Consider the following 72089-nt stretch of genomic DNA (forward strand, 5'->3'; position numbering starts at 1 on the left):
TATCTTAATTATATTCTGAATTTTATTTGCATATATACATTATTTAGCTTACTCTAATTAGAATCATGTAGTTGTTTAATATATATAATGGAACATCTGACGGTAGCTTAGCGGACGACTGTCTATGTATTGCCCTAAAATAAATAAATGGTGTAGTAACTCTGTCTAGTTAATTCGTTATTGTTGGATGATTATCATGTCTCAAAAAGCATGTTAGCTGATTTAGACTATTCTTAAACATTCAACAGTTAGTTCATTAAACGAATAAATCATCTCGGAACTTGTAAGAATATTGTTTAGCTAAATACTATTGGTTAATTTCAGCATGTAAATGGTTTAGGATTAAAATTAGATTGCCAAGTTTTTTTTTAATTTGACAAACTGTGAGCATGCCTAGTATAATGTAACTAGGTAGTATCATGTGAATGAGATGGCCCGGGCCCAGTTCGTACCATACACATTGGGTCTGGGCCCGCATTGGCAACGGACTGCCCTGCTTGCATCATTTTCAGATTTTATGAATCATATTCGAAACCCAACTATAACAACTCAAGCATGTAAATAAATTAAGACCTTTTCTCTTTCATTTTGTAGAGACAAATTTAATAGAAAAAAATGTAGCCACTTTAGGATTGTCCTTTTAAAATAAATGAGATGAGCCTCGCCCAATAAAACACACAAATTGTGGGGCCCTCGATAAATGTTTAATTGAATACTTAGACATCAGGATGGACTGTTTAGTGAATTTTACTGCCTTCCCCAAAGATAATAACGCGTTAGACTCTTTAGGCACGATTTAATTAAATCACATTCTTAAATTCGGGTGCGCATCTATGTGACCCAAATCCAAATCTTAACGGAGTCGGAATGTATTAACAACCACGGGCGCATTGATTGTGACGTGGTTCGAAATGCATTTTCACGATGTTGCAATTCCATAAAATAAATAATAATAAAAGCGGTTTACACCTAATAAAAGCACACAAGTTATAACATGTATTAAAATCAGATATTTAGCCATTATAACAATTTAAGCGACCGTGCTAGAACCACGGGATTCGGGGGTGCCTAACACCTTCCCTCGGGTCAACAGAATTCCTTACTTAGAATTTCTGGTTCGCAGACTTCATTTGGAAAGTCGAATATTTTCCTCGAATTGGGATTCAAGATAAACCGGTGACTTGGGACACCAAAAGCCAAACCTTTCCCAAGTGGCGACTCTGAATTAAATAAATAATCCCATTTCGAATATTGTCACTTAAATTGGAAAAACTCCCTCACGCATTTATCCTTCGAGGTAGGTGCGCAAAAAGGAGGTGTGACAGCTCTGGCGACTCCGCTGGGGATAGAACCCAGAATCTCTGGTTCAGGGTTCAAGAATTCGAGCGTAGAATAATTGTTATATTTGGCTTTATTATTCTATCTTTATTACATGTTTGGACATAACGTGCTAAATGTTTCTTTTACCGCTTTGATATTATCTGAACTGTATGTAAACTGTGCCGAAACCCTTCTCTTCTTACCTCCGGGGAGGAGCTTGCTGGTCAAGACTCCCTATTCTGTTAGTGTCAATACCTTGAAATAAGAAAGAGGCCGGACAAGTTACAAAGCCGAACGATCTCGCAGGTCCCCGGTACGTAGCCCCCTCCTCGACTCGAGTTGTCCGCTCGGGTACACAGTCTAGAACAAGTACCCAGGTTATGAACCTAGAATAACTTGACTTCATGCCGGATCCCTAGTAGGAACGTTTATTTGCATCATGTTGCATATGACTTAGGGGACTCAACACAAGGATTGGGTCCGTCTAGGACAAGCAACCTGAAATGAAAAGACTATCCTACTGCATCCTATTTGTTTTGCGCATTTATTTGTTTCAGATCTGCATGCTGACCGGTTTTTGAAATCAAGAATTTTTTGAAAAAAATTGTGAAAAAGAGGAAAAGAAAAATAGTAGTGTAGGGAGATAACTATTTATTTTTAGAAAAATAAAACCAATGTCCAAGTAGTGTCAAAATCCTGCCGAAATTGAAAACAATGTCTTTTTAGTTTGATTTATTTGAAAAAAAAAACAAATATATATAATACAAAAATATTTCCTTTTAATCGCTCTCAAAATCAAAAAAAAAATAGTTGTTTAAAAAAAAATTTAAAAAAAAGAAATTCAAAATTCAAAAATATTTTTTTTTCTTTTTTTTTCTTTTTAGTATCTCTTTCATAAATTTAGACTAATAGTCCAAAATATTTCCTTAGAAGATTTTTCGAAATTTCAAAAAAAAGAGGGGAAAAAGAAGTTAAAATTCAAAAAAAAAAATATTTATATATTTCTTTAGTCGTCGTTTCTTTTCAAAAATAATTAAAAAAAACAATAAAAAAAAACAAATCGAAATCAAAAAAATATTTCCTTTTTTTTCTTTGTAGGTATTTTATTCAAGAAAAAAGAGTTAGTTTATTTCCTTTATTCCTGATTCCCGAACTACGCCGGTTTGATTCTCACAGGGTGTGAGATACGTAGGCAACCCTCATTGGGTCCAACCTCCCCTTTTTCAGAAATAGCCCAAAATGTCAGAATTTTAATAAATGAGTCGGGTGATGTCGTTTTTGTCAAGAATAGCCGAATGTTCCCGAAAGGGACACCGGAAGGCTGACTTTTCATAAACAACCATTTTGGTCATTTTGAATTTTGACCAAATTGCCCAATAGCCTTAAGATCCTCGTCCACGAGGCTCTGTGAGGCCGTGTTCCCAATGGCGGGCCACTATTATGAAAAAAAGAGAGTCATAAATAAATCAAGTGATGCTGTTTTTGTCAAAAATAGCCAAATGTTTCCAAAAGGGACGGCGAAAGGCTGACTTGGCATAAACAGCCGCTTTCGATTATTCTTTAGAATTTGGATCGATTGACCCTCACAGCCTTAAAATCTTCATCTCCGAAGTGCTGAAAGGCCGTGTTCGAAAATCGAATCTCTCTTTTCTAAAATAGTCAAATCATTTTCGAGTCAAATCATTTTTGCTTAAATCACCTTAATAAATGTGCAGGATGAGCACAACGCAAAATGAACACTTTTCGATAATGACTAAAATCCCTGTCAAGTTGCGGCTATGGTGGGATGATCTACGTGGTGAAGGGAAAGATGAGGTCAAGAAATATCTGAAAGGTCTCACAGGTTTATTGGAAATCCAGCCTCGGGGAGATATCATAAGAGCTTTGGTCACCTACTGGGACCCAACACACAATGTCTTCCACTTTTCCGATTTTGAACTCACCCCGACTCTGGAGGAAATAGCCGGGTACATCGGAAATGCTGAAGTTCCATTAAGGCAAAAATACCTGGTTGCCCCGAGAGCTGTCACTGTGCATCGTTTTCTAGATTCATTAAAGATACCCAGGACGGTCTATAACCCAGATTTGGCCGCAGGTTTCTGTAATCCACGCTTCATATACGACAAATATGGTCATGTAGGAGGATTCAACGACCCGGGTAACAAGTTATGCAGCAAAGGCAACCGTCAGAAGTAGGATGAGCATAGACGTGTGGCTTTCATGATAACATTTTTGGGCCTTTTGGTGTTTCCGAGGAAAGACGGAAATATTGATCTGAAAATATCCGGGGTCATCAGTACCTTGCTCACTCAAAAGAAAATCATTCTCGCGCCTATGGTAGTATCTGATATCTTTCGAGCTCTCACGGCCTGCAAAGCCAGGGGGAATTTCTTCGAGGGGTGTAATTTACTGCTACAAATATGGATGACTGAACATCTCTGCCATCGTTCCGAGCTTTTGAGTCATGGTTCCTCAAAGAAAACTTGCATAGAAGAGTTTTACATAAGAACCAAGGAGGTCAGTCTACCCGATGGAGTTACGGCATAGACGTCATTCTTTCAGACTCTTACTACCAGCCAAATACAGTGGACACTGGGATGGTTGCCTGTTGATGAGGTCATGTATATGCCGGCGGCTAGAACAGACTTTCTATTGATGGGACTTAAGAGCATTCAGCCTTATGCGCCCTATCAAGTTTTGAGACAACTCGGGAGATGCCAGATAGTGCCACATCAGGAAGATCTTAGTGCTCAAGCAATTGAGATTAGCCCTGACGGACAATTTCCTGAAAGAAAAGTCCGCCAAATCTGGAATGAATGCCAATGTTTGAAAGCAGATACTTGTGTGCACGATCGGGCCAAAAAAGAAGTAGCACCAGGGTACTTTGCGTGGTACAAAAGAGAATTTTAACACGAAAGGCTGGCTAAAAGACCCCATATCCTGAATTTTGCCGAGTCATCACAAAAGCAATGGGATTGGTTAGCAAAAGAAAAAGGCTATCGTGCTGAAACCAACAAATTGAAACGACAAATTGAAGGTCTAAAATATGAGCATAACATGCAAGTTGCTACTGATCTGGGAGAAAAGAACAGGTTGACCCAGGAAAACGAGACTCTCAGGGCCCAAATCCAGCAGATAAGGATAGCTGTTGTTAACCAACAAAGGAGCCGGTCGGATGAGCGACTGATAAAAGGTTTAAAAATGGAAATTGGTGAGTGCCGAAGTGAGTCGGAAAATCTTGAGAATACCATAGCAGGACTCGAGGCACACTGGGCAAAAGGAACAGAAGAGCGTAACCGGTACCTGCAGTAGTTGAAAAGGGATCACAAACAAACCATTGCCAATTTGAAGAGAAAGGTGGTCACTCTTGAGGACAGAGCAGCTGAGCAGGCCCGAACCTTTGAAGCTGAAAATAGACGTTGCTACGATTTACTGGCCCAGATGGAAGTAGAAATTCAGAAGTGGCAAAATCAACATCTCCAGGATTCTCGGGTTATGAAGGCCCGTAATGATTAAATAAAGAGCCTACTCATAGAAAAGAGGCAAACCAGGGATAAGATTAAGACCATTGCCCATACCATCATTAGGAGGTGTCTACGATGCGAAGATATGACCCGCATTACCTTTTTCTCGGCAGTGTTGATTTATGTCAAGCAGACCATGTATGAGCTGGAACAACTTGAAAGGGACCTCACACCTAAGCCCGCGGCGAGGCCGAACGATGCCCCACGGGCGCCAATTCTTAAAACTTTAATGTATTTATAGGCCGAGTCTGTATTTCCCGTCTTGGCGTCTTTTGTTTGTCTTCTCGCATCGGGATGTATCAGTAGTTGTTGAGTTTGTATTTATTTCAAGTGTATTATTCTCCTTTTTTCAAAAATGTTTAGTTTGTAATGGATTGTTTTGATAATAAAAAGTGTTTCTTTATTGTTTGTCTTGAACTACGCAAGATCTGATTCACGCGGCATCGTGATACGTAGGCAATCCTCATCGGATCCGGTCACGTTTTTAACTTCAAATAAAACAAATAAAAAAAAATAAGAAAATATAAATAAAAGGGAGCCAAAATGACGCATGCCATCAGTGCAAACATGTAGAAACTCACTTAACTGTATAGGTGCATCACACCCCAACGTGAGATTACCTGTCTATTATTTGTTTCAAACTAACCGTTTGCTTGCTGCTAAGTTCAGGTTTTTAGAAAGGTGGTTTGGTTTGGTGGAGGTCTGTCCTCACATTCGTACTTTACGAGGTCGAAAGGAAGTGTTCAGCTGCCCGTCACTAAGTCGAGAGGAAGTATTCACACTTACTTCACGAGATCAAAGGGAAGTGTAGAGATGTCTTCAGAAATTCCTTTGCCGACAATTCCTGTCTCCGAAGAGAGTTCAATCTCGGCCATCCCAACTTCCGAATCAACAATTGCTGAAGAAAACAGAATCTTGCGGCTTCGCATGTTGGAAATGTTGGATGACTGGAACAATGGAAAAGGGCCGCCGAGTGTAATCCCTGGATTCCCTGAGTTGTTCTCTAGGACAAGTGGGACTTCCAACGTCCCCATAAGTTATCCAACTACCCCATTCGGGTACCCTGCCATTTTAGCCCACTCTGCTGGATCACCCTCTGATTCGTATCCCCGGATGTCAACGACAGATGTGGCTACAAATATATTCACTGCACCGCCCTGTCCAATAGTGGCACAACCTGCTACACACAGGCCTAATTTTAACTCTTCCTCATTCACATTTCAAGCACCATCCTTCTCGCTGAAACCAACTCGGTTTACCACCAGCACTCACCCTCAGCAGTCTCAATATGAGCTTACGCCTGGGCAAGACCAAAATCCCAAAGCTCTTGAACAAGATGAAATGGCAAAAAGAATGAGAAGCCTCGAGCAGAGTTTAAAAAATATGCAAGGTTTAAGTGGGCAGAAGAGTGTTTCCTATACTGATCTATGCATGTTCCCTCACATGCACCTGCCCATAGGGTTCAAAACACCGAAGTTTGAGAAATATGATGGGCATGGCGATCCCATTGCTCACCTCAAAAAGTATTGTAACCAATTGCGTGGGGCTGGCGGCAAAGAAGAATTGTTGATGACATACTTCGGAGAAAGCTTGGTGGGCATAGCCTCAGAATGGTACATGGATCGGACATATCTTGATGGCACATTTGGGACGATCTGGCCAGAGATTTTGTAAGGCAGTTCCAGTATAATATTGACATCGCGCCAGACAGGAATTATTTGTCAAACTTGAAGAAGAAACCCTCAGAAAGCTTCAGAGAATACGTTATTAAATGGCGCGAGCAGGCATCAAGGGTAAAACCTCCCATGGATGAAATAGAAATGGTCACTACTTTCCTCCAAGATCAAGAATTAGATTACTTCCAAAACATGATGTCGGCCATGGGAAAACCTTTCGCAGAAGCGATTAAGATCGGGGAAATGGTAGAAAATGGGCTAAAAACAGGTCGAATTCTAAGCCAATCTACTATCAGAGCTACCTCCCAAGCCATTCAGGGTGGGTCTAGAGGAATAGCAAAAGGAAAGAAAAGGGAAGAAACATTCATGGCAGCGTCGGGTACAAGGAGAAACTATACTCCCAGATCCTTTTTCTCAGAGAGGACCCCGCAGCATTATTACCCTCACCAAAATTTGGCCTATACTCCTCAGCCATACTCGGTCATGAATACTCAGCCTTATGTCCGACCACAACAACAAGCCAACAAGAATCAAGCTCCACCTCCCAGAAATCAGCCTCCCTACCGACACCACTATAATCCACAACTACCCCAGAATAACTTCCGTCCTCAAGAATCACACAGAAGACAAACTTTCACACCCATTGGTGAACCGTATTCTACCCTATTCCCAAAACTGGTCCAGATGGGTTTCCTGCAACCAGTCCCTCAGACAAGGCAAAATCCAACATCACCTGCTTACAGAGCCGGTGTCAGGTGTGCTTATTATTCGGGAGTAGAAGGGCATGATACCAACGATTGTTGGACTTTAAAAAGGGCGGTAGAGAACTTAATAGAACAGGGAAAGATAGTATTAAGGGATGAGGAGGTCCCAAATGTGACCAACAATCCGTTGCCCGCTCATAATAATAGGCCATTGATTGGGATGATCTGTGAGGACAAGGAGTTCGATGCTGCCTTGAAAGCTATAATCGCCATTGTCGATGCAGAGAGAATGCCTAAAGCAGCCCCGAAGCAAGGGAAAGGGAAAAAAAAAGACTAATGCTGTCAAGGATGAGCTCGAAAAGAAGGCTGAGACAAAGACGGAGACGATGTTGCCTTCGAAGAATGAAGTTCTCTACATTCCACGAGGTCAATCAGAGAAGCCACAAATTTTCGAAATAAAAAAGGGAATACCGATGTACGTGGCGAAAGGGGCCTATGTGGTTCGGGGGACGATTAAACCACCTCGGCTGAATGAGCCAGTGGTTATCGGACACGTGCCACAGAAGCCAATAACGGACCCGTCTACGGTACCGTGGAATGATCAATAAACATTAGTTACGTACAAAGGCAAAGAAATCACGGGGGAACTTCCAGAAAATACTTCTGCTGGAAGATATTGAGACATTCCAGAAGTGAACAATGCCACACGAAAGCGCTTCCCACCCAAGAATCCTGTAAGTGCTGAAGAAGCAAAGGCTTTCTTCCAGAAAATGAATATGCTTGACTATGAAGTGTTGGATCAGTTGCGCAAATACACTGAACAAGTGTCTATGCTATCTTTGCTAATGAGGTCCGCCGAGCATCAGAAGATCCTGCTCAAAACTTTGAATGAAGTGTATGTGCCGGTTGAGACTTCAGTTGAACAACTTGAAAGAATGACGAAAAGGTTCTTTGCAGTTAATCAAGTTTCTTTTAGCAAGAACGATTTGTCTCCGGAGGGAGCAGCTCACAACAAGGCTTTACATCTGACAGTCAAGTGTGAAGACTACTACGTCACGCGAGTAATGTTGGATGGGGGTTCGGGTGTTGACATTTGTCCGCTTTCTACGCTGCAAAGAATGGAAATTGGGACCAGAAGGATTCGCCCCAATAATGTCTGTGTAAGAGCTTTTGATGGCATCAAGAGGGACACCCTCGTAGAAATAGACTTAATATTGACTATCGGGCCGGTGGAGTTCGAAGTAACTTTCCAGGTACAGGATATGGACACATCTTACAACTTTCTCCTCGGAAGGCCTTGGATTCATGCTGCAGGGGCTGTACCCTCCACTCTCCACCAAATGGTGAAGTTTGAATATGAAGATCGGGAAATTGTGGTCCACGGAGAAGACGAACAGTCTATTTATTGGGACCCATCCATCCCATATCTTGAAGCAAGAGAAGGGAGTGAGCACACAGTTTATCAGGCTTTTGAAGTTGTGCTGGCAGAGCAGTATGAAGAAGGGAGCCCTTGTCCCCAACCTTTCTTGTCCAATGCTTCGATCATGGTTGCTAAAGAAATGATCCGACAGGGATTCAAACCAGGAAAAGGGCTTGGAAGAACGCTGCAAGGAATAACTGAACCTATCACCTTGCCTTCCACTAAGAAACTCTTTGGGGTAGGCTTCCAACCGACTCCAAAAGATGAAGATTGGGCAAAGAATAGAAAAAATGAGGGGTGGAGTTTGCCTCGACCATTGCCACATTTGTACGAAACTTTTGTCAGACCAAAGTACATCGAACAAGAAGGTGACGAGGCCTTTACGACCGAAGAGATTGAAGAAATATGTGGGGCAATGAGAGAAATGCTTTATGAAACTCACATGGTTAAGCTGGGAGAAGGCACAAGCACCTGAGGTGCTATACATGGGGCCAAATGCTAAGCTTCAAAATTGGGAGGCTACACCGTTCCCAGTCAGGCAGGAGTCCGGGTAGACTTGTCCTGCCACCTTTCATGCATCACGAGTTATCCCAGGGTGTAACTCGGATGTTTTTCTTTAGTTTCCTATTTTAATTTCCTGAAATATAAACCCTGTTATCTTCCCAATTCCAAGGAATAAAATCAGTATTTCATCATTTTTCTTTATTTCTTTCTGATTTTTGCTATTTTTCTTTTATCTTTTCCTTTCAGTTATAATAATGCGGCTTTAAATAATATGACATGCTTGCGGACTTCACGCCCAAATCCAAACGAGCTGCTTAACTGTGAAATAATGAACCAAGAACCGGAATATGACGAAGAAGAGGCTTTTAGGGAAATAAATCGAGAATTGGAATACTTTGAGAATAAACCTAAGCCGAATTTGAATGACACCGAACCGGTTAATTTGGGAACTCTTGAAGAAATCCGAGAAACCAAAATAAGCATTCACACATATGGGACAACGCGAGATGCAATAATTCAACTCCTCTTTGAATTTAAAGATGTGTTTGCTTGGTCATACGATGACATTCCAGGATTAGGTGTTGATCTAGTGGTGCATAAATTGCCAATTTACCCTGATTGTCCTCCAGTTCAACAGAAGTAGAGGAAGTTCAAGACTGATATCAGCGATAAGATCAAAAAAGAAATCACAAAGCAGTTGAAAACAGGTGTTATTCGGGTAGTCCAATATACTAGGGGTGGGCATAAAATCCGAAAAACCGAATTCCGAACCGAACCAAATTAATTTGGTATTTCGGTTTCGGTTTTTTCGGTATTTCGGTCTAATTCGGTACTTGAATTTCGGTATTTCGGTTCGGTTTTCGATTTTATAATTGAATTATTTTGGTAAACCGAAATACCGAAATTTGGTAATATTAATACAGCCCAAAGCCCCAAAGCCCCAAACCCAATTACCTATTTTATTTGACTTTGGGCCACAACCCACACGCCCACACCCAGGCCCAGCTGCGCCCCAAACCCAATTCTACCTTAGACGATTAACCAACACTCAACAGTCCAACACTCAGAGTCTCAGACTCAATTAATACACTTGGGGTCTAGGGCTGGGAGTCGGAGATATCATCGAGAATTCGAGATCGAGATAGGGTATTAGGGTTTGCTTACTGCTTCAGCCTTCGGTGCTTAGGAGATATCATCGAGAACGAGAAGAAGAAGACGAGAATCGACTGCGACTCTAGGATATCAGTCTGCGAGTTGAGTTACGACCAGTCGACATTCGAGCTCGAGTCTCATCTCATCTTCACCGGTTAACTTCACTACTTTTGTAAGTTTTGTAAGTCTCATCTAATTTTCATGATCTCATCCCAGTACTCGACTACTCTGTGAGGTTTTTTTTGAGATTTAAATTCTGATTTTCTGCATCAAACTATTTTAGGGTTATAGGCGGTAATTTCCAGCTCGATTCGATTCCGGGCAAACGAAGTGTCGAAGACGCTGCTGTCCTGTTCCAGTCTTCCAAGCTCGATTCAATTTCAATTTCAAAGGTATGTTTCGCTTTCTTTTGGTTGTATTGCTGATTGAATGAACTGATGTTCCGAGCTTTTCCCTTTAGTAGGAAAATATCATCTGTATCACGTTCATACTCTTTCTTTTGGTTGTATTACCTTGTTTAGGTCTGATTTTTTGAACTTTACCATATCATATTCATATGAGCAACTAACAATAGCAGACTGCTCTCTTTGAAAATCATGAAATACAGTATCTTCTAGTATGTTGGCTTCTAGAATTTCAAGAAAAGATTTAGTCACTCTCTTATTCTTTAACCCAGGATCATTTGTTGATCAATAGAGTCATTGAAACCTTCAACTTTTTTTGACTTTTGGCTATGAACTACTTGAACTACTGGGAATTTATGTTTGTATTTGTTTAATTTTGTAAGGTAGCAAGGTACTTAATTTGTTGATTGTTATTGATAGCAATGTAGTTATTAGTTAATTTGTTGATTGTTAATTTATGTTTATATTTGTTTAATTTTGTATAGATGGAAGATACAAGTAAAGTAAGTGATGTTGGTTCTACTGAAAGTTTACCTATTACGGTAGATAGTAACACCAACACCATTGATAGTGAAGATTCCAAGAAAAGGAAAGCAATGCAACCTAGGTCTGACGTTTGGAACCATTTTGATAAATTTGAGGTTAATGGGGTTGGGAAAGCACGGTGTCGATATTGTAAACAAGCTTATGCTACTAATTCATCTAAGAATGGAACAACAGGATTGAAGAATCATTTGCTTAGATGCAAAGAATACCCACTTAAAATTGCAGAAGATAATAGTCAAACAAAGATAAATTTTCAATCTTGCCAAAATGATGAAGGATCAATTTGGAAATTTGATCAAAAAGTGGTTAGGAGGGCCTTAATTGAGATGATAGTTATTGATGAACTACCATTTAGCTTTGTAGAAAATGAAGGCTTTAAAAAGTTTATGAGAAAAACTCAACCACTATTTCGTATTCCTTCTCGTAGAACAATAACAAGGAACTGTTATGAAGTTTACGGTGAATTGAGGCAAAATCTAAAAAGTTCTTTTAGAGAAGCACAACCAAAAATTTGCCTAACAACAGACACTTGGACTTCATTACAAAGAATAAATTATATGTGTTTGACAGCCCACTTCATTGATAGGGATTAGAAGTTGCATAAAAGAATACTTAATTTTTGACCTATCACTAGTCATAAGGGTGAAGAGATGGTTAAAGCTATTAGGGATTGTTTGCTTGAATGGAAATTAGACAAGGTTTTCAATATTACTGTGGACAATGCTTCTTCAAATGATGTAACTGTCAAAGAATTGTCTAAACAGTTAGATATGTGGAAAACTAATATGATGAGTGGTAAACATCTTCATGTGAGATGCATGGCTCATATACTAAATCTAATTGTGCAAGATGGTTTGAAAGAACTTGATGCTTCTGTGACACGTGTTAGAAATATTGTGAGGTATGTGAGATCTTCGCCTGTAAGGACCTTAAAGTTTAAACAGTGTTATGCACATGTAAAGGTAAAATGTACCAAAACGTTGTGTTTGGATGTTCCTACCAAGTGGAATTCCACATATTTGATGTTAGATACAGCACAACAATTTGAAAAAGCCTTTAACAAGTTGCATCTTTTTGATGATGGATTTTCTGCATATCAATGTTCTCATCTTTGTGAAGATGGTGGTAATGCAGGTCCTCTTGAATCTGATGATTGGGTGAATGTGAGGAATGTGATAGAGTTTCTTGCAAGATTTCACGAGCTAACTAAAAAAGTTTCAGGTTCACGTTATGTCACTTGTAATTCTCATTTTGAGGATGTATCTGAACTTTATTGTCATTTGAAAATGTGTTTAGCTAGTGAGGATGGGCATTTGAGAAAAATGGCTGAGCAAATGCAAGAAAAGTTCAAGAAGTATTGGGGTGAGCCTGAAAAGATGAATAAAATGATTTTTATTGCTTCCGTCTTGGATCCACGTAACAAATTTGAATATGTTAAGGGAGCACTTGAAGAACTTTTTGGGGAGGAAAAAGGGAAGAAAATAAATGTTTAGGTGTATGCTTACATGAATTCTTTGTTTGGAGAGTATCTAAAAAAGTATTCAACCTAATCTTGTCCTCAGTCTCCATCTAGTTCTACTTCATCTAACAACACATCTAATACACCTAGTGGGAGTGTTATAAGTGCATCAAAAATTAGGACTAAGCTTAGCTTAAAGAAACAAAAGGAAGACAATGGAAGTGGGGGTGCTAAATCGGAGTTGGATAAATACATTAGTGAAGAACAAGAGCCTTTTAGTGAAGAATTTGATATCTTGAGTTGGTGGAAAACACATGCTCCTAGATTTCCTATTCTTTCGGAGTTGGCTCGTGATGTGTTGGCAATTCCAATTTCTAGTATGGCGTCGGAATGCGCGTTTAGCACTGGTGGCCATATTCTTGATTCATTTAGGAGTTCATTGACTACTAAATGTGTGCAAGCTCTTATTTGTGTTCAAGATTGGATTAGAGAAGAGAAGAATCCTATTAGTGTTGAAGAAGGCTTGAAGTATCTTGAGGAACTCGAGCTTGGTAAGCTTTAATATTTTGTGTGTATTTTAATTCAAAATAATATATCATGCCTTTTCATTTGTATGACATATTTGGTCGTATTATCTTTAGATATGGAAAATAATGGAAGCACTACTAGCATTGTTTGATGTATAGTTGCAACTTGCATCTTGAGTGGTAAGTTTAATACTCTATTTGTTTGGTGATAATGATATACTTAATAGTTTGTAGTTTTGTTTTATTATCATCAAACTATAATATTCTAACATATGATTTATATTTTTTTTAGGTTCAAGTTCAAGTGCAATCATGCCCCGTGCTACTGCTCAACGCTCCGATATTTAGGAATACTTTGTGGTGAAAGAAGATAATGGAGAAGTTCGCAAGTTTGATTGCCAGATGTGGCGTGCAAGTTTGCATCTGCAGTTGCCAGATTGTGAAGTTGTTGTCTGCAGACTGCAGTTTGGACTGCAGTTTAGCATCTGCAGACTGCAGTTGTGCAAGTTAGCATCTGCAGTTTAACTGTTTAACAGTTTAAGTGTTCAGCTGTCATGTGTTTAAGTTTGGACTGTGTTTTTAACTTTTTATTGCACTGTGAGTGTTAAGTGTTAACTATTAAGTTGATTGCCAGATCTAGCGTGCAAGTTTGCATCTGCAGTTGCCAGATTGTGAAGTTGTTGTCTGCAGAATAATATGTTATTCTTGTTTCAGGCTTTCAGCCATGAGCCATGTGCAGTTGTGCACATTGTGCAGTTGTGCAAAGTGCAAACATTTTAGAATTTCGATTGTGCAAACACTGCATTTGTTGGACTGTATTTTTATTGCACTGGGTTAATGGGTTTAGCATCTGCAGACTGCAGTTGTGCAAGTTAGCATTTGTAGTTTAACTGTTTAACATTTTAAGTGTTCAGCTGCCATGTGTTTAAGTTTGGACTGTGTTTTTATTGCACTGTGAGTGTTAAGTGTTAACTATTAAGTTGATTGCCAGATCTGGCGTGCAAGTTTGCATCTGCAGTTGCCAGATTGTGAAGTTGTTGTCTGCAGAATAATATGTTATTCTTGTTTCAGGCTTTCAGCCATGAGCCATGTGCAGTTGTGCAGTTGTGCAAAGTGCAAACACTTTAGAATTTCGATTGTGAAAACTGAAAACACTGCATTTGTGATTCCTCTTCCAATTGTGCATGACTGCATGTGCAGTTGTGCACTGTTAGGTTAGGCGTTAGCATTTAGCAATTTAGCATTGATTATTCATTGATTGTTAAACCGAAATCGTACGAACCAAAATAGTAAATACCGAACCGTACCGAAATATTTTGGTATGGTATTTGGTATACACAATTGATACACCGAATACCGAAATACCGAACCGAAATTCTTACATACCGAACCGAAATACCGAATGCCCACCCCTACAGTATACTATGTGGTTGGCTAATGTAGTTCCGGTACCGAAGAAAGATGGGAAAACTCGGGTGTGTGTGGATTATCGAGATTTGAATAGGGCAAGTCCCAAAGACAATTTCCTGTTGCCCAACATCCACATCCTTGTTGATAACTGTGCCAAACATGAGATACAGTCTTTCGTAGATTGTTACGCTGGATATCATCAGGTGTTGATGGATGAAGAATATGCCGAGAAAACTGCCTTCACTACACCTTGGGGTACTTACTATTATCGGGTTATGCCATTTGGTTTAAAGAATGCCGGGGCAACTTACATGAGAGCCATGACTGCCATTTTTCATGATATGATGCATCAAGAGATAGAGGTGTATGTAGACGACGTGATAGTCAAGTCCAGGACTCAGGACGATCATGTTCGAGACTTGAGGAAATTTTTTGAGAGGCTGAGAAAGTACGACCTGAAGCTGAATCCGGCTAAGTGCGCCTTCGGAGTCCCATCGGGCAAGCTTCTGTGTTTCATAGTAAGCAGGAGAGGTATCGAGTTAGATCCAACAAAGATAAAGTCTATCCGAGATCTGCCTCCTCCAAGAACGAAGAAAGACGTGATGAGTCTATTGGGCAGGTTAAACTAAATCAGTCGATTCATTGCCCAACTGACTAGCACGTGTGAGCCCATATTCAAGCTATTGAGGAAGGGTGCAGCAATCAAATGGACGGTTGAGTGTCAAGAGGCTTTTGACAAGATCAAAGCATATCTTTCAAATCCTCCAGTTTTGGTCCCGCCAAAGCCAGAGAGACCCCTGTTCTTGTATCTAACGGTCTTGGAAAATTCTTTCGGTTGTGTCCTCGGACAACATGACATAACTGGAAAGAAAGAGCAGGCGATCTATTATTTAAGCAAGAAGTTCACCAGCTATGAGGCAAAATACACTTTGTTGGAAAGAACGTGTTGTGCTTTGACGTGGGTCGCTCAAAAATTGAGACATTATCTCCAAGTTCATACTACTTACCTCATAACCAGGTTGGATCCTTTGAAGTACATATTCCAGAAACCAATGCCTACTGGGAGACTAGCAAAGTGGTAAATCTTGCTTACTGAATTCGACATAGTCTATGTCACTCGCACGGCAATGAAAGCCCAGGCGTTAGCGGATCATTTGACCGAGAACCCGATTGATGATGAGTACCAACCGTTGAGTACTTATTTTCCAGATGAAGAGATAAACACCATAGGAGTAGTCTCGGAAGACGCTCATGCTTGGAAGATGTTCTTTGATGGGGCTGTAAATGCCAAAGGTGTAGGAATTGGGGCAATCTTGATCTCACCCACTGGTCAACACTATCCGGCCACAGCTAAGCTTCGTTTCTTTTACACGAACAATACAGCTGAATATGAAGCCTGCATCATGGGCATGAATATGGCGATCGATCAAGATGTTGAAGATTTGTTGATTATGGGGGATTCTGATCTAATTATCCGACAAGCCCAGGGTGAATGGGAAACTCGAGATGTCAAGCTTATTCCTTACCGGCAGCACGTGGAGGATCTTAGCAAGCGATTCAAATCAATAGAGTTCAGGTATATCCCGTGGTGTCACAATGAACTAGCCGATGCACTTGCCACCTTAGCTTCAATGTTACCTTATCCAGGCAATGCCCACATCGATCCCTTGAAAATCCAAATCAGGGAAAGACACGATTACTATAATGTAATCGAGGCGGGACCAAGTACCCAACCATGGTACCATGATGTTAAGAGGTTCTTGAAAATACAAGAATACCCCGAACATGCTACTGGAGATCAAAAGAGAACTATTAGGCGGCATGCGAGTGGATTCTTTTTGAGCGACGAGGTATTGTATAAAAGAGCCCCGGATCTCCATTTGTTAAGATGTGTTGACGCAGAAGAGGCTGGAAGAATCATGCATGAGGTACACGTAGGAGTATGCGGGCCCCACATGAGTGGGTATGTTTTAGCAAAGAAAATCCTTCGAGCGGGTTATTACTGGATGACCATGGAAAAGGACTGTTTTAGTTTCGTTCGAAAGTGTCATCAGTGTCAGGTGCACGGTGATTTGATTCATGCACCTCCCACAGAACTGCATCCCATGTCTGCACCTTGGCCATTTGTTGCTTGGGGCATGGACGTCATTGGGCCAATTGAGCCAAAAGCCTCAAATGGACACAAATTCATATTGGTCGCTATTGATTACTTCACAAAATCGGTCACTAAGAAAGCTGTGGTGGATTTTGTACATTCAAATCTTATCTGTCGTTTCGGTATTCCTGCAACTATCATCACAGATAACGCGGCAAACCTGAATAGTCACTTGATGGAGGATGTATGCGAACAGTTCAAAATAATGCATAGGAACTCCACTCCTTATCGGCCCAAGGCCAATGGCGCTGTTGAAGCAGCAAACAAAAATATCAAGAAGATTTTGAGGAAGACAATCCAGAGTTCCAGACAATGGCATGAACAGTTACCTTTTGCTTTGCTGGGATATCGCACTACAGTACGCACATCAGTAGGGGCAACCCTATACTTGTTAGTTTATGGGATCGAGGCTGTGATACCGGCAGAGGTAGAAATTCCTTCGCTCCGAACCATTGTTGAAGCAGAGATTGAAGATAACGAATGGGTTAAGACTCAATTGGAGTAGTTGACTTTAATTGATGAAAAGCGAATGGTTGCGGTCTGTCACAGGCAGTAGTACCAACAAAGAATGGCCCGCGCTTACAACAAGAAGGTGCGACCCAGGAATTTTGAAGTAGGTCAACTAGTGTTGAGACGCATTCTTCCCCATTACCAAGAAGCGAAAGGAAAATTTGCTCCTAATTGGAAAGGTTTGTACATCATCAGGAAGATATTGCCAAGATGAGAGTTGTATCTGGGTGATATTGAAGGAAATGATCCTGAAACAGATGTGAACGCGGATGCAGTCAAAAGGTACTATGTTTGAGTTTACTTCGGTGACGTCTTGGCACATTTGAGATGATGAAGGCTTTTTATTCCCGCTACCAAAACACTATCAACTCTTTCTATAAAACCTTTGAGTCGGTTACATTTCTTTGGCTACCCTATTTGGAATCCAAAAAAAAAAATTGATTTGCCCGAACTACGTCTGACTTGATTCCGAAAGGATACGTAGGCAGCTTCTCTCTGGGGTTCAGTCACACCAAAATAAAAATCCAAATACCCTTAAAATGAAACCAGGGCAGATGTTATAATGAGCCCGCGGTAATCCCGTTTTGAATGGTTCCAAAGTTTGTGAGGCAAGAAAAGGTTACAACTACTTGGATCCGAGGCAAGAAAATGAGAGAAATAAAACGAGAGAGTCTTATTGGTGAAAACCAACACGGGCACCGTAAGGCAATGGCGAGCAGAGAAATCAAAAATGAGAGAGCTTGTTTAGTAAAAACTCGCAAAGAGTACTATCGGGCGATGGTGAGAAGAGAAATGAGAGAGGTCGACTAGCGAAAACCCGCAAAGGGCGCTGTCGGCCGAAAAGGTGATTTCACCACAGAAAGTTCTGGCAAGGTTCCCTGATTGGGAAACATAGATCCGTTTTTGATTCACGAGGAAATGCAAGTTCGTGAGGATCGGGCATCCAGTCCAAAAAGCATGTCATGTCAGTTTGAAGCCAGCATGCACCTCAGATAAGTCCTTCTTTTCCCCGAAAGGGACGCTTCTCTTTTAAATTCATTTCTTCGCTCTTTGTTTACCTTTCCTCGAATCCCTTTCGTTTTAACCCTAAATTCCAAAATATGTCGGAAAGAAAAGGTGGCAGGACCGATTTCATAGAGCTCCGTCTAGCAAGAAGTAAAGAAAATACCCAGCCTCATTGGTGCGTCAGTCCAATCCCGACTGATCATGATGTTGATTGCCTCCAAAATTAAAAAAAAAAAATCCCCAATGACTCTGCCCCAGTAAAATCCCCAAACAGAATGAGATGGAAGAACCAAAGCCTTACACGGGCGAATCATCATGAAATTCTGAAATTCGAGTCTTATCAGTTTGAAAAGGGGTTGCCTTTGAAGCCAATCAATGGCGAAGTTTCTCAACAGAAATGTGGCCAGGACCAAGCAATTGGAATGATCAAGGCCACCGAACCAACCACCATTTTCAAACTGACAATTGTTCTTTGTTTGGAGAATTGAAACAGGTGCAATCCGAAGCAACCGTGCAAGAAGCAGGTGCAACCAAAAGGGAAAAGAAATGCACAAGTGCAAGAAACAGCTTTGCAGCAAGGAATCAACCCAAAAGGGAAGTCGCCTCCAAATTCTTTCCTGCATTTTACTGAAAAGAAATAATTAAAAAAAAAACAAAAAAAAAACGAAAAAGAAATAAGAAGAAAATTCCAAAAAAGGTTAGTTTAGAATCCCCAGTATCAACCTATTTTTTGCCAACATTAGGGCTCCAATCCCTAAGTTGAGATTTTAGACATAAGGCATCCATCCCCTAGTCGCCTTTTGCCAACGTTAGGGCTCCAATCCCTAAGTTGAGATTTTAGACATAGGGCCTCCATTCCCTAGTCATCTTTATTGCCAACATTAGGGCTCCAATCCCTGAGTTGAGATTTTTAGACATAGGGCCTCCATTCCCTAGTTGTCTTTATTGCCAACATTAGGGCTCCAATCCCTGAGTTGAGATTTATAGACATAGGGCCTCCATTCTCTAGTCGTCTTTTACCAACATTAGGGCTCCAATCTCTAAGTTGAGATTTTTAGACATAGGGCCTCCATTCCCTAGTCGCCTTTACCAATATTAGGGCTTCAATCCCTAAGTTGAGATTCTAGACATAGGGCCTCCATTCCATAGTCGCCTTTACCAATATTACGGCTCCAATCCCTAAGCTGAGATTCTAGGCATAGGGCCTCCATTCCCTAGTCGCCTTTACCAATATTAGGGCTCCAATCCCTAAGTTGAGATTTTAGACATAGGGCCTCCATTCCCCAGTCGCTTTTACCAATATTAGGGCTTCAATCCCTAAGTTGAGATCTTAGACATAGGGCCTCCATTCCCTAGTCGCTTTTACCAATATTAGGGCTCCAATCCCTAAGTTGAGATTTTAGACATAGGGCCTCTATTCCCTAGTCGCCTTTACCAATATTAGGGCTTCAATCCCTAAGTTGAGATTTTTAGACATAGGGCCTCCATTCCCTAGTCGCCTTTACTAATATTAGGGCTCCAATCCCTAAGTTGAGATTTAAACATAGGGCCTCCATTCCCTAGTCGTTTTTTGCCAAAATTAGGGCTCCAATCCCTGAGTTGAGATTTTAGACATAGGGTCTCCATTCCCTAGTCACCTTCGCCAACATTAGGGCTTCAATCCCTAAGTTGAGATTTTAGACATAGGGCCTCCATTCCCTAGTAGCCTTTACCAATATTAGGGCTTCAATCCCTAAGTTGAGATTTTTAGACATAGGGCCTCCATTCCCTAATCGCCTTTACTAATATTAGGGCTCCAATCCCTAAGTTGAGATTTAAACATAGGGCCTCCATTCCCTAGTCATTTTTTGCCAAAATTAGGGCTCCAATCCCTGAGTTGAGATTTTAGACATAGGGTCTCCATTCCCTAGTCACCTTCGCCAACATTAGGGCTTCAATCCCTAAGTTGAGATTTTAGACATAGGGCCTCCATTCCTTAGTCACCTTTGCCAACATTAGGGCTCCAATCCCTAAGTTGAGCATTTTCCTTTAGCCGACATTAGGGCTCCAATCCCTGAGTTGAGCAATTTTCCTTTAGCCGGCATTAGGGCTCCAATCCCTGAGTTGAGCAAATTTTTCTTTAGCCGACATTAGGGCCCCAATCCCTGAGTTGAGCAATTTTCCTTTAGCCGACATTAGGGCTCCAATCCCTGAGTTGAGTGATTTTCCTTTTAGCCGACATTAGGGCTCCAATCCCTGAGTTGAGCGATTTTCTTTTAGCCGACATAGGGCTCCAATCCCTGAGTTGAGCAATTTTCCTTTAGCCGACATTAGGGCTCCAATCCATGAGTTGAGCAATTTTCTTTTAGCCGACATTAGGGCTCCAATCCCTGAGTTGAGCGATTTTCTTTTAGCCGACATTAGGGCTCCAATCCCTAAGTTGAGCAATTTTCCTTTAGCCGACATTAGGGCTCCAATCCCTGAGTTGAGCAATTTTCTTTTAGCCGACATTAGGGTTCCAATCCCTGGGTTGAGCAATTTTCTTTTAGCCGACATTAGGGCTCCAATCCCTGAGTTGAGCAATTTTCCTTTAGCCGACATTAGGTCTCCAATCCCTGAGTTGAGCAATTTTCCTTTAGCCAACATTAGGGCTCCAATCCCTGAGTTGAGCAATTTTTGTTTTAGGTGACATTAGGGCTCCAATCCCTGAGTTGAGTAATTTTTCTTTAGCCGACATTAGGGCTCCAATCCCTGAGTTGAGCAATTTTTCTTTAGCCGACATTAGGGCTCCAATCCCTGATTTGAGCAATTTTCTTTTAGCTGACATTAGGGCTCCAATACCTGAGTTGAGCAAGTTTCCTTTAGCCGACACTAGGGCTCCAATCCCTGAGTTGAGCAATTTTTCTTTTAGCCGACATTAGGGCTCCAATCCCTGAGTTGAGCGACTTTCTTTTAGCTGACATTAGGGCTCCAATCCCTGAGTTGAGCGATTTTTCCTTTAGCCGACATTAGGGCTCCAATCCTTGAGTTGAGCAATTTTTCCTTTTAACCGACATTAGGGTTCCAATCCTTGAGTTGAGCGTTTTGCCTTTTGCAAACATTAGGGCTCCAATCCCTGAGTTGCGCCTTTTAGACTTGAGGTTTCCAATCCCCTCATCAATTATGTAGATTGTTTATGGCAATTAACTCACGAAATTTTCCTAGCGAAACTGGGGCAGAAAAATTTCGTTCGTTTGTTTTGTTGTCTGAACAGGTCTGACCTCGAGGCACATGGATCGAGATGACCTACGGGTTGAGTTTCAATCCAGAATAAAGAAAGGAAGAAAAGAACAAAAAGAAGATGTTCCCAAATATTGGAGCAAACAAAGGGCGGATCGCTCAAAATCTGACTAAAGTCACGAGATCCACCAATCCCATTTTCACTCAATGCGGCAGAAATAAACCAACGCCTATAACTTGCGAGCATCAAGATTCGGATCGAAGTCTACAAACAGAATCAGCTAAGACTCAAGATCAAGTTGCAAAAGAATTATAGATAGGAATCTTGTAACTAGTAGTTGATAGGCATAGCGAGTTTAGTTTTAATTTTCCTTGGATGAAATAAGGAGGTCGGTAAATCAGTAGTAACAGCATGCAACAACAGTAACATCAACATTACAGTCCCATGGTAGTCCCAGCTACCAAAACTTCCCGAACTACACTGACCTGATTCCTGTTTAGCCCAGAATATGTAGGAAACCTCTGTAGCGAAGGTTCGGTCAAATCTTTCAAAAAATGCTTCACACGGAGTATTCCAACAGGAAAAAATCGCTCGTATCCGCTCACTTTATCTTTGCACGAGAACTCTTCATGTTTTCGGACAAAGAGGGGCAGCTGTGAGCACGTGATTTTTGCCCTATATGAGAATCACTCCCAAAAAATCCAAAATAAAATAATTTTTCTTTGCGTGCAATTTTGAAAATTTTTGTGACATTTTTTGTATATTTATTTGTATTTTTGTCTGTGCATGTTTATTTGTTTAAATTGATAAAAATATAAAAAAATATGTCGCATTTTCATTTAGTATTTATTTGAGTTTGTTTTACAAAATGAGAAAATCAAAAAAAAAATAGTGTACATTGCATTTTTAGCATTTAACGTCTAAATTGTGAGATTTTATCGTTAATTGCTATTTAAATGTGCGATATTAGTTATTTGGAATTAATTAGTATTTTTGATAAGTTAATTTAGTTTATAAGTTAATTTAGAATTTTTAGTTTTATTAATTAATAAGTGAAAGAAAAGAGAACAAAAAATAGACGAAAATCGGATTGGGCCTCTTCTTCAATTTTGAACCACATGCCCAAATATACCCAACCTTTCCCTACGACCCAGTCCATTTCAAACCGGGTCGACCTAGTCCATAACCCAATACCCCTATTTCCCTATCTTTCAAAAAAACAAAACCCTAAAATTGTATTTTCTCTTTCACTGTTGAAAATACCATCCGCCACCTCCCCTTACCTTCACCTTCTTCTTCCCCCTCACGACCACACACACACACACAACCATGGCTGCTTCTTCTTCTTCGCATAGCTACACAGCCATGTCAAGCTCCACCATCATCCGACAACACTTCTTTTCGCCCATGGCTGCCCAGTCGAGTTTGTCGTCGCCATTTTCTTCGAGCTCGAGCTCGAGCTTTAATGGCTGCTGCCTCTTCTTCTTTTTCATCGCACCCTCGAGATCCATAGCCATCCCTGCTGCTTCATCACTGCATCGTCCCCAGTCCGCCATGGCTGCCTAAAACTTGCCAGAAAAACAGGCTCCAGGCCTCGTCATCGTCCACAACGCCGCACTGCTGCTGCTGCTTCACCTTCTTCTTCTTCACTTCTTTTCCTTCACGCCCATTTCCATCTCCATCCACCAACAACCCAGCTCGAGCGTTCATGGCTGAACGTCCACCATGACAGCCCAGCTGCCTCGACGACCTTCTGCTTCATCTTCTTCTTCGTCGTCTCCTTCAGTCGAACAACCCATCGTCAACACTGCCCAGTCGACCCCCAGTTGCCTCGACGACCTTCTGCTTCACCCAGCTTCGACGGGCTGCCACTGCCTCATTTTCAAACGATACCAAACGACTATCTTCTTGATCGTCCGTTCGTGGTCGTCTTCGGCGTCGAGTTATTTTGGTGCGATAATTGTTTCCGGGCAGATTTGTTTTCGTTCAAGATCATCGTCGTTCCGATCCGGTTAGTTGGTTTAAGTTTCGTTTCTGTCTTTAATTTGTTTGATATTTTTCGGATTTGAAATCAGATATGTTTGATATTAATTTCATGTTTATCGTTTTTTTTTAGTTTGTCTCATTTTCCTTGTTTTTTTTAGGAAGAAATTGTTAGTTTAACTGTAATGTTGTTAGATTTAAGTTGAAGTTCAATTAATTATTTCTTCAGTTTGTTTTTATTAATTTAAAAGGATTTATTTTTAATATAGAGTGTTAATTAAATCGTTTGAATCCGTCATATTTGTTGTTTAATATAGATTTAATTCGCATTCAAAATAATTTGTTTCGAATAAGTGTTTTAATCCAGTAATTTAATGAGAGTGTATGTTTTGGTTTTTAATTTTTTTTATTTAGTTTGAATCATACATCTTTGTTGTAATATTGTTGGATTTAATTTGAAGATCAATTGATTATTTGAGTTTAGTGATTTGAATTTGTTCATTTATTTTGTTTAAGTTTAATTTAAATTTGAGCTCAATAATTTGAATATACTTGTTTGTTATTGTTGTTGAATCTGAAAGTAGATTTGTTGTTTAAAGATTGTTCAATCAAAATAATTCCAGTTGTTTCTTTGTTGTTCATCATATAGTTTGAGTTTGTTCATAAAATCTGATTAGGAATTGGTTATAGCTGCTATATTTTGGTTAGAATTGATTAGTTGAACTTGTTATAGCTGACGGGGTAGATTGGTAAATTACAGTGTTTTCAGGGTCAAAATGGTAATTTCAGTAAGGTCAGAGGGGTATTTTTTGGAATTAAAATTCTGAACAATTATTTATTTTGAGTGCTCTGTCCATTAAGATTAAAATAATATTAAAATAATCAATAATGGGGGAACAAGATATAATGGGGGAGGATAATGTACTTGTTTAATCAAAAGTGGGAAACAAGACATAGTGGGTTTGCGGGGCTCAAGAAAAGTTGTTTAAATAAATAATAATTGTATTTTTTATGCAGTAGTGGGTTTGGTAAGAGAAAGTGGTTGTTTTTATTATTTGATTAATTGATTAAAGGATTTGGGGATGGGAGATAAATAAGATAGACTTGATCAGATTTTAGGAGGACAGAAAGAAAGGAGGAGAAGGAGAAGAAAGGAGGAGGAACTGGATATTGAAGAGAGAGAAAAATTCCGGAAATATCAAGACTTACAAAAAATAAAATAAAAACATTCTAGAAATTTAAAGAGAGAGTAGTATACACCTGATATACAATCTAAATATTATGATATACGGATTCAGAAATTAAGGGTTAGACATTAACTAGTCTTTCAAATCTGAAAAGATTCCCTTTGCTTCTGTCCGTTGATTGTTGTTGGTGTTTCTGGATTTTTATCTTGATTTTAAAATCTGTCACTGGTTTCTCGTTGCTGGTTGTTACTGGTTGCTGGGTGTTGCTGTTGTTATATGCTACTGCATTTCTGCTGATCTTCCTTTTCTTCTGCTTCCAATATCAGGTACACAACTGACACGCTGGTTAATGTAAACTGAAACGTGAAGCATGAATATGAAATGAAGAGTTGAAGTTCTGAATTTATCTTAATTATATTCTAAATTTTATTTGTATATATACATTATTTAGCTTACTCTAATTAGAATCATGTAGTTGTTTAATATATATAATGGAACATGTGACGGTAGCTTAGTGGACGACTGTCTATGTATTGCCCTAAAATAAATAAATGGTGTAGTAACTCTGTCTAGTTAATTCGTTATTGTTGGATGATTATCATGTCTCAAAAAGCGTGTTAGCTGATTTTGACTATTCTTAAACATTCAACAGTTAGTTCATTAAACGAATAAATCATCTCGGAACTTGTAAGAATATTGTTTAGCTAAATACTATTGGTTAATTTCAGCATGTAAATGGTTTAGGATTAAAATTAGATTGCCAAGTTTTTTTTTAATTTGACAAACTGTGAGCATGCCTAGTATAATGTAACTAGGTAGTATCATGTGAATGAGATGGCCCGGGCCCAGTTCGTACCATACACATTGGGTCTGGGCCCGCATTGGCAACGGACTGCCCTGCTTGCATCATTTTCAGATTTTATGAATCATATTCGAAACCCAACTATAACAACTCAAGCATGTAAATAAATTAAGACCTTTTCTCTTTCATTTTGTAGAGACAAATTTAATAGAAAAAAAATGTAGCCACTTTAGGATTGTCCTTTTAAAATAAATGAGATGAGCCTCGCCCAATAAAACACACAAATTGCGGGGCCCTCGATAAATGTTTAATTGAATACTTAGACCTCAGGATGGACTGTTTAGTGAATTTTACTGTCTTCCCCAAAGATAATAACGCGTTAGACTCTTTAGGAGCGATTTAATTAAATCACATTCTTAAATTCGGGTGCGCATCTATGTGACCCAAATCCAAATCTCAACGGAGTCGGAATGTATTAACAACCACGGGCGCATTGATTGTGACGTGGTTTGAAATGCATTTTCACGACGTTGCAATTCGATAAAAATAAATAATAATAATAAAAGCGGTTTACACCTAATAAAAGCACACAAGTTATAACATGTATTAAAATCAGATATTTTGCCATTAAAACAATTTAAGCGACCGTGCTAGAACCACGGGATTCGGGAGCGCCTAACACCTTCCCTCGGGTCAACAAAATTCCTTACTTAGAATTTCTGGTTCGCAGACTTCATTTGGAAAGTCGAATATTTTCCTCGAATTGGGATTCAAGATAAACCGGTGACTTGAGACACCAAAAGCCAAACCTTTCCCAAGTGGCGACTCTGAATTAAATAAATAATCCCATTTCGAATATTGTCACTTAAATTGGAAAAACTCCCTCACGCATTTATCCTTCGGGGTAGGCGCGCCAAAAGGAGGTGTGACACCCCCGTCCCCAAGCGACCCCGGGCTCGGGGTTACTATATTGCAGTTACCATATGTCACAAGCGCGTTTTCAGTCCGCCGAAAACAGCCTGTGCAGCAGCCAAGTCTCACACTTGACTTCATCCTACTCCAACACTTAGCCAAAATTACAGCAACTTTGGACTTAGAATATTTTATGCAGTTTTTCAACATAGTAAGTTTAGGATTGATTTTAGGCAATGAAAATAAGTAAAGGCAACAGAAATTTAGATGAACACAAGGCACAATATACAAAAAACTTTTTTCCCAACTTTGTATTAAACTCGAGCATACAAAGAAACTCAACTCAAGGTACAACAGTGTACAAAAGAATATCACTCTTGACACTCACAAGACTACTCTTAGACTTAGGTGTATTCACTCTTGAAAACCAGACTTATGACTATTCCTAACTCAATGTGTACTCTTACACAGTTTTCACTCATGCCACAAGCATAAGGGTGCTGCCCATTTATAGCACATGAACTAGGCCCTTTGCTTTACATTAGTTGCACTTAGGCTTTGTGATGACCTTACTTGTTTAAAAAGTAAATTCTGCGTTTTGTGGCCTTAAAAACCTCTTTCGGCATCACTTCGATTTGCGTTCACAGTTCGGGCGCATAGCCGGAAAGCAATTATATGAAAAATGATGAATTTTGCATTTTCAAATGAGTTTAAGTTGACTTCGGTTAACATTTTGGATAAATGGACCCGGACCCGTGATTGGATGGTCCCGGAGGGTCCATAGGAAAATATGGGACTTGGGAGTATGCCCATAATCAAATTCCGAGGTCCAAGCCCGAGAAATGAATTTTTAAAGAAAATTATTTTCTGAAATTGTTTATGAGTTTTGGAAATGAAAAGTGTTTAAAACTTGATGGTATCGGGCCCGTATTTTGGTTTTGGTGCCCGGTACAAGTTTTATATGTGATTTAAGATAAGTCTCTGAAGTTTGGTAAGAAACGGACTTCAAACGACGTGAATCAGATCGTTTTTGAGAAAAATGGAAAATTTGAAGTTCTAGAGAAATTTCATGATTTTGATGTTAAATTCATAGTTGTTGATGTTATTTTAGTAATTTGAATGCGCGAGTGAGTCCGTATGATGTTTTTAGGTTGGTTTGCATGTTTGGTTTGGAGCCCCGAGGGCTCGGGTGAGTTTTGGATAGGCCACGGAGTGAAATTTTAACTTCGGGAATTGCTGGTATGCTACAGGCCCGCAGGCTTCGCATTTGTGAAGCCTGTCTCGCAAATGCGAGCAATGTGTCGCAAATGCAAGATGTAGCTTGGGCTTCCTTCTTCGTAATTGCAAAGTGACTGTCGCAAATGTGACAACTGCCTGGAATCCCCCTTGGTCGCAAATGCGAGACTTCAGTCGCAAATGCGACTTTGCAAATGCGACATTGCATTTGCAAATGCGAACTTAGCAGAAGTATGATTCGTAATTGCGAACCCTGGTTTCAATTCCCATATCTGCAACCTGCAATTTTATAACTTAGCCGAAAAATTTTCATTTTCCACACTCTTTCAAAACCAAAACACTCTTGGGCGATTTTTCAAAGACAACTCTTCTTCCAAATCGATTGTAAGTCAATTTTAACTCGTTTTCTTCAATCGTTAACATCTTTTCACATGATTTCAACTCAAAATCAATGATTTTTATGGGGGAATTGGTGTTTTGGGTAGAACATAGGTTTTTCAAAAATTGGGGATTTGGACCTTGATTTCAGGTCCGATTTAAAAACAAATTATTTATTTTGGTTCGTGGGGGAATGGGTAATCGGGTTTTGGTTCGAAACTCGAGTTTTGACCATGTGGGCACGTGGACGATTTTTGACTTTTTGGGCAAAACTTTAGAAAACTCATTTTCATGCATTAGAATTGATTCATTTAGTATTTATTGATGTAATTAAGTAACTTGTGGCTAGATACGAGGGAATTGGTGGTGGAATCAAGAGGTAAAGCGATAGTAGAGACTTGAATTGTGTTCGTGGCGTCGAGGTAAGTGTTTGGTCTAACCTTAGCTTGAGGGATTAGGAGTTTAGTCCTATTTGCTATGTGGTATTTGTCGAGTACAACGTATATGCATGGTGACGAGTATCTATACATTGGTGTCAAGCATGCCGTGAGTCTTATATTGTGATTATTATGACTTCGTTGTATTATTCATGCTTTGATGATGATTTCTATTGTTGGGCAAAGTTTGTGGAAGTAATTGTGACATTTGAACATTGAGGAGCATTGGCTCAAGTTGTACAATGAAATGTGAAAGTATAAGTGGAAATTGAACCTTTTAGAGCACTGGCTTAAAGTTGTGAAGTGAGTTGTGAAGTAAAAGTGAAAAAGAGAAGAGAATCATTATATTATCTCCCTTGTCGAGAATTTGTTGTTTTGATGTTATCTCCCTAACCGAGATGTTGATGCTTCTTTTGATATTATTCCCTTGCCGGGACTTGATTGTTGAACTATTGTTCCTTTGCCGGGATTCTTAATGTAATTTCATTTATTCCCTTGCCCTATTATTTGTGATTGTTGTTTGGGTGAGGAAGAGTGTTAAAGCACGAAGGGTGATGCCGTGTATTGTTTTGATGAGATAGTGTTAAAGCATGAAGGGTGATGCCGTGTATGACTTGTGAGGAAAGAGTGTAAAGCACGAAGGGTGATGTCGTACCGCACGATGTACCATTCCGTGCCAATTATATTGATTATATGGTGAGGATGAGAGTAAAAGCATGAATGGTAATGTCGTGTAATTTTCATTACTTGATTGCTTTGGTGAGAACGAGAGTAAAAGCACGAAGAGTGATGCCGTGCACTTATTGATTTCTGGTTCTTTGTTGATATCTAATATATGTGGTTTCTTTCAATTACCTGTTGTCTTTCTATTCTAAATTGATACCTCCCCCGCAGCATGTTACCCCTCCCATACTTGACTGTATATTACTGTTCTTCTTTTCTGCTGTACATAGTTGAATTGCTCATGTTTATTTGGTAGTCTGGTCCTTGACTCGTCACTACTTCGCCGAGGTTAGGCTCGGCACTTACCAGCACATGGGGTCGGTTGTGCTGATACTACACTCTGCACTATGTGCAGATCCCGTAGCAGCAACATTTGGACCGTAGACTGGGTGGCTGCCTTCAGTCCACGCGGAGATCCAAGGTAGACCTGCAGGCGTCCGCAGGCCCTGGCGTCTCCCTCTATTCTTTTATTCCTGTTTCATTTCCTTAATGAAACAATGTATTATTTATTTTCAGACTTTGTATGTAGCATTCTTAGATCATCTGTGGTACTGTGTCACTGGTTCTGGGTAGTCAATGCTCAAACAGTTGTATTAGATACATATTCAGATAATTTACTACATTTCTTCCGCTTATTGAAATTTTTTGTTCTACACGCTTTGGTTTTATAATTGTTAAAGAGTATAAAATGGATAAAGAAGTAATTTGTTCAATTAATTGGCTTGTCTAGCTCACGTTAGTAGGCGCTATCATGACTCCTGAGGGTGGAAAATTCGGGTCGTGACAAGTTGGTATCAGAGCTCTAGGTTACATGGGTCTCACAATTCACAGACAAGCTTAGTAGAGTCTGAGGGATCGGTATAAAAACGTCTGTATTTATCCCCAGAGGCTACAAAGTTAGGAAAAACTTCACATTTATTCTTTCGTGTCATGCGGTTTGGTTTCTCATTACTAATTGGATTTCTACTCTGTTCTTTCACAGATGGCGAGAATACGCGCTTCCTCATCCACTGAACCAGCAGCGCGAGCCCCCAGCAACAGCTCCCACGAGGGGCAGAGGGCGAGGCCGAGGCCGTGCTAGAGGCCGAGAAAGGGGCAGAGCTCAGCCCATAGTAGCAGCACCAGCGGCGGATCCTCAGGTTGACTTTGATGATGAGGTTCTGACCCAGACAGTTTTGGTGGGCCCAACTCAGGTCCCAGAGGGATTTATTGCTACCCCGGTACTTAAGGATACTCTGGTTTGTCTAGTGGGCCTTATGGAGAGTGTCACCCGGGCAGGCTTGCTTCCTGTAGCACCGACTGTCTCTCACGATGGAGGAGGAGCCCAGACTCCTGCTACTCGCACTCCGGAGCAGGTGGCTCCCCAGTTCCAGACCCCAGCAATTTAGCCAGTTGGAGTAGTTCAGCCGGGTGTGGTAGCTCAGACCGGTGATGGAGCAGCTATGTCTGCCGATGCTTTGTGGAGGTTGGACAGGTTCACCAAGCTCTTCACTACTACTTTCAGCGGTGTTGTCACACCTCCTTTTTACCACCTGAGGGTAGTATAAGAGAGTTTTTCCAATTAAAGTGACATTATTCGAAATGGGATTAATTTATCAAAGTCGCCACTTGGAATAGTTTATTTGGTGTCCCAAGTCACCGGTTTATTTTAAAATCCCAAATCGAAGAAATTTTTATTTTTTAAAGTCTGCGAACCAGAAATTCTAGATAAGGAATTATATTAACCCGGGAGAAAGTATTAGGCATTCACAAGTTCCGTGGTTCTAGCACGGTCGCTTAAACTATTAATATTGGCCTATTATCTAATTAATTACACATTTTAAACCTATGTGCATTTTTAACTTTCTAACCGCTTTTAATGTTTATGAAATTATTTTCTGGAACAAGGCACGATTGTCGTACACTTATTTGTTTTGGAACACATCGCGAACCACGCTACATGAAATGCACCTGCGATTCACGACATATTTATTTTATTAATATTCGAAGTTATTATGATCCGGTTACATGAAATGCACACCCTAATTTGGAATTAGACATCATAACTATGTCACTGAAACCGTACCCATAGTTACAATAGTTTATTAATCGCGCCTAAAGCAAATTACGATGTTCATGAATTATTTATTTCTATGTGTGAGATTATTGCAAAGTCATGGATTATGGAAGTTGTTACGGATAAAGTGTAGTAAATTAATCCTGGAAAGGTATTCTTAATTTAAAGGAAAAAAAATTGATAAAGATTAAGCTATAGGAAAATCATTTCAATGTAATAATAGAATATCAAAAGGGCACGCACTTGGTTAATAAGAAATTGAATAAACATGTTGAAAGACAAGAACTCAAACAAAATGAACCCACATACCATATTGGAACAACATTTCGAATATAAATCTCATGGAAACCAAGACCCAATATATCATCAAACTTGACTACCCAAAAAAAAGAAAAACATTGCAGCAAACTTCCCATTTTTCTTATAAGTGATTGATTGGCTTGGCGTTAGTCTGTACTGTATTATAGACTTTCAGTAGTTTTTAACTTGAGACAATTAACTTTGACATTTACCAAAATAGGAATAAAAATACAATAAGCTGCTCACGTTCTGGGAGTCCCACTCAATCAACCATCTCACTTTATTTGAGTTTAACAAGTATTTTATACAGTACTTAAGCCAAATCAAAACATAAAAAAATTCAAGTATCAGCCAAATGAACTTAGCAAAACAGCCATGGATTCAAATAATGACTACAAACGAGCTAGAGAACAACCATAATATCTATAGCAAGGCAGCTCTGACAATAACTTTAAGGAAAAACATACCTAATAGCTTGAAGATTAAACTTAGAGGAAAATAAAGCCAAAAGACTGTAACAGCGAATTGGAGTCCAACTATGCAAAGAACAGCAAAAATCAGCAGCATTTCTTGATCCAAAAATGTTTAGAAAACACGAAACATGGAGACAAACTGCTGCAACTCAACCAATTCAGAAATATCCTTTCTATCTTCCTTTTTTAACCAATTCAGAAATTTCCTTTCTATCTTCCTTTTTTACTTCTTTTTGTGAAATTTTAGTGTTCTAAATCATAGAGTGCTCTTTTTTTTTTGCTCTTGCATGTGTGCAAGAATATGGAGGAGAGGAGTGAAGGGATCTGTTCGATTTTGTCTTGGTTGTAAAAAAAATGAAGAAGCATCAGCGTTTGTTTCTTTGGGTGTTCACGAAAAAATGGGATCTTCTTGTGTGTGAAGATGAAGATAAGAGAAGAAGAGGCTAGCTATTCTCTGTCTAGGTTGGGATCTTCGTTGTTCAAGGGTAAGGCCTGAGCAACATTTTTCTTCTCTAATGAAGGGGTCTCTTATTTTGTATATAAGATCTGATCTTAAAATATATCCTAAAATCTTCTCTATATAGGTCTAAGTCTAGGTTTTAATTGAAAGGGAGTGGGTTTTGGGCTGATGGATTCAAGTGTATTTGGGCTTGGATCTGGGTTAGCTTTGGGAGGAATTGAGCCAATTTGGTGCAAAGAATTAACCCAAATTCATATTAAAACCACTTTTTTCAATTACCTCTTTTATTCCTTTTTCCTTTGTTTTTCTTTTTCTTCTTCTTTAATTAAAAATTCTAAATTAATTTAAATTGTAAAACTAACTAATTATCTAATTATAATAATTATAAAAATTACTTAATCCTAAATTAAAAGAGAAAAATCAATAATCTAAAAAATTAAAAGGTAAAAATGTAAAATGAGCTATTTTTGTGATTTTTATTTTTAATAAAGCAAATAATTAACTAATTAATCCTAAAAATATAAAAATAAACCTAAATGCAATGCATGGTATTTTTGGCATTTTTCATGATTTTAATAAGAATTAAACTTGCACAAAAATGCAAACAATTAATAAAAATCCTAAAAAATCCTATATAAATGGCAAATGATTGGAAAAATCTATTTTCTTTGATTTTATATGAGCGATTCATATAGGACAAAAATCACGTGCTCACAGCTGCCCCTCTTTGCTCGAAAACACGTCGGGTTTTTCGAGCAAAGATAAATTGAGCAATTTACGAGCGATTTTTGCCCGTTTGAAACTCCATGTGAAGCATCTTTTGAAAAAGGTCTGACCGAACCCTGCTTTGGAGGTTGCCTACATATCCTTGGCTATAAAGGAATTAGGTCAGTGTAGTTCTGGAAATTTTGGTAGCTAGGACTACCGAGAAACTGTGATTTCACTGTTGTTGTTGTTGTTTCTGCTTGTTGAGCTCCTTATTACACCAATATGAAAAATAAAAAGCTAAACTAGCTAAGCCTATCAACTACGAGTTACAAGATTTCTATCTATAAATCTTCTGAAGCTTGATCTTGAGTCTTGGCTGGTTCTTCCTGCAGACTCTTATCTGAATCTTGATGCTCGTTAACTGCAACCGCTGGTTCATTCTTCTTCAGCTTTTTGGATTAAGGCGGGACATGCAAAGCTTGCGGCTTCAATCATATCTTGAGCAGTCCGCATCTTTTCTCCGTTTTTACACTTAGAGTTCACTTCTTTTTCTTTTATTTGGGTTGAGACTTCTTCTTTTGGTCATCTCAAACCTTGTGCCTCATTGTAAAAACCTATTCAGGCACCAAAGCAAACAAACGAACGAAATTTTTCTGCCCTAGTTTTCACTAGGAAAATTTCGTGAGTTATTGTAACAAAATCTAAACTATTTTTTTTATTGAAAGCAATTAAAATCGGGATTGTGTATCCCTGAGAAAAAGAGATTAGGGAGTGAAGACCCTATATCTATGCTAAAATCAACTAGGGAGTGGAGACCTTATGTTGGAAAAATGACTAGGGAGTGGAGACCCTATGCCTAAAATAAAATCAACTAGGGAATGGAGACCCTATGTTGGAAAAGCGACTAGGGAGTGGAGACCCTATGTCCAAAATAAAATCAAGTAGGGAGTGGAGACCCTATGTTGAAAAAGTGACTAGGGAGTGAAGACCCTATGTCTAAAATAAAATCAACTAGGGAGTGGAGACCCTATGTTGGAAAGGCGACTAGGGAGTGGAAACCCTATGACTAAAAATAAACTCAACTAGGGAGTGAAGACCCTATGTTGGAAAGGTGACTAGGGAGTGGAGATCCTATGTCTAAAAATAAACTCAACTAAGGAGTGGAGACCCTATGTTGGAAAGGCGACTAGGAAGTGGAGACCCTATGCCTAAAATAAACTCAACTAGGGAGTGGAGACCCTATGTTGGAAAGGTGACTAGGGAGTGGAGACCATATGCCTAAAATAAACTCAACTAGGGAGTGGAAACCCTATGTTGGAAAGGCAACTAGGGAGTGGAGACCCTATGCCTAAATAAACTCAACTAGGGAGTGGAGACCCTATGTTGGAAAAGCAACTAGGGAGTGGAGACCCTATGTCTAAAAATAAACTCAACTAGGGAGTGAAGACCCTATGTTGGAAAGGCGACTAGGGAGTGGAGACTTTATGTCTAAGAATAAACTCAACTAAGAAGTGGAGACCCTATGTTGGGAAGGCGACTAGGGGGTGGACACCCTATGTCTAAGAATAAACTCAACTAGGGAGTGGAGACCCTATGTTGGAAAGGCGACTAGGGAATGAAGACCCTATATATAAAAACAAACTCAACTAGGGAGTGAAGACCCTATGTTGGAAAGGCGACTAGGGAGTGGAGACCCTATGTCTAAAAACAAACTCAACTAGGGAGTTGAGACCTATGTTGGAAAGGCGACTAGGGAGTGGAGACCATATGTCTAAAAATAAACTCAACTAGGGTGTGGAGACCCTATGTTGGAAAGACGACTATGGAGTGGAGACCCTATTGGAGTGGAGACCCTATGTTGGAAAGGCGACTAGGGAATGAAGACCCTATGTCTAAAAATAAACTCGACTAGGGAGTGGAGACCCTATGTCTAGAATAAATTCAACTAGGGAGTGGAGACCCTATGTTGGAAAAAACTTAACTAGAGATTGGGGACACTAGGCTACCATGATTTTGATTTTTTTTTTTTAAGAAAATGAGTAAAAATGCAGGAAAGAATTCGGAGGAGACTTCCCTTCTGGATTGATTATTGTTGGAAAGCTGTTTCTAGCCCTTGTGCAGTTTCTCTTTAGTTGCACCTACTTCTTGCAAGGTTGCTTTGGATTGCACCTGTTTCATGTTTTCAAACAAGAACAATTGTTAGTTTGAAACGGTGGTTGGTTTTGTGGCCTTGATTATTTCAATCACTTGATCTCGGCCCTTTCAACTGCAACTGGTTGCTTCCTGAATACCGACTGCATTTCTGACCATAGAGAAACTCTAGCTTTTTCAGATTTTGCCATGACGATTGGTCGACGGGACTCAACCTTTTCGACTTTATTTTGCCTCTATAGGCCTTTCCCTTATGACTTGTTTTTTATAACTTTGGAGCATTGAGGAACTTTTGGCTCCTCAACCTTTATTGCAATGGCTTGTCGTGTGGGACTTAGCCTTTTCCAACTTTATTTCGTTTTCATAGGCCTTTCATTTCTGGCTTCTTTCTTCCAACTTTAATTTCAGATCATTTAGGTACCTTGGCTTTTCAAACCTTTACCGAGATGGTTAGCCACGTAGGACTCAACCTTTTCAACTTCATTTGCCTTTATAGGCACTTCAATTTGATTTTCTCCTTTCGAGAGTTTTGAATTCGAAGCATCATCTGCCATGGCCAGTCGAGGTCGACTTGATGCCCTGATGAGGCTGGGTGCCTTTTGCACATTATCTTGTATCAAACGAAAGCCCTGTAAATCAGTCTTACCATCCTTTCTTTATCTTAGTTTCGGAACAAAGTTAGACCGAAAGGGATTCAAAGAAAGCAAACAATGGAATGGAGAATGAGTTTAAAACAAGAAGTGACCCTTTCGGGGAAAGGAAAGAAGTACGTATCTGGAGTATATGCGAACTTCAATGAACATGACATGCCTTTTGGATTGGATGCCTGATCTTTGTAAAGTGTCTGACTCTCAAAAATTCATCACAATTTTTGCCTCAAAATTGAGAAACCTAGCCAGGATTCTGTCGATGGCCATGAGAATCCTCTTTTAGATCAGGGGCGCCCTTTGCGGGTTTTCACGAGCTGACCTCTCTCATTTCTCTGCTCACTATCGCCTTATAGAGCTCTTTGCGAGTTTTCACTAGCAAGACTCTTTCATTTTCAATTTCTCTGCTTACCATCGCCTTACAGTGCCCGTGTGGGTTTTCATCAACAAGACTCTCTCATTTACTTCTCTCATTTTGATTGCATTGGATCCAAGTAGTTGCATTCTCCGATCCTTGAACATTCTCACCGATTGATCGGAATGACTTGAACAGGATTTGGGGTAAAAAGAATTTGGATTGAATTATAACTTTGGAACCTTTCAGGCGAACCGTCACCGAACCATTATAACATTTGCCCAGTTTCACTTTTAGGGGAATTTGGATTTTTGTTTTGGTGTGACTGAACCCCAAAGAGAGGCTGCCTACGTATCCTTTCGGAATCAAGTCGAACGTAGTTCAGGGAACTTTTGTTTTTTATTTTCTTTTGTTTTTTTGTTTTGCTTTGTTTTCACTTTCTTTTTCCTTTCCTTTTCCTCTTTTTTTTCATTTTCTTTTTCTTTTCTTCTCCCCCCTTTTTTTTGTATCTTTCTTTTCCTTCTCTTTTCATTTTTTCTCATTTTATTTTTTCAATGTTTCAATTTCAATTTTTTTAGTAATACTTTCAGGTTCCAAAGAGGGTAATCAAAGAAGAGTAACCGACTCAAATGGTTTAAAAAAGGGTTAATGGTGTTTGGTTAGCGAGAATGAAAGCCTCTATTATCCCAACCGGAGAATATTAATACTATATGGAGGATCAACATATCACCTTTTGACTGCATTTGCATTGACAATTGTTTGAGGGACATTTCCTTCGATGTGTCCCAAGTACAACGCACTCTTTTAGCAGTACTCTTGTTGCAGTGTATAGACCTTTCCAATCTAGAACCAATTTTCCTTTAGCTGTTCCAACTCTTTGTTTTATTTCCTTAAACTTCTCTTTATTGCGATCTAATTCTTGATTCATTATTTCGAGGTCTGACAGCTTTTCAAGATTCGGGCATGAAGTCCGCAAGCATGTCATGTTAATGAAATATGCATTTAACAGAACTAATAAGAGAATAAGAAAAATGATAAGATTAAGAAAAGAGACATTCCTGGACAATGAAATATTCATTTCATTTGATATTTGATTTTTGATTTTTTTTTGATTTTTTGATTTAATTTTTTTGTCAATTTTTGAAGATAGAAGGGTTTACATCGGAAATTAAAACATCCGGATCACACCATGAGATAATCTGGATGCAGAAAGGAAAGCAAGACTGGTGTCACGACCCAAACCCCGATCCGGTCGTGATGACGCCTCTAGTGAAGACAAGGCCAGCCACTAACCCATTTCGCCTTTTCAGAATAGTTAATATTAATAAACAATTTTAGCATAATTAAATAACCACAGTCTAAACAAAAGTTTTTTTATTAAGTACGAAATACAAGCCAAACACAAACCAAACCGGACTGTCACAATTCACGAGCATCTATTAGAGTATAAATACAACTGCAAGGCCTGAAATATATAAAATAGGACTGATGAACAAAAGGAAGAAGTGTGGTGCTACGAACGCTGGCAGTCACCTCACTAAACTCCGATAACTTAGCCTCCGACCAGCTCAAAACCCGCTACCGGATGAATAAATACCTACATCTGCACACGAGGTGCAGGGAGTAAAGTGATTACTCCAACTCAGTGAGTAATAAAGGTAAATAATAACTGAGCAGTAAGAAATCACGTAAAACAAACCATCATGCTGTATAAAGCAGTCTAAAATCCGTTGAGTAAAAGCAGTGAAACTGTGAAATCTTTGGAAAAACATCTTAGTTCAGTCTAAACCTCTTTTAAAAATGACTTTTTCAACGGTTACGCAAATGAGTGCAAAAAAAATAGTGCAGATAAGCACGGAAATTCGCCCCTCGGGCATAACATTCAATTAACAGATAATGTCAGGCAATCAGATAGATATCACATGAAGTAGCCCAAACAACAGATAATGGTAGACAAATGAAATAAAGTAAACACATAGAACAGTACCAGTACCGCTGCGACGTGCAACCCAATCCATATATCGCTGCGGCGTGCAGCCCGATCCATATATCGCTGCGGCGTGCAGCCCGATCCATATATCTCGTCGACGGCGCTCATTGGGGGTATGCAGACTCCGGGAGGGGCCCCTTACGGCCCAAACGCAATATCAAGCCATCTCGTGGCATCAAATCTAGGCCTGTGGCCTCATATAAATCACAAGCCACCTCGTGGTGTACATATCTCAGGACCTCGGCCTTATAATCAAATCAGTATCTCACTGTTGCGGCGTGCAGCCCGATCCAAAAGTATCCTCACAATACAGGCCCTCGGCCTTACTCAGTCAAAAATCACATAAGCCCCTCGGGCAGCAGTAAAACATGATGCTCAGCCCAAAATATTATTGGAAATATCATTTCAAGTGTTAAAGCGAAATAAACTTGGCTGAGTTTTGAAAACAGTGGAAAATACATGAGTGAGTTCAAGTATAAAATCAAAATAGTGAGAAAATATCAACAACAGTCCCCGAAGGATTCAAATAACTGGCACAAAGCCCAAATATGGCAATCAGCCCAAAACATAATGATCGCAAATAAGTTTCAGTCAAATACGCGGTAAAATCATCAATCGGGACGGACCAAATCACAATCCCCAATAGTGCACGACCCCACGCCTGTCATCCAACATGTGTCTCACCTCAATATAGCACTACGATGTGCAATCCGGGGTTTCAAACCCTCAGGATATCATTTGCAATTATTAGTCACCTCGAACCGGCGAAATCTCTAGCTTGCGATGCCTTTGACCCTCAAATTGCCCTCCCCGCGCGTTGAATCTATCCAAAATCAGAACGAATACATCACAATATGCTAAGGGAACAAAGCCCAAGCGAAAACAATCAATAACGGGCACAAATCCTGAAATTACCAAAACCCGAGCCCCGAGCCCACTTCTTGAAACTAGGAATTTTTTTACATCAACGGGTTCCTTATCCTTCCACGAGTTCATAAATATCAAAAGTTCTCAAATTCGATCTCAAATGGTCCCTCAAATTGCAATTCAAAAGTTCAAAATCCCAAGCCCTAGTTCTTCCATTTTTAGCTTAGGTTCCATGAATTTCTAGGTAAATTTCACAATAGAATCACGTTTTAGGTTCACAAATCTTACCTCCAATCAATTCTCCTTGAATCCCTCTTTAATCACCTTCAAAAAACTCCCAAAATGCTCAGCTATGGAGGAAAAATCGCTCAAAATTGCGGATGAAATAACTTATAAACTTTCTACCCAGTTCTGACTTTCCTTCTTCGCGAACGCGGTCAAACTCTCGCGTTCGCGATGCACAACTTATCTTGACCAGATTTTCCTTATACGCGATCGTGACATAGGACTCGCGAACGTGATGCTTTGGCTAGGCGACCTTTCGCGAACGCGACAACACACCTGTGAACGCGAAGCACAATTTCACTTCTAATCCACTTACTCAAATCCTTCTATGCGAATGCGACAGTACCCCTCGCGAACGCGATGCACCAAGGTCACTCCCCTTCGCGAACGCGTGGCCTGCCTCGCGAACGCGAAGGCCAATTTCACACCTTCCTCCTCTAACTCTTCGTGAACGCGAGGACCCTTATGCGAACGTGAAGAGATAAATTGCTGCAACTGTTGAGATCAATTTTCTGCAACTTTCCAATCTCAAAAGTGGTCCGATTGACCACCCGAAACTCACCCGAGGCCCCTGGGACCTCAACCAAAAGCACAAACACATCCTAAAACCTCATTAAAACTTGCTCCAATCATCAAAACACCTCAAACAACATCAAATTACCCAAAACTCATCGAATTCAAGCCTAAGTTTTCTAAAAACTTCCGAAATACGCTTTCGATCAAAAACCCAACCAAAACATGTCCGAATGACCTAAAATTTTGCACACACATCCCAAACGACATTACAAAGTTAGTGCAACTCTCGGAATTCCATTCCAACTCCTGGATCGAAATCTCACCTATCAACCGGAATTCGCCAAAATACTAACTTCGTCAATTCAAGCCTAATTCTACACCGGACCTCCAAAACCAATTTCAATCACGCTCCTAAGTCATAAATCACCCAACAAAGCTAATCAAATCATAAAAATTCCGATCCGAGCTCATATACAAATAAGTCAACTCCTGGTCAAACCTTTCAAATTCAAAGCTTTCAACTAAGACTGTTCTTTCAAATTCATTCTGATTTTTCCTGAAAACCAAAACCAATGATCTACATCAGTCATAATACATTACACGAGGCAAGTCATGCCCGAAAACTGGCGATCAAAGTGCAAAAGCTCAAAACGACCGGTCGGGTCGTTACATCCTCCCCCACTTAAACACATGTTCGTCCTCGAATGTACCCATAGTTGTTCTAGAAGCCAACCAATAACTTAATAACTTTACCATGCATATACCCGGGGGTGATCCCACGTCACCCTGTCTCATATAGGTCTGATAACACATTGTAACTGAAATTACACAATCCAGTCTGGCCCCTAAGCCATAGAACCACATTTCCACTTCTAAAGCCATAAATACGATCAAAACCTCACACCTATACTCTAAATAGACCCGAACCAGCTGTAATAACCCATGCCTGCAACCTCGGGAGCAATCCCATGATATACCACATAACTCAAACACTTGTAGCGATAACTTCTATTCACAGCAGTTGTCCATAACAACCGAATTCTAGTAGAAAATCTCTTATCAGCCAAAGTCTCATTCCAACACTGTCATATACTGCCAACGATAAATGAAATACGCAATAAACCATAACCATTTTCTCAGATCACCATTCATGAAGCCACTTCTCCTCTGACAAATACCATAGCAAATTTCCGAGTCGAACCTCGATATTAACATTCCAACATGCTGAAATCGAATCCGTTCATATTCATTAATGATCACAACGATCTCCTCTAATGAAACACACCACTCTGGCGACATGACACATCAATAGAGGCCTTAGCCACAACTAGCATAATATGCGCACCAATAAGCAATGGTCCAAACATAATTAAATCATGAAAATGATTCAAATGAAAGAGTTGTACCTCAAGCTCACTAGTGTCACCACAACACAAGGCTGAGAACCCGTCTCACATCATAGAATAGAACACACGAATCTAACCCGCAAGGTCATATCCCACATAGCTTCGCTGCAATGTGCAATCCTATCCAAACACTGCTCCACATGAGACACCTCAAGTCACTATGCTCGAAATTGACAACCACGCACAATTTGACGCCTGGAACCAAAGCAAATCACTACATCCACGGTGAAACAAGGAACATATACCACGCAGACCTGATAGGACGTAACTAACACGCCATCCACCGAGCAATACCCAATTACTTTTCCCGCTCAACTTCCACTATGAACCCCAATAGAACTGCACTATATGTGCCCATAACCAACAAATCATAACGTCTCGCAACACAGAAAGGCAACTCATTGATCTCCCAGGTCACTAGTAAGCTCAATAATGGCCGAATCAACCTGTCCCTCAACAATACAGTTTGGGGCCAACTAAGCCGACTCAGCTAGAACATGTATCCACATTGGCCTGCCAACGAACTCCTTATCAAGGAAGCCTGAAGTTGCTCCTTCCACTACTATAACTCCTGTCGGAGCCATACGATATAGTGCCCGGTACCAAATTTATACCAAAATCAACAACCTGCCCGGCGACATGCCTGACCATAAGAAACACATCCGGAGAGTCCCTCAACACCGGAACTGAATCAGTGGTAGAATCCTCTACACTGACATCCATAACGAAGGCTTAATTAAGAAAGGCAATCCTTCCCAGCCATTCGCTGGGTCTTCGAAATATAAACCACTCTACTAGAACATAATCCGCCGCACCTCGCCACTCAACCCGTGGCATTTTCGGCATAGCCCGTAGCGTAATAGTCCGGAATAACCCAACACTGAAACAACCAGTCTGAACTCCAACATCTCATCCAACATCTAACATAACAACTGTCACACCTCCTTTTTCCGCCCCCGCGAGGGTACAAGTGAGTTTTTTCCAATTAAAGGACAATCGAAACGGAATTTATTTATTTATTTCAGAGTCGCCACTTGGGAGATTTAGGGTGTCCCAAGTCACCAATTTAATCCCGAATCGAGGAAAAGAATGACTCTATATTACAGTCTGCGTACCAGAAATCTGGATAAGGAATTCTGTTAACCCGGGAAAAGGTGTTAGGCATTCCCGAGTTCCGTGGTTCTAGCACGGTCGCTCAACTGTCATATTCGGCTTGATTATCTGATTTTATACAAATGTGAACTTATGTGCAAATTTTAACTTTTTACCGCTTTCATAATTATTATTATTTTTTTTTACAAGGAATTGCAAAGTTGTAAAAATGTATCTCGAACCGCGTTACAATCAATGTACCCGTGGTCGTCGACACACTTTGACTCCGTTGAGATTTGGATTTGGGTCACATCAATGTGCACCCGAGTTTAAGAAAATTAAATTATTAAAGGCGCGCCTAAAGCGACTAGCGTATCATCTACTTTGGGTAGGGCCGTGGAATTTTGCTAAACGGTCCATCCCGAAGTCTAAGCAATTTAAAGCAAATATTTACTGAGGGCCCCGCGATTTTTGTATTTTTCGGCGAGGCTCATCTCATTTTTATTTTTAAGGATAAACCTACAGTGACTACATTTTTTTCTATTAAGTTTGTCTCTAAAACAAAAGAAAATACCTCAATTAATTACATGCTGAAAAGATGTAACTTATTAGTTATTAGTTTACGGTTAATGCGAATGGAAAATTGCGATCGAGTTTGTACAAAGAAAAATTGCTTTCATTCTATATTCTATTATTCAATAATACTGGAACATGAGATTGACACACCATAATATCAAAAATAAATTAACTAGTATTTGATTAATTTAAACTAAAATTATTAGATGAAGAAGTTATACATATGCAAGCCCATTACTCATTAATTAATCGACTACATTTTTATACAAAGAAAGGAAAATTATATTCAAGCCGAGAGTGTACAAATGTGTACCTGGAAATGACAGTACAAGAAGAAGAAGATCAGCAAAGTAGTATGTAACACAGCAACATACAGCAGCAGAAAGCCCAACACAGTAGCTTCAACACCTCAGTCCAGAAATCCCAGCAACACAGAGAAAACTAGTAAAAATGGAGAAGACAAATAGTGCGGAAATCTCTCTTTATTTTTTTTTTCTAGATTTGAACTCTCTATGGTGTTTTTCCGCTCTCAATACTTCCGAAAATTTGTTTCTATCTTTTTTACTCTCTCCAAAATGAATTCTGTCCTTGTATATTCTGTGTATCCAGAGTGTATATCGAGTGTATACTGCTCTCTCCGCCCCCTCTTTTCTTCTTCTCTCTATCTAGTTTTTCCTCTTTTTCCCCCCTTCTTCCTAAATTTTCTCTTCTATTTATAGCAAAATTTTCGAAATTTTCAGATTTGTTTTTTATTATTTTATTATTTTTTTAATTAAAAAAAATCCCACTTACAAATTGCTTTTAATTTTTTAGAAAAAGAAATCCCACCTTTATTTACTTTTATTTTTAAAATTACAACTTTAATTACTTTATCTTATTTAAAATCCTACTTTTTATTTTTTTAAAAAGAGAATCTCACTTTATTTAACTTTTTTTTAAAAAACAAACCACTATCTTTTCTTTTTCTTTCAAAAATGCTACTTTCAATTACTTTAAATTTTTTAAATTTTCAGATACCTTTATATTTATTTTTTAATTCCAAATTTCTTTTACTTTTAAATTTTTTAAAAATTTCCACAAAACTTTTTATTTGTTTAAATTTTCTACATTCTTTTACTTTTAAAAAAAAAGAATTTCACCTATTTTTACTTTTATATTTTTTTTTATTCACTTATTTTTACTTTTATATTTTTTTTATTCAATACTTCCTTTTTTTTTTAAATCATTCCCGAAATTATTATATATTTTTTTTAAAATAAAAAATAAAAATAAAAATAAAATAAAATATTTTCGGATTTTTTATATATATAAAAAAACAAAAAATAAAACTATTAATAGTGATAATTCACCTTTTATTTTTATTGGTTTTGTTTTGTGTTGGACAAAAATGAAGAAGGGGTGTTGGGTTAATGGAGCGGACCGGGTCGACCCGTTTTGAAGTGGATCGGGTCATGGGGAAAGTTGGGCAATTATTTGGGCCTGTGGTTTGAAATTGAAGAAGTGGCCCAATCCGATTTTTCTTTGTATTTTTGTTCTTTTTTCTTCTTTTATTTTTCTAAAACTAAATTATAAAAGTACTTAAATTATTATTAAGAACTAAATTAAGTTATAAAAGCGTAAATTAACTTCCAATAACAATTAACGCACAATTAAGTAATAATTAAGCATAAAATTGTTCATTTGGACATTAAATGCTAAAAATGAAAAAGATGCATATTTTTGTAAACAAATTTAATTACTAACAATTGTATAATTAAATCCTACATGCAAAATGCGACATATTTTGTATTTTTTATTAATTTAACAAATAAACATGCATAGACAAACATACAAATAGTTACACAAAATATCACAAAAATTGCACACCAAGAAAAAATTATTTTATTTTTGAATTTTTTGGGAGTAATTCTCATATAGGGCAAAAATCACGTACTTACAGCTGCCCCTCTTTGCCCGAAGACACGAAGGGTTTTCGTGCAAAGATAAAGCGAGCGATTTTTGCCCATCCGAGTACTCCGTGTGAAGCATTTTTTTTGAAAAAGATTTGACCGAACCTTTGCTTCAAAGGTTTCCTACATATCCTGGGCTAAACAGGAATCAGGTCAATGTAGTTCGGGAAGTTTTGGTAGCTGGGACTACCGTGGGACTGCGATGTTACTGCTGTTGCATGCTGTTATCACTGCTTACCGATCTCCTTGTTACACCGTGTTTAAAAGAAAACAAGAAGCTAGGCTAGACTAAAATTTGTTCTTGTTGCCTTGCTTTCTTGTCGGCTTGTGTTTCCTCCGGTGCTTTTCTTCAGATGCTTTTCTTCCTTTTGACACATGCACTTGAGTTTGTGCTGGAACCTCTTGTTGCATCCTTTTGCTTCCCGATACTGGGGATTTTTATTGTTTCCTGCTGGGGATTCCTGTTGTAACCCTCTGTTTTATTGTCCTATGACTTGATCTTGAAATGTGTGCCTCTGTTGTATGGGCGGGCTCCTAACTTCAATACTTGAAAATTAATGCTGAAATGTATGCCTCTGTTATCTGGGCGGGCTCCCAGCTTCAACGCTTGAAATGTAAAGACTGAATGTATTCCTCTCGTTATACAGGTGGGCGCCTGGCATGAAATGTGAAGACTGAAAAGTATTCCTCTCGTTATACAGGTGGGCGCCTGGCTTCATCATCTTGAATTTAACAACCTCTATTTTCCAGGCGGGATCCTACCACCAAAACAAACAAAACAAACGAAAATTTCCTAACCTCAGTTTGCACTGGGAAGATTTGTGAGTCGTTAGCAAAATTGTAACCTATTTATACTACTGATGCAATGATGAGAGTAAACTAAAGACTAGACTTGGATGTGCATCTCCTACGAGTAAAACCAAAAACTCTTGCTCGCAAATGTGTCTGCTAAAATAAAAACCTCGATGACTCAAACTAGAAAGTGCTTCTTCTATGGTTGAATCGGAATGAACTAAACTAGGAAGTGCGTCTCCTTGGGGTGAAAACTTCAGTGACTAGAACTAGGAAGTGCGTCTCATATGAATAAAATCTCGATTTTAGGAAGTGCGTCTCCTAAAAAAACTTGAAAGACCTTGATTAGGAAGTGCGTCTCCTACAGGTAAAAGTTCAATAAACTAGACTAGGAAGTGTGTCTCCTATGGTCGAACTTAAAATGAATCAAACTAGGAGGTGCATCTCCTAAGGATGAAATCTCAATTCCGGAAGTGCGTCTCCTGAAATAAAATATAATCTGAAAAAGCCAAACTAGGAAGTGCGTCTCCTATAAATGGACTATCAATATTAGGAAGTGTGCCTCTTATGGGTAAAATCTCAATGACTCAAACTAGGAAATGCGTCTCCTACGAATGAAATCTTAAATGAACCAGACTAGGAAGTGCGTCTCCTAAAGCAAAAGCATAACCTGAGCGAACCAGACTAGGAAGTGCGTCTCCTAATAATGAAAACTTAATTCAGGAAGTGCGTTTCCTATGCATGAAATTAAACTTAGGAAGTGCGTCTCCTAGGGGTAAAATAGTCTTAGGAAGTGCGTCTCCTATGGGTGAAACCTTAATGATTTTGAACTAGGAAGTGCGTCTCCTATGAATGAAAATAATTTAGGAAGTGCGTCTCCTATGCGTGAAATCTTAATTTAGGAAGTGCGTCTCCTATGGGGTAAAAGTAAACTTAGGAAGTGCGTCTCCTATGGGGTAAAAGTAAACTTAGGAAGTGCGTCTCCTATGGGCAAAACTAAACTTAAGGAAGTGCGTCTCCTATTGGGTACAATAACTTTAGGAAGTGCGTCTCCTATTGGGAAAAACTAAACTTAGGAAGTGTGTCTCCTATTGGTAAAACTATTCTTAGGAAGTGCGTCTCCTATTGGTAAAACTTACTTAGGACGTGCGTCTCCTCTTGGTGAAACTAACTTAGGAAGTGCGTCTCCTCTTAGTGAAACTTACTTAGGATGTGCGTCTCCTCTTGGTGAAACTTAACTTAGGATGTGCGTCTCCTGTTGGTGAAACTTACTTAGGATGTGCGTCTCCTGTTGGTGAAACTTAACTTAGGAAGTGCGTCTCCTATTGGTGAAACTTAACTTAGGAAGTGCGTCTCCTATTGGTGAAACTTAACTTAGGAAGTGCGTCTCCTATTGGTTGAAACTAAACAAACTTAGGAGGAAATGCATCTCCTATGGGTAAAAATAAACTTTAGGAGGAAATACATCTCCTATGGGTAAAAAACAAACTTAGGAGGAAATGCATCTCCTATGGGTAAAACTAAACTTAGGAGGAAATGCCTCTCCTATGGGTAAAAATAACTTAGGCGGAAATACATCTCCTATGGGTAAAAAGCAAACTTAGGAGGAAATGCATCTCCTATGGGTAAAGACGTGGAATTTTTTCCCTTGTTATACAGGTGGGCGCCTAATGGTAAAGACACAAAATGGATTCCCTTGTTATACAGGTGGGCGCCTAAAATATGAAATGCACAGACAAAAAGTATTCCTCTCGTTATTCAGGTGGGCGCCTGTCTAAACTAAGACATAAAAGTATTCCTCTCGTTATTCAGGTGGGCGCCTGTTGGTAAAGACATGAAATGTATTCCCTTGTTATGCAGGTGGGCGCCTAATAGTAAAGACATGAAAAATGATATGCCCGCATTATACTGGTGGGTAACCTAGAACAGAAATGAAAAGACAGAAATGTATTCCTCTCGTTATTCAGGTGGGCGCCTGTATTCATCAATAACTTTGAAAATAACATCCTATTTGAGGGCGGATGAACCCAAACTATCCTATTTGAGGGCGGATGAACCCAAATTATCCTATTTGAGGGCGGATGAACTCGACATATCCTATTAGAGGGCAGATGAACCCGGCATATCCTATTTGAGGGCGGATGAACCCGACATATCCTATTTGAGGGTGGATGAACCCGACATATCCTGTTCGAGGGCGGATGAACCCGACATATCCTGTTCGAGGGCGGATGAACCCGACATATCCTGTTCGAGGGCGGATGAACCCGACATATCCTATTCGAGGGCGGATGAACCCGACATATCCTATTTGAGGGCGGATGAACCCAAAGAAAAAAACTTGAAAAATGTCTTACCTCGAAAACTTGTTGGGGATAACACTGCTGAGGAATTATTTACTTACCTGTTGGGGGATAAAATGTTATCAGCTGGGGATAGCGCTGTTGAGGATAACACTGCTGGGGGATTCTGATTCCTTCAGAACTAGTGCTTCACTCTTCGGAAGGCTGTTGGGAATAATGTTGGCCTCTTGCTTTTTCTAAGCTCAAGTTTCATCCATTTGCTGGGGAACGACTTCCTCCATTGAAACTTATTATGTTGGGGTCAACATTGGTTTAAAGACCACTTCCCTTGAGACTGGCGTTATCTTTATTCTTCCCCGAATGGGTACCTGACTTCTAGAAAATCTTCTAAATGGAAGGAAAATTTTCTGCCCCAGTTTGATAATATCCCCTGTGGCATGCATTTCTGGCCTCAATGCCATTTCCTTTACCTGCTTCAAATCAAACAGAATTTGTTAGTTTAAAACATGGTGGTTGGTTGTGATACTCCTGCTGGGATGGTTTTCCCTTTTTCCTTCCTTGCTCTGCGCTGCACAACTTGTTGGGGATGATATTATTTGCTGGGGATAATCCCTTTTTGCTGGGGATATCCCTCTTCTTTTGTGGTATAGCTCGGAAACTGGCATTTCCCCGACCTTTTAGTCTAGTATGGATTTCGCCAAATCATGCTCACTGCTCTCCTTGCTCTGTTCATGGGCCTCGGCCTTGAGGTTTATAACCTTGGTTTTGGCAAGGATATCCCTCTTGACACTCGTCACTCCTTTGTCAATTCCCTTTTGCTGGGGATATCTTTCTTGACATTGGCCTCGCGCTTGTTCCTTGCTGACTATACCATTTGGATGTACTAGTCAGATCTCATCTGGCATAATTGGAAAGCTGATGGCATATTTTGAAGTCAATTCTCACTTGTTCTGACCAAACAGACTCTACTAGGGAATTTTTCTATGAAAGGAGAAAGATAAAAGAAACAAAATAAAAGACAAAGGAAACGATGACTCTTTAACAAAAGAAACTATAAATAAAAATCTATCAAATGCAGATACCGACTCTATTGGTCATGACATGCACATGTGGCCTATCTTCTGCCGTCAATCGTCTTTCAAGACCTTCCCTTGACGATTCCCTATCTGATTCCCAATCCTATTCGACTTGTAGTGCCCGAAGGGTTTTCACTATCAAGTCTCTCTCATTTTTGGTTTTTCTCTCAGCTTTCATCGCCTTATGGTGCCTGTGAAGGTTTTCACCGATAAGACTCTCTCATTTGTATCACTTCCCAACTGGGGATTTGGAGTGTTGCCGGTATGACTCACTCTGCTGGAGATTAGAGTCCTTTCTGTTGTGGAACAGAATATTATGTTCGCCGGTAAGACTCTCATTTGTCTGACTTGGCATCTTTTGAAGACTAATCAGAAGGTCTTTCTTTGGACCGTAATGTAGGTTTTGGATAGGGCTGAAAAAATGGTATTAAAGGCTCAAAAATGCATCGATTTTGGGTTATTAATTACAACTTTCGGAATTAGATTTATTTACAACAAACGCAACCTTTGCCCCAGTTTCTTGCTTGGGGATATCTTAATTGATTTTTTTTTTCCATTTTTCAAAACTATGACCGAGCCGTGAAGCGCCTACATATCCTCTTTGAGGAATCAGGTCAAACGTAGTTCCCAATTCCTCTTTTTTCATTTGACATTCTATTTTTTTTATGCTATCATTTTTCTTTTCTTTTCTTTTCTTTTTTTTCTTTTTTTCGTTTTGTTGTTTTCTTTCTTTCTTTTCGTTGCTACTGATTCCGAACGAGGGGTATGAAAGAAAATAAATAAGGCTCAAAAGGGGTAACGAAGGATAAAGCGTTTGGGTAGCAGAACAAAATGCCTTCGTCATTCCAGTCTTCAAAACATGCCAAGTGCAAACAACACAATTAAACAATAGATTTATAGTCTCTTCCGATGGTGCTGGACTTTGACAATTATGTTAAACATTTTATTTTTCCTTTGTCATTTCTAAAGCACCGTTGGGTGACACTCTCATTCTCATGCCAATTTGGCGAATCTTGCTTTAACGGTTTTATTTATATTTTACTTGCCCCAGTTCCATATGACTCGAGCTCTGAATAATCTCAACCGTCCTTATTTCCTTTAAATGGTCTGATCGCCTTTCCAGGGTTTTATGATTAACTTTTAAGGTTAGGCCCAAACTGTGTGCGCATGTCATGTCACTAGAATCAGCGCTGAACAAAAATGATAAAAGGACTAAACAAAAAGATGACTGGAAACAATAAAAGACCGGATTTTGTATTAGACTACCGGTGAAATGGTTCGAAAAAATAAACAAACCGGAATAAAATCCTAAATAACCTGGACAAAACTTAAACAAACTGATATGGAAAGATAGGAAGGTTTGACACAAGAAAATATTCGGATTACAACCCTAAGAATAATCCGGACAACAGAAATGACAACAAAATAAGCCACCACCAGCTTCTCTTTTGCTAACCAAGGAACGGAGCGTCCTCCCATTTTATCAAACTTGGCATCGTAGCCACCGAGCTTCGCATCAGTATTGCCTAGACCATTACCAACTTCAATATCATCAACCTTAGTCAACAAGTCCCTAATAGGATTCGAGTGCTTCTGTTATCAGGCCTGATCCCAACAGAGTATGTATCATGAGGTGCAAGTAAAGGATTCTGGGTGTCATTGTCTGGCTTACCACAAACCAACCACCTTAACTTTCCTTGCAAAACAAACAAGTTAGAATGGACTCAGTCGGTCCCCATTATTAACAACGTCCTTTCTTTTCTTTTTTTTCTTTTTTTTTTCCTTTCTCGATTTTTTTTTTCTTTCTCTTTTTTTCATTTTTCTCTCTCTTTTTCATTTTTCTGTTTTTCATTTTTTTTTGTTGTGGTCGAATCTTATGGAGATTGCCTACGTATCATGACCCCGCATGAATCAGACCCTGCGTAGTTCGGACCAATAAAGATAAACAATACTCAACATTTTATTTTATTTTTTAATTTTCATATTAAAACCAACTGGGTTTCAAAGGTTTAAAGATGACCTACAAACTTGAAAATCAAACAACCCGCATATTCTAATCAAAAGATTTACAAACTCAAAAACAAACGGCCAGCTTCCTTTCCCCGTTTGTCAAATGCAACCAAACGGCTATTTTTGCAAATGTGGCCCCTTCCAAATTTCACATGAGTTTGAGGCCGGGGAGGATTATTTTATGACACTTTACAAACTTTTCCGTTCTTTTACGAAAATAACCTTTCGACAATTGAAGGATACTCTAAGGCTATTTCGGTAAGAACGGTTTAAGATACTGCCGAAGCTGGCTCGGCTTATTTTTGACTAAAAATCCAAACGGTATTCACCTGACCGCTGACTCTTGTTTTTTTTTTCAAATTACAATAAAAGCCTGGTATTGCAAACACGGCCCTTCAGCATCTCGGGGACGAAGATTTTTTAAGGCTGTGTGGGTCAATTGGACCAAATCTAAAACAATGACCCAAAGGTGGCTGTTTATACAAAGTCTGCCTTCCGGCGTCCCTTTCGGGAACATTCGGCTATTTATGACAAAACAACGTCACCTGACTTATTCATGACTCTTTTTATCGTTTTCCAAATTAGCAAACTCAATATTGCAAACACGACCTTTCAACGTCTCGGGGACGAAGATTTTTAAGGCTGTGTGGGTCAACTGGACCAAATCTTAAAAATGACCCAAGGGTGGCTGTTAATGCAAAGTCAGCCTTCCGGCGTCCCTTTCGGGAACATTCGGCTATGTCTTGATAAAACAACGTCACCCGACTTCTTTATGACAAAATTAAAATTTGACTTGTTTTTTTTATATTATTATTTATTTATTTGCTTTTGGCTATTTTAGCAAAAGATGGGGTTGGACATCACCCGACTTATTTATGACATATTTTTATTTATTTTTATTTATTTATTTATTTATTTATTTGTTTTTGGCTTTTTTAGCAAAAGGGGGGTTGGACCCGATGAGGGTTGCCTACGTATCTCACATCCGGTGAGAATCAAACCCGCGTAGTTCAGGCAAATAAACTATTTTTGAGAAGACCCTTTTCTATTTTCTATTATTTATTTTTTTATTATTATTTTTTCACAACAATCAAATAGACTATTATTTTTCATTGATAACAAACAAACAAATTAACGAAAAACATAAAACATTCCTTCTTTTTTTTTTTTGAGAAGGTGGGGTTGGACCCGATGAGGGTTGCCTACGTATCTCACATCCGGTGAGAATCAAACCCGCGTAGTTCGGTCAAATAAACTATTTTTGAGAAGACCCTTTTCCATTTTCTATTATTTATTTTTTATTATTATTTTTTCACAACAATCAAATAGACTATTATTTTTCATTGATAACAAACAAACAAATTAACGAAAAACATAAAATATTCCTTCTTTTTTTTTTTTTGAGAAGGTGGGGTTGGACCCGATGAGGGTTGCCTACGTATCTCACATCCGGTGAGAATCAAACCCGCGTAGTTCGGTCAATCAAGAATAAGTAGATGAACTAACTTTTTTTTTTTTGTGAATTTGTGAAAGAACTACTTTAAAAGAAGAAAGGAAGTATTTTTTTTGGATTTTTGATTGATTTTCTTTTTAAAAGAAATACTTCTAAGATATATTTTTTGAATTTTCATTTGCTTTTTTTTATTCTAAAGAAATAGAAGAAAATATTTTTCTGAATTTTACCTTTAATAAAAGAAAAGCTTCTAAAAAATATTTTTTTTTGAATTTTGAATTTTCTTTTCAATTTTAAAAGAAGAATCAAAATATTTTCGGATTTTTTTTTATTTTATTATATTTTTTTTAAAACAATTAGAAAGACTTTCTAAAGAAGTCAATAATGGAAAATATTTTTTGATTTTTGTTTTGAAAACTGGGAGTCTAAAAAAAACTTTTCTAGACTTTGCAAATATTTTGCAACAAATAAAGATATATATACATTTTGGAAATAAAGAAAAACTTTTGGATTTTTATATATATTTGCAACAAATAATAAAACCGCTTTCAAAACAAACTATTTTTTAAAAAACAAACTATTTTATTTATTTTTTCTATTTTTTTTTGAACAACCAAGACAAAACAACGATTTTTTTTCTTTCTATTTTTTCCTTTGCTTTTAATAAAACAAACTAATAAGACGCTTTTTTTTCATTTTCTTAAAATTTCGGCAGAGTTTTGACAGTATTTGGGTATTTGTTTTCTTTTCAAAAATAAACAATCAATTCCCTAACCGCTATTTTTTTTTTTTTTTCAATTTCAAAATATTATTCCTGATATTCACAAGTCAGTCAGCACACAAGTCCGAATCAAATAAATGCGCAAGTAGTAGCAAGTAAGATGCATCAGGATGGTCATTTTTATTTTTGGTACACCTGTCCTAGACAGACCCAACCCCTGTGTTGGGCCTCCAAAGTCAAATGCACGTGATGCAAACAAACGTTCCTACTAGGGATCCGGCATGTGGCTTTGTTATACTAGGTTCAGAACCTGGGTGTTTGTTCTAGACCTGGCTTACCCGAGCGGACAGCTCGAGCCGAGGAGGAGGCGGCAGTCCGGGAATACAGAAGCTTCACCGGCTTTGCGACTTATCCAAACCTCGTTCTAAATTGGGACTTGACACTATACAGAAAAGAAGTTGTACGAAGTACACCCTTCTTCATGATTCAGAAGACTCAGAGAGAAGATGGGTTTCGGCACAATTTATATACAATTCACATAATATCAAAGCGGTAAAAGCAACATTTAGCACATTAGGCTCAAAACATGTAAAAATCAGATAAAGCCAAATATAACAATTTTTCTAAGCTCGAATTTCTAACCCTGAACCAGTGGTTCTGGGTTATAATCCCCAGCAGAGTCGCCAGAGCTGTCACACCTCCTTTTTCCGCCCCCGCGAGGGTACAAGGGAGTTTTTTCCAATTAAAGGACAATCGAAACGGGATTTATTTATTTATTTCAGAGTCGCCACTTGGGAGATTTAGGGTCAATTTAATCCCGAATCGAGGAAAAGAATGACTCTATATTACAGTCTGCGTACCAGAAATCTGGATAAGGAATTCTGTTAACCCGGGAGAAGGTGTTAGGCATTCCCGAGTTCCGTGGTTCTAGCACGGTCGCTCAACTGTCATATTCGGCTTGATTATCTGATTTTATACAAATGTGAACTTATGTGCAAATTTTAACTTTTTACCGCTTTCATAATTATTATTATTATTTTTTACAAGGAATTGAAACGTTGTGAAAATGTATCCCGAACCGCGTTACAATTAATGTACCCGTGGTCGTCGACACACTTTGACTCCGTTGAGATTTGGATTTGGGTCACATCAATGTGCACCCGAGTTTAAGAAAATTAAATTATTAAAGGCGCGCCTAAAGCGACTAGCGTATCATCTACTTTGGGTAGGGCCGTGGAATTTTGCTAAACGGTCCATCCCGAAGTCTAAGCAATTTAAAGCAAATATTTACTGAGGGCCCCGCGATTTTTGTATTTTTCGGCGAGGCTCATCTCATTTTTATTTTTAAGGATAAAGCTACAGTGACTACATTTTTTTCTATTAAGTTTGTCTCTAAAACAAAAGAAAATACCTCAATTAATTACATGCTGAAAAGATGTAACTTATTAGTTATTAGTTTACGGTTAATGCGAATGGAAAATTGCGATCGAGTTTGTACAAAGAAAAATTGCTTTCATTCTATATTCTATTATTCAATAATACTGGAACATGAGATTGACACACCATAATATCAAAAACAAATTAACTAGTATTTGATTAATTTAAACTAAAATTATTAGATGAAGAAGTTATACATATGCAAGCCCATTACTCATTAATTAATCGACTACATTTTTATACAAAGAAAGGAAAATTATATTCAAACACAAATCTAAACAGGAGGGATTCAACAGGAACAAAGCCTGATTAATATTTCATTTCGCTTCAAGCCGAGAGTGTATAAATGTGTACCTGGAAATGATAGTACAAGAAGAAGAAGATCAGCAAAGTAGTATGTAACACAGCAACATACAACAGCAGAAAGCCCAACACAGTAGCTTCAACACCTCAGTCCAGAAATCCCAGCAACACGGAGAAAACTAGTAAAAATGGAGAAGACAAATAGTGCGGAAATCTCTCTTTATTTTTTCTTTCTAGATTTGAACTCTCTATGGTGTTCTTCCTCCCTCAATACTTCAGAAAATTTGTTTCTATCTTTTTTACTCTCTCCAAAATGAATTCTGTCCTTGTATATTCTGTGTATCCAGAGTGTATATTGAGTGGATACTGCTCTCTTCGCCCCCTCTTTTCTTTTTCTCTCTATCTAGTTTTTCCTCTCCCCCCCCCTTCTTCCTAAATTTTCTCTTCTATTTATAGCAAAATTTTCGAAATTTTCATATTTGTTTTTTATTATTTTATTATTTTTTTAATTAAAAAAAATCCCACTTACAAATTGCTTTTATTTTTTTAGAAAAAGAAATCCCACCTTTATTTACTTTTATTTTTAAAATTACAACTTTAATTACTTTATCTTATTTAAAATCCCACCTTTTATTTTTTTAAAAAGAGAATCTCACTTTATTTAACTTTTTTTTAAAAACAAACCACTATCTTTTCTTTTTCTTTCAAAAATGCTACTTTCAATTACTTTAAATTTTTTAAATTTTCAGATACCTTTATATTTATTTTTTAATTCCAACCTTCTTTTACTTTTAAATTTTTTAAAAATTTCCACAAAACTTTTTATTTTTTTAAATTTTCTACATTCTTTTACTTTTTTAAAAAAAAGAAGAGAATTTCACCTATTTTTACTTTTATATTTTTTTTATTCAATACTTCCCTTTTTCTTATTTATTATTATTTTTTAAATCATTCCCGAAATTATTATATTTTTTTTAAAAAATAAAAAATATAAAAAATAAAAAAAATATTTTCGGATTTTTTATATATAAAAAAAACAAAAAATAAAACTATTAATAGTGATAATTCACCTTTTATTTTTTATTTTTTTGGTTTTGTTTTGTGTTGGACAAAAATGAAGAAGGGGTGTTGGGTTAATGGAGCGGACCGGGTCGACCCGTTTTGAAGTGGACCGGGTCATGGGGAAAGTTGGGCAATTATTTGGGCATGTGGTTTGAAATTGAAGAAGTGGCCCAATCCGATTTTTCTTTGTATTTTTGTTCTTTTTTCTTCTTTTATTTTTCTAAAACTAAATTATAAAAGTACTTAAATTATTATTAAGAACTAAATTAAGTTATAAAAGCGTAAATTAACTTCCAATAACAATTAACGCACAATTAAGTAATAATTAAGTATAAAATTGTTCATTTGGACATTAAATGCTAAAAATGCAAAAGATGCATATTTTTGTAATTTTTAATTTTTGTAAATAAATTTAATTACTAACAATTGTAGAATTAAATCCTACATGCAAAATGCGACATATTTTGTATTTTTTATTAATTTAACAAATAAACATGCATAGACAAACATACAAATAGTTACACAAAATATCACAAAAATTGCACACCAAGAAAAAATTATTTTATTTTTGAATTTTTTGGGAGTAATTCTCATATAGGGCAAAAATCACGTGCTTACAACAACAAAGAAAGATCCACTCAAGCCTCCAAATCCCGATAGTCGCTAAACAGTGCTAATACACATGATCCATAACCACAACATAGCCTGAATATGAGAACTTCCGTCTCCAAATCCACACGGCCCATGAATCACCATATCCTATCCCAATTTCACCGTCCGAATACATGCTACGCCTCAAATACCCAATCATTCCATATAGATACTCAAAAATTTCCCTATGCCACCAATCAAACTCGAATATCACCAGTCAATCTAACAAGAAAGTGTCGTAATACTACCGAAGTACCATCAACTTAATCACATTGTCTTTTCTGAAACATATACCCTCATCAAATCACCCCAATTAGCACTACCACTTCCTTAATCATCTGAAACTACTCGTGCTGCCTAAGAATTCATCACTTTCTGTTCAAAACTGAACCGTAACCTTCCACACGCAATTGTCAATCCTCCACAACCTACCGCATATACCATACCATTTCAGAATAACATGAGAACTTCATCTTCCTTCCGAGCCATAAACATCTACATACTCAATTGGTCAAGAATTTTCCATTGGTCCCAATCTAGAAGAAAAATCACTATACATCCCATGCTTCGCATGCCCATAGAAAATATACATCTCCAAACCGTGGTAAAAACCATCAAGAACTCCCCGAGTTCCCTTTGCACAAATCAGACACGTCAGGACTGAATCCTTCTAACATACAAGGAAAGAACTCATTACCCCGCGATGCTCTTTCAGGTATTTTGCGGCGATGCTCTTAAAGGATATGAAAGAACTCATTACCTCGAACACACACAAGGAATTAATCATATCCTTACCATGCCGATTCGGTCTACTATCAAACTATTCCATCTATCTAAATTTCCTTCTGATTTATTTTCAACTTGATATTCTCTCTTGCTGTAGCACCACAATTCCTCAACCCAGGCTCACCACACGAGACCCAAGCACAAGACCACACTGTTTAAGACTTATAAGCCGCTGAATACTCACTCAATTACTCCCAAAAACACGACATTCCAGAACACTTTACTCTAAGGAACTTCCTGCGAATCTAAATCCGTTACCTTTGCTTTCCTGATACTAATACATAGAATCCTATAATCAATATAAAAATATCACAAGTCTTGACCTCTTCTAATGAAAACACAGTTTCTAACCCTATATACAACTTTAAGGTACCCAATTGTTACATGTAGAACCTCGAACACATTAGAACCATTCTGGAGAGTCACTCACTCTCTTCAAACTGCAATTAGCCTAATCAAACGGACAGAACCACCCGTGCCTCATTAGCACTCTGACACTGCAGAATGAAATCCTTATCCTAACACATCTAAGCAACTTCATGTTCTATGCACCGAGCATTCTTTACCAACAACAACTTAAGACATCCCGTGATCTTTCTTACTCTATGAAGCATAATATAACCTTTGTCAAAAATTTTCCTCTACTCGAGTCATCCTCTGTCTCAATTTCCGCAAGCCATAACTGATTCGCCCGCATACCTTAAACTAGAACCAACATAGCGCCTAACCATACAACCAACTACTCACAGCACACTCCCCCACTTGGCTCGAATCTAGAGATCAAAATACACTCGATAACTCATAACACTTATACTCTATTGATGCCACAATACCATAGTGAGATTAAGCTCAAATCCTTTTGTAAGCTTGTGAAAACACAGATCATCTAGTACTTTAAATCTTCTGCAAATCTCGCATTCATCCCCGCAACAGTTAAGCCCGCTCTCTTAAGCAACCCGAAATTTCAAATTTCAACATGTACTTTTCATTTACACATGAGATATTCTAACATACACATAAGGATCACACCACTTCAGAACACTCCGCAGGAGATAACCCACCTGCTTCGCCTCAATCTAACATTTCTGTATACCTTCCACCGCCATACACATTACATAATCGCTTAGTCTTCCTAAGTCTGAACTCGTACCGCAACATAAAATTTACTTCACTCTCAACTGGAAAACATGAAAAGATCCTTCACGCGCCCATAACTCATGGCTATACTTCGAATCAAGATAGAATTCAAGCACCTAATAGTTCTTCTATCCTCCAGTCGGCCTTCCTCATTACTTCCAAGTCGTATAGATACATCTCGCAGCACTAACATACTCACCTCACAGTTATCCAGCCGTCACTTCCACTAATAGGGACAATACTGAGCATATAAGTGCAACACACTTGCTCACACAATCAGCACCTCGGTGCTCAAGCCATAGGCAATGATCCGGCCTCAAGTTCTCCATACTAGCCTAACATCAAACTCACCGAGATCACATATCGCCCCTGGATTAGGGAATCACAAGCCATCAAGGCATATCTGATACTGAGCGTTCATGCGCGCATGTGAACGCATGGAAGGAATTTCAAGAGTTACTTTTCAAGTTGGATCAAGGACGCACGATAAGAGTTCAAGAATGTGAAGTTTTTCCTAAAGGTTCTGCAGCCTCTTGAGGATAAATACAGACGTCTCTGTACCGATCAGCGAGACTTTACTAAACCTGCTCATGACTCGTGAGACCTATGTAACCTAGGCTCTGATACCAACTTGTCACGACCCAGACCTCGATCCGGCCGTGATGGCGCCTCTCGTAAAGACAAGGCCAAGCAACCAACCCATTTCGCCTTATTAGAATAGTTAATATTAATAAACAGTTTTAGCATAATTAAATAACCACAGTCTAAACAAAAGTTTTCTTTATTAAGTACGGAATACAACCCAAACATAGCCCAAATCGGGGTGTCACAAGTCACGAGCATCTATTAGAGTATAAATACAACCGCAAGGCCTGAAACATAAAAAATAGGACTGATAAACAAAAGGAAGAAATGCAGTGTTGCGAACGCTGGCTGTCACCTCACTAAACTCCGATAACTTAGCCTCCAACCAGCTCAAAACCCGCTACCGGTGAACAAATACCTGCATCTGCACACGAGGTGCAGGGAGTAAAGTGAGTACTCCAACTCAGTGAGTAACAAAGGTAAATAATAATTGAGCAGTAAGAAATCACGTAAAACAAACCATCATGTTGTATAGAGCAGTCTAAAACCTATTGAGTAAAAGCAGTGAAATTGTGAAATCTTTGGAAAAACATCTTAGTTCAGTTTAAACCTCTTTTAAAAATGAATTTTTCAACGGTTACGCAAATGAGTGCAAAACAAATAGTGCAGATAAGCACAGAAATCCGCCCCTCGGGCACAACACTCAATTAACAAATAATACCAGGCAATTAGATAGATATCACATAAAGTAACCCAAACAACAGATAATGGCAGAAAAATGAAATAAAGTAAACATATAGAACAGTACAAACACCGTCGCGACGTGCAGTCCGATCCATATATCTCGTCGACGATGCTCACAAGGGGTGTGCAGACTCCGGGAGGGGCCCCTTACGGTCCAAGTGCAATATCAAGCCATCTCGTGGCATCAAATCTAGGCCCGCGACTTCATATAAATCACAAGCCACCTCGTAGCGTACATATATCAGGCCCTCGACCTCATAATCAAATCAGTATCTCACTGCTGCGGCGTGCACCCCGATCTAAAAGTATCCTCACAATACAGTACCTCGGCCTTACTCAGTCAAAAATCACATAAGCCCCTCGGGCAGCAGTAAAACATGAGGCTCAGCCCAAAATATTATTAGAAATATCATTTCAAGTGTTAAAGCGAAATAAACTTGGCTGAGTTTTAACAATAGTGAATACATGACTGAGTTCAAGTATAAAATCAAAACAGTGAGGAAATATCAACAACAGTCCCCGAAGGGTTCAAATAGCTGGCACAAAGCCCAAATATGGCAATCAGCCCAAAACATAATAATCGCAAATAAGTTTCAATCAAATACGCGGTAAAATCATCAATCGGGACGGACCAAGTCATAATCCCCAACAGTGCAAGACCCCACGCCCGTCATCCAGCATGTGTCTCACCTCAATATAGCACTACGATGTGCAATCCGGGGTTTCAAACCCTCAGGATATCATTTACAATCATTACTGACCTTGAACCGGTGAAATTTCTAACTCGCGATGCCTTTGCCCCTCAAATCAGCCTCCCCGCACGTCGAATCTATCCAAAATCAGAACAAATACATCACAATATGCTAAGGGAACAAAGCCAAAGTGAAAACAATCAATAACGAACACAAATCCCGAAATTACCAAAACCCGAGCCCCGGGCCCACTTCTCGAAACTCAATTTTTTTTTACATCAACGGGTTCCTTATCCTTCCATGAGTTCATACATATCAAAAGTTCTTAAATATGATCTCAAATGGTCCCTCAAATCGCAATTCAAAAGTTCAAAATCCCAAGCCCTAGTTCTTCCATTTTTAGCTTAGGTTCCATGAATTTCTAGGTAAATTTCACAATAGAATCACGTTTTAGGTTCACAAATATTACCTCTAATCAATTATCCTTGAATCCCTCTTTAATCACCTTCAAAAAAACTCCCAAAATGCTCAGCTATGGAGGAAAAATGGCTCAAAATCACGGATGAAATAACTTATAAACTTTCTGCCCAGTTCCGACTTTCCTTCTTCGCGAACGCGGTCAAACTCTCGCGTTCGCGATGCACAAATTATCTTGACCAGATTTTCCTTCTACGCGATCGTGACATAGGACTCGCGAACGCGATGCTTTGGCTAGGCGACCCTTCGCGAACGCGACAACACACCTGCGAACGCGAAGCACAATTTCACTTCTAATCCACTGACTCAAATCCTTCTATGCGAACGCGACAGTACCCCTCGCGAATGCAATGCACCAAGTTCACTCCCCTTCGCGAATGCGTGGCCTGCCTCGCGAATGCGAAGGCCAATTTCACACCTTCCCCCTCATACTCTTCGCGAACGCGAGGACCCTTATGCGAACGCAAAGAGATAAATTGCTGCAACTGCTGAGATCAATTTTCTGCAACTTTCCAAACTCAAAAGTGGTCCGATTGACCACCCGAAACTCACCCGAGGCCCCCGGGACCTCAACCAAAAACACCAACATATCCTAAAACCTCATTCAAACTTGCTCCAATCATCAAAACAACTCAAACAACATCAAATTACCCAAAACTCATCGAATTCAAGCCTAAGTTTTCTAAAAACTTCCGAAATACGCTTTCGATCAAAAACCCAACCAAAACACGTCCGAATGACCTGAAATTTTTCACACACATCCCAAAAGACATAACAAAGCTACTGCAACTCTCGGAATTCCATTCTGACTCCTAGATCGAAATCTCACCTATCAACCGGAATTCGCCAAAATACTAACTTCGCCAATTCAAGCCTAATTCTACACAGGACCTCCAAAACCAATTCCGATCACGCTCCTAAATCATAAATCACCCAAAAAAGCTAATCAAATCATAAAAATTCCAATCCGAGCTCATATACAAATAAGTCAACTCTTGGTCAAAGCTTTCAACTGAGACTATTCTTTCAAATTCATTCAGATTTTTCCTGAAAATCAAAACCAACGATCTAAATCAGTCATAATACATTAGACGGGACAAGTCATGCCCGAGAACTAGCGATCAAAGTGCGAAATCTCAAAACGGCCGATCAGGTCGTTACAACTGGCTACTAAGACTCCCGTCTCATGGGGAACTTTCATGCTTGGTGACCATTTTTTGGCTTTTCTTCTATCTCGACAATAGCTGCAATGGCCTTCAGTGCCAGATCAAATTCCTTAGCTTCACAAATCATTCCGACCATGGCCCGATGTTGTGCACAGCCAACAGATCGTTCATCACATTAGGAGCTTCTTGATCCCGAAAAATGATTCTTTCAGCTACAATCAAATCTTCAATTGACCTTTTGAGGGTTCAACAGTCTTCCGTAGTGTGTCCTACTGCTCCAGAGTGGTATTCACATCTAGTATCAGCTCGGTGCAGGGGGGACTCGGGGTTTGGCCGGTTCGGGGCCACTGGCTGCATTAGATCTAGCTTGATTATCTTTTGGAACAAGCTTGAATATGATTCACTAATAGGGGTGAAGTGATTCTTTCTGAAAGGCTCTCTTGGGCGAGGATTGTGTTGAGGATCATTTGGTTGAGGATTATATGGAGCTTGCTAAGGATGCACATTTCTGGAAGGTGGAGCTCGGTTTTGTGTATAATGTTGTAGCCGCGAGTAAGGTTGCACGTTCATCACCGCATAAAGAGGTGGTGCCATGGCATAAGCAGCATCTTGAAGGGGATAATAATGTGGTGGGACCATAGGAGGCACATATGATTGGCTGAATGACCTGCGGGCCCCCCTCGATCTTGAAACCATCATGGCTTCCTCTTCAAACCCATTTCTGTTCATCAAATCCTCCGAACCATTCTGAGCAGCCTTGATGTGGCCTTAAAGGCAGCATGACTCAAGATTCGCCTCTATTTCTAAACCGTTTTCAACCATTTCCCCAATTTTGATAGCCTCAGTGAACGGCTTACCCACAACAGACATCATGTTCTAGAAGTAGTCAGCCTCTTGGGCCTGCAGAAAGATCGTGACCATTTCAATTTCATCCATTGGTGGCTTTACCCTGGCAGCTTGCTCACGCCATTTGACGGCATATTCGCGAAAGCTTTCCGTGGTTTTCTTTTTCAAATTGGACAAAGAGTTTCTGTCAGGAGCGATGCCCACATTATATTGGAACTGGCGGATAAAATCTCGGGCCATATCGTCCCACACGTGCTAATGGGTAATTTCTTGATCCGTATACCACTTAGAAGCGATTCCGGTGAGGCTTTCCCCAAAATAACCATTAGCAGCTCCTCTTTTCCATCATCACCCCTCAACTGGTTAGAGTATCGTTTCAGATGAGCGATCGGGTCTCCATGCCGATCATACTTTTTAAATTTTGGTATCTTGAAGCCAACTGGCAAGTGGAAATACAGAGGTCAGAGTTGAGACACTCGTTTGGCCACTCAGACCTTGCATGCTTTTTAGGCTTTGTTCCAGGCTCTTTATTTTCCGAGCCATCTCCTCTTGCTCGGGATTTTTAACAATCTTTTCTTGCTCCCCCGAGAGATTATATTGCGGAGGTTAAGTGAAAGATTATGGGGTCACATATGCTATTTCTGATTAAAGTTGTGGATCCCTGGAAACTGGCGCTTGGGGGCGAACCACAGAAGGCGTGCCAGGAATATTGGACAACATTGGAGGGTGCCCGTATGGGATGAGCGAGTTGTGCACATGGGCGTTGGTAACCTCACTTGACCTAGGGATCAACTCAGGGAACCTGGGGATTGCACTTGGCGGTTCCCTACCATTAAACCAGGTGTCCCACATTTCCAATATGCGGAGACACAACATCTTATTCTCTTCAGCAGCAACTGATTTTAACTGTAGAATAGCCGATGCTGGGCTATCCTCAGGACTGGTGATTGGTAGATTGCTTGCAGAGGATCTTGTGAAGGAGGAGAGGCTAGACTACCAACAAAACCAACCAACAAAACCTGGCTAATCCGCACTCTCAACAACCTTATTTAGTTTTTGAGATATTTAACATATAGGAAATCGCATGTTGTGATTTAATGCACCTAAACAGTTAAATGCTTCTACCATGTGTTTGAACGGCATCCCGGCATTAACTAACACTTTAAGTATGTACTCCTTTTCTTTTATTTCTGCCTCTCTTAATCACTCTTGATTTTTTTTTTCATTTCGTTTTTGTCGCTCTTTTATTTTTTGGCACTCTCTTTTCTTTTCTTTTTTTTGTTTTTGTCACTCTTTTATTTTTTGTCGCTCTCTTTTTTTCACTTTTTCTTTCTTTTTCACTCAAAATTTTTTTTCTTTTTTTTCAGTTTATTTTTCACTCAATTTATTTGTGGCTATGATTAAATCCGACGGGGATTTCCTATGTATCATGACGCCGCATGAATCAGATCTTGCGTAGTTCGGGAAGATTGAGAATGGAGTAAATAAGCTAACTCTTTTTTTTACTTTGTTTTGTTTACTTTTATAAAACTCAGACCATGAAAGCTTTAAGCAAAAGAAAAACATATTTGATTTTTAATCTTTTTTTTTGGAATTTTCTAAAAAAAAGTGCTTTAAAAGAAGAAAGGGAATTATTTTGGGGGGATTTTTGATTTTGATTTTGGTTTTTCTCTTATTTTTGGAAGAAAGACTTCTAAAAATTCCTCTTCTTTTGATTGGAACTTTGGGAATTTCAAAAGTAAAAGAAAAATATTTTTGATTGAATTTTTATTTGTTTTCTCTTTTTCTATAGAAGAAAGAAAATATTTTGGAATTTTGGATTTTTCCTTTTAATTTTTGAAAAAGGGGCTTTTAAGAAAATATTTTGAATTTCTGAGTTTTATTTATTTACAAAAGTATTTCTAAAGAAAAGCAAAAATATTTTTGGACTTCAGTTTTTCAAATTTTTTTTGTTGACATTTACGAAAGAAATACTTTTAAAGAAGGAAAGAAAAAAAACATTTCCCTTTTTTTGGATTCTTTTTTTTTATTTATGGAAAAACACTTCAAAACAAAGAAAACTCGTATGAAATACTCCAGAAAGAAGGAAACTACTTTTTTGAGTTTTAAAAACTTCCATTTTTTAAAATTTTCTAAGGAAAGATTTCTAAAGGAAAATATTTTTGGATTTTTGAAAATTGGGGACGGAACCGATGAGGTTTGCCTACGTATCTTACATCGGTGAGAATCAGACCCACGTAGTTCGGTCAATTTTGACGGAACAAGGAAAACATGACACTTGAAAATTTTGGCTCATTTTGAAATGACTTTTTTCTTTTATTTTTCCAGAATTTCGGCAGAGTTTCAAAACTTTCTAAATACCTACCTCTCACTTTTCTTTTCTTTTCTTTTGATTTTTTTTCTCTTTTTTTTCCCGATTTTCTTTCCCTATTCTAGAAGCCGGTCAACATGCAAGCCAAAACAAACGAAAGTGCAAGCAGCACGTAAGATGCATCAGGATGGTCTTTTAATTTGGGTACACCTGTCCTAGACGGACCCAACCCCTATATTGAATCCCCAAAGTCAAATGCACGTGATGCAAACAAGCGCTCCTACTAGGGATCCAACATTAGGATATGTTATACTAGGTTTAAAACCCTGGGTGTATTGTTCTAGACCTGGCTTACCCGAGTGGACAACTTGAGCCAAGGGGGGCAGCAAACCGGGAATACAGAAGCTTCACCGGCTTTGCAACTTGTCCGAACCTCATTCTAAAATTGGGATATGACTCTAATAGAAAAAAAGTTACACGAAGTGCACACTTCCCAGATGATTTAGAAGACTCAGAGAGAGGAGGGTTTCGTAGCAATTTATATACAATCCAAATAATATCAAAGCGGTAAAAAGCGGCAATTAGCACATTAGGCTCAAACATGTAAAAATCAGATAATGAATAAAGCCAAATATATCAGCTATTCTAAGCTCAAATTCTTGAACCCTGAACCAAAAGTCTGGGTTATGATCCCCAGCAGAGTCGCCAGAGTTGTCACACCTCCTTTTTACCACCCGAGGGTAGTAGAAGGAGTTTTTTCAATTAAAGTGATATTATTCGAAATGAGATTAATTTATCAGAGTCGCCACTTGGAATAGTTTATTTGGTGTCCCAAGTCACCGGTTTATTTAAAATCCCAAATCGAGGAAATTTTTATTTTTTAAAGTCTGCGAACCAGAAATTCTAGATAAGGAATTCTGTTAACCCGGGAGAAGGTGTTAGGCATTCTCGGGTTTCGTGGTTCTAGCACAGTCGCTTAAACTATTAATATTGCCCTATAAATCTGATTTATTATACATTTTAAACCTACGTGTATTTTTAACTTTCTAACCGCTTTTAATGTTTATGGAATTATTTACTGGAACAAAGCACTGTGAGCACGTGATTTTTGCCCTAAATATGATTATTCCCAAAATCCCAAACAAAATAATTTTTCTTTATTTTTTACAATTTTTGTGCATTTTGGTGTCATTTTCTGATAATTGTTGCATTCTATTTGTGCATGTTAATTCTTATAAAATACAAAAATATGCATTTTTGCATTTTAGGTTTTTGTTTTAGTTTTTTTTGTATCAATTAAGGTTTAATTTATTTAGAACAAAACATGAAAATCACAAATTAGTGCATTTCTGCATTTTAATGATTTTTATTGGGAATTTGTCATGAAATAGTTTTTAAACAATTTTAGGAATTAATTAGTCTTTGTTTTGAAACAATCAGGATTTCATGTTAGTTTTTCATTTTTATAAAAATTAGAAAAATTATAAAAATTATAAAAGTAAGAAAGGAAAATAAAAAGAAAATAAGAGTAGAAAATTTGGTCTTAATAGAAGACCCAAACTTGGGCCAAATCAATAGAAATTCCCAGGCCCAAACACGGTTATATCCCTGCAAACCAGTCTAGCCCAAATCCCCAACCCGGTCCGGTCCCTAGTAAGTCCAAATGACGTCGTTTCCCCAGCCTTCAATCACGACCGTTGGATCTCATCAATCCAACGGTCCAGATCTAACTGGGATGTTTGTATATAATTGTCCGAAAACTCCCCCTACCCCATTTGCCTCGCCTTCCTCACCCCACCTATCCTCTCAAACCCTAATCCGCGCCGCCCCTAAATCCCTCGCCGGCGGTGAACGCCACTTACCCCGTTCAAACCCAGATTAACACCATAGATCCCTCATGAATCCCTCTTTCCACTCCCGTTATTAGTTTTTCTCGAATGTTGCCGGAGCTCGTCGAATCTTCGATTGAAGTTTTCGGTCAGATCGCAGGTTTATCCAAACAAGCCCAAAATCACACCACACAATCCCCGGTCTTCCCTCAACCCTAATCCATGATTATTTTCCTTCAAATCTCTGTGAAGCGACTCGAATTTCAGATCTAAGAATTTCTGGCCAAAACCCTAAACCAAAATCTTTATGATTTCGAACCGTAGTATCCTTAACCATGTGTTCTCTTGTAAGAACACATGGTTAGGGATGTTGCGTGTCAAAAATCTGAAAGGATTCGGACGTCAGTGACTGGCCGGAGTTCCTCGTGCTTCTGTGAGTCTTTCCTGTTTCTTTTTACTAGCATGGTTGAAGTTTTAGTTACAGTCTTGGTTTCATTAAGTGTTCTATTAATTTTACGGTTTATTTTGTGTATTAGTATAGTTCTGTCAATTGTTGTTAGTTCTGAGTTTGATATTTGAATGGTCGATTGTGAGTTTATTGGTTAAGAATTAGTTTAATTTCATTTAATGTTAATCATGTAGCTTAAGCTTTGCTTTGATCGATCCTGGTTTCTGGTTTTTCTTAGTTTAATTGAGTTGGTGTAATTGAACAATTGGGATTGGTTAGTTTGATTAGTTAATTTCTGAGTTCTAATTAATCAGTCTTAGATAGTTTTGGATTAATTTAGGGGATTGGTTATAGCTGTTGAGGATGAGGGTAGAATCAGTAACTTTGAGAAGCCTTCAGGGGTAGTTTGGGCATGGAAAGGGGTAATTCTGATAGGAATAGTAATTTCAAAGTATATGGAAGGGCAATATAGGTATTGTATGGGTAGAATAGTACCCTAGGGCCTTCTAGAATAGGATTTTAGTGCACATTTCAGCACAATAGGGGTGCTTACTTGTTTAGCAAGTCAAGAATAGAGGGACTAAACTGAAATAAGGGAGGGACTAAAAAAGAAGGCCTAAAATCTGATCTACTCTCTTTTGTTGCCTATAAAAGGGCATGAAATGCCTTAGGGAAGGGGGGCTTCTTCTTCCTTCAGCTCTGAGTTCAAAAATCCCCACCAAAAGCTCTCCTCCCTGCTTTCAATTCCAGCTAGTATTTCTATTCCAGTATTCAAAAATAAAAACATCAAAAATGAAGAAATCAAAAACAATTTTACAGTTTCATTACTAGTTTTGGATTTCAGTTGGGTTTTGAGTCTAGCAGGATTGCAGAGGTATTTAGGTTCAGCTGTGAAGGCTAGGAGTGCATTTCAAGTGTGTGTTGAATTGATCTGTGGAGTCTGCTTGTATTTCTAGTTTTCAAAAGCAGTTCCTGGCAAGTTCTGTGGTGTATATTGTTGAGTTTGTTGCTGTTGCTGTTCAAAGTAGCTGACTCCTTTCCTTCTCATATTTTCCTTTATCCAGGTACACAATTGTACCCCTGATGAATGTGAGCTCAAATAGGCAGAAATAACTTATGTGAAGAATGAATTTACATGCAGAATTGAGTTCTAATGTCACGACCCAAACTGAAGGGCCATGACTAGCACCCGACCACACTTGCCGAGCACCAACGTACATTTCATCTAATCTTCATTATTATCTTTTAAGGCTGACGAGATCAATATAAATGGTAGACCTAGATCATGGACAACCAGCAATAAAATATGACGGCATGAACATACATAGCAGGGGATGACCAGACAATCAAGAAACTACGTATAAGGTATGAGCTACCACGCTACTATGAAAGACTATACAACAAAAACTAGTCGACAAGGCATACCAAACTATACATGAGCCGACACCTGTCTATGAGCCTCTAAAAAAACATAAGTGTTGCAACATAGCCGGAACAGGGCCCCGACATACCCATAATGTCTATAACAAAAATTGCATACCAAGACCAAGGCAAGTCCGGAGAAGGGATCTCGCCAATCACTGCTGAACTGGACAGTCTACTGTGGTGGGGGAGCTGCACCTGCCTGTCTATCAGGACCTGCAGCACGACATGCAGCGTCCACAAATAAAAGGACGTCAGTACGAATAAAGTACTGAGTATGTAAGGCAAGGAACCATAAATACGATCAGTAATGTAAGCAAGGATAGAGAATATACAACCTGTAACATCTTAGTACCTCTGAGGGCTACTTACATGAAATGTATGATACATATGTATAAATACATAAACCTTTAAAGCATTCGCCTCTGTGGGCATCATCATCATCATATCGTACCCGGCCATAATAGGCTCGGTAGAATCGTACCCGGCCACGTGGAGCTCGGTAAAACCCAACTGATCAGTGGTTGCACAATAGGTGCCGTACCCGGCCAACTATAGCGTGGCTCGGTAGAGTAAAATAGATACATATATATAATGCATGCTCGACTCATGGAATCACATTCTAAACCTTTCGGAGTGACGTAAGGTCGGTATCCTCTATACACGTTATTAGGACTAACTCTTCACTATGAACCTTATAAGAATCAGGAAGTACCAACAACATTGATAACATAAGAATAAAAGAAGCAACATTAAAATCAATCGCTCCATAAGAGGGAAAACAATGTAAGTACTGCTAGCTTCTAAGAGTAGAGTATCTTGGAAGCTCGTTCATTACATTATGTACAATCGGAGTCGTGCAAAAGAAGGAAAGGGATAGCCTCACATACCTTGTATATACTGCCCCAATCTCAAGCTATGCAATTGTCAAAACTCCTTAGTCTACAATAAGAGAAACGATACTATCGTTATCATTTAAGCGTCATAACTATTATGTATCGACCACAACCTATTTTACGATGAAACGGACAGCACCTCCCCTATATATATGACCTCACACCATTCAAAACAGTCACCAAACAGCCCAAACAACATCAATAATAAATATATTGAGCCTCCCAAAATAGTTCACACACAGCCTAATCACTTCATACATACGACAACCACCGTAGTCGTGTCAAACAACCTGGAAATGTTACGGATAACTATCAGCCCATAACCCTACATATATATGGTGTTTATCCACACCCTTCCTCCTCCAAAACTCCACAAGATAGTAGTAAAATACGCAGCCCAACAACAACGCAAAACAGTCCACAAAACAATAACATTACTACCAAGCCTTTCGATATATATCTCACAAGTTCTAGCTTCAATGGCTTAGCCGCAACTTGGATAATCTTAAATACATATAGAGTAAGAGGTTACTTACCTTTATACAGAAATAACAACTCCAATTTGACCTTAAATTTCCATGAAATATCCCTCCAATGCTGCCACAACAACAAAAAAGCAAAACTAGCGATCAATTAGTGTTTTTCGGCACTAGAATTACTTTAGAAGGCTTGAAATCACCTAGGATTGATATTAAGAATATGAGGAGTATTTACAAAACATAAACCCTTTAAAACAAACTCCCACACGAGCTGGAACGACACAAAAATGAGCAACAACAAGAAGAACAAGAGACTTACTAGCGCCACGGAATTCCCGACACTTGATTTGTGTTGTTTGCCCTTTTTTGGGTCTTGAATCTTGAGAGAACCTTGAGAGGATGTTCCTAGGGTTCTAAGGTCTGAAAATAGTGAAAAGAAATGACTTAAAACGGGTTGGAGTCATCCTATATAGGTCCAAATATCTTAAACCGACTTAGTGGGCCCCATAGAGAGGTGCTTGGCGCAGTCTTGCGAAAATGCAAATATCTCTCTACTCCGAGATCGTATCGATGAACGGTTTAATGCGTTGGAAACTAGAATCATAGATCTTTAATTTGGTTGGTATATCACCCTGTAATTCCTTGTATATTATGAGAAAAGATTAGAAACATTTGACCCAATGTTTAAGTAAAATTATGAACCTAAGTTGCGACAACTTTTGTCGACTTTTGTTTCATAACTCGTTTGACTTCAAGACTTATGATACAGATATTATATGATTAAAATACCTTAATAAATGACCTCTTGAGTGTATTAATCACCGCTAGATTACCTGAAAATACGAGTTACAACATCCTTGATTCGTTTAACTTCTAATACTGGTTAATCACCCTTATACACTCTTGTATCACTTAAGACCAATAGGATTGACTTCTTATCATCTCAAAGATAATTCCTTCTTGGATTTATGTTAACTAATATATGGCATGAACTAACACATGTGGATATGGGTTGTAACACCCTCCCCCTTAGGAACATTCGTCCTCGAATGTAAGGGTTTATGGGGAGTTTAAATCATCGTGGATTCCAATGGAAATTTCCGATCAATTTTCCCCTATAAAATGGTCACTAGCAAAACTTGCAAGTAATTAAGCCCAACATATGGCTTCACAAGGCTACACAAAGCATTATGCGTATTTACATTATCTACATATCACCATTTTGTATTAAGGAGGAGTATTCTCAAATTATTGCTTACCTCATAGAGCCGTTTCTTCTTCCAATGTATCCTGTCTTCCACCAGCATCCTTGTTATCTTCATTCTGGAATAAGTAAGGGTATTTAGACTTCATCTCCTCTTCTGCTTCCCATGTCATTTCTTCCATATTTTTGTTCCTCCACAATACTTTGACGGAAGCTACATCTTTTGTTCTCAGCTTGCGGACTTGCCGATCTAAT

Source organism: Nicotiana tabacum, chromosome 3 (assembly GCF_000715075.1).
Source record: "Nicotiana tabacum cultivar K326 chromosome 3, ASM71507v2, whole genome shotgun sequence".
NCBI classification, from domain to species: domain Eukaryota; kingdom Viridiplantae; phylum Streptophyta; class Magnoliopsida; order Solanales; family Solanaceae; genus Nicotiana; species Nicotiana tabacum.